The 51,918-nt window shown below is 43.1% G+C and overlaps 1 protein-coding gene across 1 annotated transcript; it reads right to left on the bottom strand.

Moving 5' to 3' along the window:
• Positions 1–18,366: 18,366 nt before the first annotated feature.
• LOC117513612 (E3 ubiquitin-protein ligase UBR5-like) lies at positions 18,367–51,273 on the bottom strand. The gene is made up of 4 exons (XM_034173830.1): positions 51,047–51,273; positions 28,220–28,264; positions 28,055–28,136; positions 18,367–18,510 (listed from the first exon to the last, which is right to left on the bottom strand). Exons 1-4 carry the CDS (start codon positions 51,106–51,108, stop codon positions 18,430–18,432), a joined length of 270 nt encoding a protein of 89 aa, XP_034029721.1. The 5' UTR covers positions 51,109–51,273; the 3' UTR covers positions 18,367–18,429.
• Positions 51,274–51,918: the final 645 nt, after the last annotated feature.

Here is a 51,918-nt window from a genome sequence, read left to right as displayed (position 1 = left end):
AGGAATAATGTGTTACTAGTTGGCCCATTTGAATAGCCCCCTGGCTGTTTGCTCTAAATGCGCCCTGCGCCATTACACACAGCGATCAATGAAAGTGAGCAGACGGAGGACCTCTCATACAATCTCACGTGCTCAAACAAAGAGTGTCTGAGTATCGGGAGTGCTACACTAGCTTGGCTGTGAATGTTATTGGATCAGTCGGTGGCCAGCTCTCTTGCTGTGGTGTAAAGCACCGTTTACCATATCAAAGGAGCGAGGGGGAGGGACCGCTCCTCAGAGTGTAAATAAGCCTGAAGTGTGAATGTTGCTTTCAGAGCAGGAGAGGGCAAACAGTCAACTTCATAGTTAGTATAAATTTTTGACATGAGCTTTGTGTAATAGCAGAGAGAAATAGCTTTGAGATTAAGACAAACATCATAAAACTCTATTGCAGACTCCAACGTCCAAATAGACACCATCACATACAAAACATAAAACATATAGTATAACAAAGGCGTTATATCACCTAATATTAAAAATGCCCTTGGACCCCAGAGGGTTAAGCATTTTTTAAGTGTATGAGTTTAAATAGCTTCTGACAAGGTCCTTTGTGAAGGTAACACACTGCCAAGATGCAAAGGCAGGAAAGTTATCCATTAAGACTACATAGTGTAAAAAGTACAATTTTCCCCTTTGGATACACCTAGAATGACCAATTTTTAGCTTAAATTTTCAAAAGCTTTGCGTCGTGGTGTTTTAGACTCCGCGTCGTGCATTCAAACTGTATAATGCACGGCTTCTCATTGTTTAATCCTTACTTATTTTAATGCCACACCATACCAGCAGGAGACACAGACGAGAGTAGAAAATAAAAGCAGTGAACAATATGTAACACTGAGCAGGCAGTAGTAGCTATAATTTCTTTACACCTCTGTCCTACCTCTACACACATGCAGAAGTTCTGCTGACTAGCTTTGAAACTGCATATACAGTGGGGAAAATAAGTATTTGATCCCCTGTCAGTTTTTACAGGTTTTCCCACCTACAAAGAATGGAGAGGTCTGTCATTTTTATCATAGGTACACTTCAACTGAGAGACAGAACCTTAAAAAAAAAAAAATCCAGAAAATCACATTGTATGATTTTTAAATAATTAATTTGTATTTTATTGCTTGAAATAAGTATTTGAACACCTACCAACCAGCAAGAATTCTGGCTCTCACAGACCTGTTAATTTTTCTTTAAGAAGCCCTCTTATTTTGCACTCTTTACCTGTATTAATTGCACCTGTTTGAACTTGTTATCTGTATAAAAGACACCTGTTCACACACGTAATCAATCACACTCCAACCTGTCCACCATAGCCAAGACCAAAGAGCTGTCTAAGGACACCAGGGACAAAACTGTAGACCTGCACAAGGCTGGGATGAACTACAGGACAATAGGCAAGCAGCTTGGTAGAAGACAACAACTGTTATGATTATTTATTAGAAAGTGGAAGAAACACAAGATGACGGTCAATCTCCCTCGGTCTGGAATTCCATGCAAGATCTCACTTTGTGGGGTAAGGATGATTCTGAGAAAGCTCAGAACTATACAGGAGGACCTGGTCAATGACCTGAAGAAAGCTGGGACCACAGTCACAAAGATTACATTAGTAACACATGATGCTGTTGTGGTTTAAAATCCTGCAGGGCAGCAAGGTCCCCCTGCTCAAGCCAGCACATGTCCAGGCCCGTTTGAAGTTCACCAGTGACCATTGGGATGATCCAGAGGAGGCATGGGAGAAGGTTATGTGGTCAGATGAGACCAAAATAGAGCTTTTTGGAATCAACTCCACTTACCATGTTTAGAGGATGAGAACAACCCCAAGAAAACCTTCCCAACCGTGAATCATTGGGGTAGAAACATCATACTCTGGGGGTGCTCTTCTGAAAAGGGGACAGGACGACTGCACCGTATTGAAGGGAGGATGGATGGGGTCATGTATTGCGAGATTTTGGCAAACAACCTCCTTCCCTCAGTAAGAGCACTGAGGTGATACAATACCGCTCTCACTGCGGTATTGTATCACTTCCTGTTCCGGAGCACAGCGGTGTTTTTCTGTATCTGTTAGCTGTTTAATCTGCGCAGTTAGATTGATCTAGTTACCTAGATTACGATTTGTTTCCCAGTGTAATCTTTACGTGCCTTAACTAAAGCACTCCTTCTGCTGAATCACCTCTAAATTATTTACACAGTATTCACTTTGCGTGTTTTTAGGAATCCGCTAGCTTAGCGTAGCTACTAGCTCTTAGCCGATTTAGCATGGCAGCTTCTCCTGTCTCTCCCGCACTTTTCTGCTCTGGGTGTGAAATGTTTAGTTATTCCTCGGCCTCCTTTAGCAGTAACGGTACTTGTAATAAGTGTAGCTTATTCGTAGCTTTGGAGGCCAGGCTGGGCGAATTGGAGACTCGGCTCCGCACCGTGGAAAATTCTACAGCTAGCCAGGCCCCTGTAGTCGGTGCGGACCAAGGTAGCTTAGCCGCCGTTAGTTACCCCCTGGCAGATCCCGAGCAGCCGGGAAAGCAGGCTGACTGGGTGACTGTGAGGAGGAAGCGTAGCCCTAAACAGAAGCCCCGTGTACACCACCGCCAACCCGTTCACATCTCAACCGTTTTTTCCCACTCGACGACACACCCACCGAGGATCAAGCTCTGGTTATTGGCGACTCTGTTTTGTGAAATGTGAAGTTAGCGACACCAGCAACCATAGTCAATTGTCTTCCAGGGGCCAGAGCAGGCGACATTGAAGGAAATTTGAAACTGCTGGCTAAGGCTAAGCGTAAATTTGGTAAGATTGTAATTCACGTCGGCAGTAATGACACCCGGTTACGCCAATCGGAGGTCACTAAAATTAACATTAAATCGGTGTGTAACTTTGCAAAAACAATGTCGGACTCTGTAGTTTTCTCTGGGCCCCTCCCCAATCAGACCGGGAGTGACATGTTTAGCCGCATGTTCTCCTTGAATTGCTGGCTGTCTGAGTGGTGTCCAAAAAATGAGGTGGGCTTCATAGATAATTGGCAAAGCTTCTGGGGAAAACCTGGTCTTGTTAGGAGAGACGGCATCCATCCCACTTTGGATGGAGCAGCTCTCATTTCTAGAAATCTGGCCAATTTTCTTAAATCCTCCAAACCGTGACTATCCAGGGTTGGGACCAGGAAGCAGAGTTGTAGTCTTACTCACCTCTCTGCAGCTTCTCTCCCCCTGCCATCCCCTCATTACCCCATCCCCGTATCGACGGTGCCTGCTCCCAGACTACCAATAACCAGCAAAAATCTATTTAAGCATAAAAATTCAAAAAGAAAAAATAATATAGCACCTTCAACTGCACCACAGACTAAAACAGTTAAATGTGGTCTATTAAACATTAGGTCTCTCTCTTCTAAGTCCCTGTTGGTAAATGATATAATAATTGATCAACATATTGATTTATTCTGCCTTACAGAAACCTGGTTACAGCAGGATGAATATGTAAGTTTAAATGAGTCAACACCCCCGAGTCACACTAACTGTCAGAATGCTAGTAGCACGGGCCGGGGCGGAGGATTAGCAGCAATCTTCCATTCCAGCTTATTAATTAATCAAAAACCTAGACAGAGCTTTAATTCATTTGAAAGCTTGACTCTTAGTCTTGTCCATCCAAATTGGAAGTCCCAAAAACCAGTTTTATTTGTTATTATCTATTGTCCACCTGGTCGTTACTGTGAGTTTCTCTGTGAATTTTCAGACCTTTTGTCTGACTTAGCGCTTAGCTCAGATAAGATAATTATAGTGGGCGATTTTAACATCCACACAGATGCTGAGAATGACAGCCTCAACACTGCATTTAATCTATTATTAGACTCTATTGGCTTTGCTCAAAAAGTAAATGAGTCCACCCACCACTTTAATCATATCTTAGATCTTGTTCTGACTTATGGTATGGAAATAGAAGACTTAACAGTATTCCCTGAAAACTCCCTTCTGTCTGATCATTTCTTAATAACATTTACATTTACTCTGATGGACTACCCAGCAGTGGGGAATAAGTTTCATTACACTAGAAGTCTTTCAGAAAGCGCTGTAACTAGGTTTAAGGATATGATTCCTTCTTTATGTTCTCTAATGCCATATACCAACACAGTGCAGAGTAGCTACCTAAACTCTGTAAGTGAGACAGAGTATCTCGTCAATAGTTTTACATCCTCATTGAAGACAACTTTGGATGCTGTAGCTCCTCTAAAAAAGAGAGCTTTAAATCAGAAGTGCCTGACTCCGTGGTATAACTCACAAACTCGTAGCTTAAAGCAGATAACCCATAAGTTGGAGAGGAAATGGCGTCTCACTAATTTAGAAGATCTTCACTTAGCCTGGAAAAAGAGTCTGTTGCTCTATAAAAAAGCCCTCCATAAAGCTAGGACATCTTTCTACTCATCACTAATTGAAGAAAATAAGAACAACCCCAGGTTTCTTTTCAGCACTGTAGCCAGGCTGACAAAGAGTCAGAGAGCTCTATTGAGCTGAGTATTCCATTAACTTTAACTAGTAATGACTTCATGACTTTCTTTGCTAACAAAATTTTAACTATTAGAGAAAAAATTACTCATAACCATCCCAAAGACGTATCGTTATCTTTGGCTGCTTTCAGTGATGCCGGTATTTGGTTAGACTCTTTCTCTCCGATTGTTCTGTCTGAGTTATTTTCATTAGTTACTTCATCCAAACCATCAACATGTTTATTAGACCCCATTCCTACCAGGCTGCTCAAGGAAGCCCTATCATTATTTAATGCTTCGATCTTAAATATGATCAATCTATCTTTGTTAGTTGGCTATGTACCACAGGCTTTTAAGGTGGCAGTAATTAAACCATTACTTAAAAAGCCATCACTTGACCCAGCTATCTTAGCTAATTATAGGCCAATCTCCAACCTTCCTTTTCTCTCAAACATTCTTGAAAGGGTAGTTGTAAAACAGCTAACTGATCATCTGCAGAGGAATGGTCTATTTGAAGAGTTTCAGTCAGGTTTTAGAATTCATCATAGTACAGAAACAGCATTAGTGAAGGTTACAAATGATCTTCTTATGGCCTCGGACAGTGGACTCATCTCTGTGCTTGTTCTGTTAGACCTCAGTGCTGCTTTTGATACTGTTGACCATAAAATTTTATTACAGAGATTAGAGCATGTCATAGGTATTAAAGGCACTGCGCTGCGGTGGTTTGAATCATATTTGTCTAATAGATTACAATTTGTTCATGTCAATGTGTTCATGTAAATCTTCTTCACAGACCCTCTCTACTTTTAAGATTAGGCTTAAAAGTTTCCTTTGTGCTAAAGCTTATAGTTAGGGCTGGATCAGGTGACCCTGAACCATCCCTTAGTTATGCTGCTATAGATTTAGACTGCTGGGGGGTTCCCATGATGCACTGAGTGTTTCTTTCTCTTTTTGCTCTGTATGCACCACTCTGCATTTAATCATTAGTGATTGATCTCTGCTGTCTTCCACAGCATGTCTTTTTCCTGATTCTCTCCCCTCAGCCCCAACCAGTCCCAGCAGAAGACTGCCCCTCCCTGAGCCTGGTTCTGCTGGAGGTTTCTTCCTGTTAAAAGGGAGTTTTTCCTTCCCACTGTCGCCAAGTGCTTGCTCACAGGGGGTCGTTTTGACCGTTGAGGTTTTTCCGTAATTATTGTATGGCTTTGCCTTACAATATAAAGCGCCTTGGGGCAACTGTTTGTTGTGATTTGGCGCTATATAAATAAAATTGATTTGATTTGATTTGACTAAAGTTAATTATGGAGTTCTACAAGGTTCTGTGCTAGGACCAATTTTATTCACTTTATACATGCTTCCCTTAGGCAGTATTATTAGACGGTATTGCTTAAATTTTCATTGTTACGCAGATGATACCCAGCTTTATCTATCCATGAAGCCAGAGGACACACACCAATTAGCTAAACTGCAGGATTGTCTTACAGACAAAGACATGGATGACCTCTAATTTCCTGCTTTTAAACTCAGATAAAACTGAAGTTATTGTACTTGGCCCCACAAATCTTAGAAACATGGTGTCTAACCAGATCCTTACTCTGGATGGCATTACCCTGACCTCTAGTAATACTGTGAGAAATTTTGGAGTCATTTTTGATCAGGATATGTCATTCAAAGCGCATATTAAACAAATATGTAGGACTGCTTTTTTGCATTTACGCAATATCTCTAAAATCAGAAAGGTCTTGTCTCAGAGTGATGCTGAAAAACTAATTCATGCATTTATTTCCTCTAGGCTGGACTATTGTAATTCATTATTATCAGGTTGTCCTAAAAGTTCCCTAAAAAGCCTTCAGTTAATTCAAAATGCTGCAGCTAGAGTACTGACGGGGACTAGAAGGAGAGAGCATATCTCACCCATATTGGCCTCTCTTCATTGGCTTCCTGTTAATTCTAGAATAGAATTTAAAATTCTTCTTCTTACTTATAAGGTTTTGAATAATCAGGTCCCATCTTATCTTAGGGACCTCGTAGTACCATATCACCCCAATAGAGCGCGTCGCTCTCAGACTGCAGGCTTACTTGTAGTTCCTAGGGTTTGTAAGAGTAGAATGGGAGGCAGAGCCTTCAGCTTTCAGGCTCCTCTCCTGTGGAACCAGCTCCCAATTCAGATCAGGGAGACAGACACCCTCTCTACTTTTAAGATTAGGCTTAAAACTTTCCTTTTTGCTAAAGCTTATAGTTAGGGCTGGATCAGGTGACCCTGAACCATCCCTTAGTTATGCTGCTATAGACGTAGACTGCTGGGGGGTTCCCATGATGCACTGTTTCTTTCTCTTTTTGCTCTGTATGCACCACTCTGCATTTAATCATTAGTGATCGATCTCTGCTCCCCTCCACAGCATGTCTTTTTCCTGGTTCGCTCCCTCAGCCCCAACCAGTCCCAGCAGAAGACTGCCCCTCCCTGAGCCTGGTTCTGCTGGAGGTTTCTTCCTGTTAAAAGGGAGTTTTTTCCTTCCCACTGTAGCCAAGTGCTTGCTCACAGGGGGTCGTTTTGACCGTTGGGGTTTTACATAATTATTGTATGGCCTTGCCTTACAATATAAAGCGCCTTGGGGCAACTGTTTGTTGTGATTTGGCGCTATATAAAAAAATTGATTGATTGATTGATTGAAGATGGGTCATGGCTGGGTCTTCCAGCATGACAATGACCCCAAACACACAGCCAGGGCAACTAAGGAGGGGCTCCATAAGAAGCATTTCAACCAGGCTCCAGACCCGAACTCAATAGAAAATCTTTGGAGCAAGCTGAAACTGCAAACCTGAAAGATTTGGAGAAGATCTGTATGGAGGAGTGGACAAAAATCCCTGTTACAGTGTGTGAAAACTTGGTCAAGAACTACAGGAAACGTCTGACCTCTGTAATGGCAGACAAATGTTTCTGTACAAATTGTTAAGCTGTTTTTCTAGGGGGTCAAATACTTATTTTATGCAATAAAATGCAAATTAATTATTTAAAAATCATACAATGTGATTTTCAGGATTTTTTTTTTAAGATTCTGTCTCTCACAGTTGAAGTGTACCTACGATAAAAATTACAGACCTCTCCATTCTTTGTAGGTGGGAAAACCTGCAAAACTGACAGGGGATCAAATACTTATTTTCCCACTGTATGTAACTCTGCCAACAAACATGGCTGGTAACACTAGAGCTAGTGGTGCTGCGATCGATCGGCCACCGATCATTATCGGTGGATTTTGGTGAAAAATTATGTGATCGGTGTATGTCGAAGGCCTTTCATTACCGATCACAAAAACAGATCGACTGTAGCTCATACTTTGCAGCCTGTGTGCAGTGTAGTGCCCCCCGCCCTGTTTCCTTGACACTGCACAGGCGCACGGCAGCAAACCCCAACTTTTGTAGGGTCTGTGACAGCGATGAAAAGTTTGCATCCTGCAACACAAAGAAAAAATATCTTGTGGGGGAAGCTGAAGAAGGAGTCCTACTTATCTTTGTTGGTAGGTGGGACCCCGGATGCAGCTGACAGGTACCGGCAGGCCAAGCATGCCGCAGCCCGTACGGTCGCAGAGGCAAAATTTCAGGTCTGGAAGGAGTTCGGGGAGGCCATGGAGGAGGACTATCGGTCGGCCTCAAAGAGATTCTGGCAAACCGTCAGACACCTCAGGAGGCGGAAGCAGCTCTCCACCAGCACTGTTTACGGTGAGGGTGGGGAGCTGTTGACCCTGACTGGGGATGTTGTCGGGCGGTGGAAGGAGTACTTCGAGAATCTCCTGAATCCCATCGTCACGTCTTCCAAAGAGGAAGCAGAGACTGGGGACTCAGAGGCGGACTCATCCATTACCCAGGCCGAAGTCACCGAGGTGGTTAGAAAGCTCCTCGGTGGCAAGGCTCCTGGGGTGGATGAAATCCGTCCTGAGTACCTTAAGTCTCTGGATGCTGTGGGACTGTCTTGGCTGACACGCCTCTGCAACATCGCGTGGCGATCGGGGACAGTGCCGCTGTATTGGCAGACTGGGGTGGTGGTCCCTCTGTATAAGAAGGGGGACCGGAGGGTGTGTTCCAACTATAGGGGGATCACACTCCTCAGCCTCCCAGGTAAGGTCTATTCCAGGGTACTGGAGAGGAGAATTCGACCAATGGTCGAACCTCGGATTCAGGAGGAGCAGTGTGGTTTTCGTCCTGGTCGCGGCACACTGGACCAGCTCTACACGCTCCATCGGATGCTCGAGGGTTCATGGGAGTTCGCCCAACCAGTCCACATGTGTTTTGTGGATCGACCGTGTCCCTCGGGGCACCCTGTAGGGAGTGCTCCGGGAGTACGGGGTCCAGAGTCTTTTGTTAAGGGCTATCCGGTCCTTGTACGACCGCAGCAGGAGCTTGGTTCGCATTGCCGGTAGTAAGTCAAACCTGTTTCCAGTGCACGTTGGCCTCCGCCAGCGCTGCACTTTGTCACCGGTTCTGTTCATTATTTTTATGGACAGAATTTCTAGGCGCAGCCAGGGTGTAGAGGGGGTCTGGTTTGGGAACCACAGAATCTCGTCTCTGCTGTTTGCGGACGATGTAGTTCTGTTGGCTTCGTCAAATCAGGACCTTCAGCATGCACTGGGGCGGTTTGCAGCCGAGTGTGAAGCGTCCGGGATGAAAATCAGCACTTCCAAATCCGATGCCATGGTTCTCGATCGGAAAAAGGTCTTCAGGTCGGTGGAGTGTCCTTGCCTCAAGTGGAGGAGTTTAAGTATCTCGGGGTCTTGTTCACGAGTGAGGGACAGATGGAGAGTGAGATCGATAGACGGATCGGTGCAGCATCTGCAGTGATGCGGTCACTGTATCGGACCGTCGTGGTGAAGAGAGAGCTGAGTAGGGGGGCAAAGCTCTCGATTTACCGATCGATCCACGTTCCGATCCTCATCTATGGTCACGAGATTTGACTCATGACCGAAAGAACGAGATCGCGAGTACAAGCGGCCGAGATGAGTTTCCTCCGCAGGGTGGCTGGGCGCTCCCTTAGAGATAAGGTGAGGAGCTCGGTCACTCGGGAGAAGCTTGGAGTCGAGCCGCTGCTCCTCCACGTCGAAAGGAGTCAGTTGAGGTGGCTCGGGCATCTTTTCCGGATGCCCCCTGGACGCCTCGCTGGAGAGGTGTTCCGGGCACGTCCCGTTGGGAGGAGGCCCCGGGGAAGACCCAGGACACGCTGGAGGGACTACATCTCTTGGCTGGCTTGGGAACGTCTTGGGGTTCCCCCGGAGGAGCTGGGGGAGGTGTGTGTGGATCGGGAGGTCTGGGCGGCTTTGCTTGAGCTGCTGTCCCCGCGACCCGACTCCGGATAAAGCGGAAGAAAATGGATGGATGGATGGATTTAAAGAAGAAACACTTGGATGAGTATGCTGAGTATGGTGAGTTTTTGAGGCTCATGGAAGAGAATGAAAAGAAGACAGCCGGAGCAGCAACAGTCAGATGCCAGCTAACGCAGCCAACACTTAGCAACACTTGCCCATATGAGCACAACAGTCAGAAGGCTAAGCAAATAACTTTAAAAAAAAAAAAATCATTGAATTCATCTGGTTAGATGACCAGCTTTTCTCAGTGGTGGAACACACCGGGTTCTGCCAACTGTGCTCTCACTTGGAGCCCCGATACGTGCTACCAGGACATAAAGAAAGAAAGGTAAAGACTTGTTTTTTCTTTGACAATGCACAACAGAGTTTGCTCATGCACAAAACATTAGCCATGCCCTCCAAAGGTATTTTTGATTTAGTACCTTATAATTTGACTTTGAATATATCCCTTTTTACTTGACATTATTTCATTCATGTAATGTTGTGAGATATACTGCCTTTTATTTGACTTTCTGCACTGTTTGAGAACCTTAATGATTTCAACCTGTTAAAGATTGTGTTACTGATCATGTAATGTGGAGTTGCGTCAGGAAGGGCATCCGGCGTAAAACTTGTGCCAATTCAAACATGCAGATCCACCTTGGATTTGCTGTGGCGACCCCAAGTGCAAACAAGGGAGCAGCCGAAGGGACTTCCTAAAGATTGTGTTACTGATAGCAGGTAAATTTAGGTGTTTTCAGTTGTCCTTTGGACTCAATAGTTGCCGCATTGTGTCTGCAAGGTTTTTGTATGTTTTCACTTGAAGTGAATAAAAACATGTTTTTGTCTAAATCAGGGGTTTTCAAAGTGTGGGAGAGTGACCCCCCCTCAGAATTTATTGGGTTATGTTTATTTCATCTTGCTGATTAATCTTAATTTTTGTCAATGTATCTAATTTCAATTTGCCATGTTTTCACTTTTCTTTATTCTTTTTGTAAAAATTTCTTGAATAAAAATCAATGTAATTCATAAAGAATGCAGGACATCTCATTTTGGGAGGAAAAAACGCTTTAGTCTGTTGTCTGTGTTACAATGTTTGGAAAGAGGTGTCATTTGAGTTAACCGGTGATTTGCTTTGAAGTTATTAATTCCGATCGGACTCTGTCTCAGCACAGAGTGGCGCAGTGTTTGGAGCTGTGCGAACGGAACTGAGGACGATTCTCGTTTCTTGCTCGCAACAAGGCAAGAGTCCCAGTTAGTGAGTGTAATGCACACAAAAGTGACTCATGACTGACATTTTTAAATGGCTTTGAGAGGGGTTAAGAAGCGGACTTGTCGCTTCTGAAAAGCAGTGAAGCAATGAACCAATGAAGCAGTGGATCGGAGCACTGTTGCGTTGTTTCAATCTTCAAAGCGGAGCCGTTACAGAAGCGGCTGATTACAGACCCGCTGCAGGGTCTGCAATCAACGTAAAGAAATGATCATTTTCCCGATAAAACACCCTCAAAAACAACGGCCATTCTGAAGGACCGATAAGGGAATCGTTAAGCACAAAAAGCTATTGAGCCGGTGGATCGAATCATTTCTTAATTATTCTCGAAAAGAACCGGTTCATGATGCCCATCACTTGTGCCCCCTCTGAAGAACTCTGGCGCCCTTCCCCCTTCACAGATTGAAAACCACTGGTCTAAATGAAGGTTATTTTATGGTTCCTTTTTTTCGAGATGATGTAGCCTGTAGCACTCATAACTAAATCAAAAAAATTTACAGCCAATCCATGTGACCGGTATCAGTGATCGGCACTCATGGCTGATCGGTATCGGAATCAACAGCATAAAACCTGATCTGAGCATCTGAGTTAAAGTTATAATGCCACTGGATTATTTTTTTTTTTAAAGATTTAAGTCATACAAAGAATTTTCTTTGGGACCATTATAATTTTATTCCTTAGCATTTACATAAGGAATTCATAATATGATATAGCCAATATGATAAAAATTCATGCTGTCTGGAAACAATTTAGAATTTCAATGGATCTATGACCAACATTTGATAGATTTGGAAGTGATTTACAATAAACAGGCAATATCAAAACCTCACGCATGCGCACACGCTTCCTCCTGCAGTTAGTCTGCATGACAGTGAATAAGGAAAAGACAATACTAACTATGCAATTTCCACCCAGATAAATATGTCCTCTTCATTAAAATGAGCGGTAATTTTGCAACATGTTACTAAAACTAAACCTACATTATAATGCTTGGATTTCGGTACAAACTAAATTATCTCAGTTTTGTGAAATTTGAAAGGTCCGATAGCTTTCACTGCCCCATTCTCGGATCAACTAACCATTTCAGCTAAATAATGTGCTGCTGCATTAGCAAACAAAGTGGTGAAAGAAATCAAATATCAGTCGAGCCCCAGCCTTGGCCCCTCAACAGAGAAGGAAGGACATTCATGTAAAAGAGACAACGGATTAGAGTCCTATAAAAGACAAGTTCTGTTACGGGCTGTTACGGGCTACAAAAACATAGAACTTTAGCCACTGGAGAATCAGCCCTAGAATATTTCTTGTCCACTGAAATTATTAGCACAATAAGTCACATTCAGGAAAAAACTATGAAATCAATGTTGGATGTTCTGCTGACAGAACCTCAACAACTACAACTAATCAATCTCTCAAATAAAATGTTCTGGTCATACAGAAAGCCTACAATTTTAAAAAGAGACAGACACAAGACTGCACACAAGTAAAAAAACTGCATAGCCATGAAACACAAAACACACAGATGAAGCATTAGCACGGCAACAGACAACTTTAGCAACGTTGAACTGCCCAACAAAGAAATAACAATTCCGTTTGAAAAGACTGACACTACAGAATCAACAAAACCAAACGACTGACTAAATAAATAATAAAAAATAAAATAAAGCCTCATAGGACTCATTGTCAAAACGTTTATTAACCTTAATATTATTTGAAGGGCCTGTAGATCTACAAAATATGGCTTCACATCAGCATTTATTTCTTTTAAATTAAGAGGAGTCAACGGTTAAAATCAAGCTGACTGTGGTAATCGACAAACCGTTAACTTGGAAAGTGTCCAAATACCAGGTTTGGTATCTGTAGGGATTAAAGCACTAACCACAAGGTCTGTAATTATTTTCATATTTTTCACTTCCCTCATCCTAAAGCCCCGGTCACAACCCACTGTTCATTTTTTTTTTTCGCCGTACGTTTTCTGCGGATGCCACAGCCACTACGTTTTTGTGAAAACGTAAGGAGGCAGTAGCAAGAGGAGGGAGGGAGTACGTTCAACGCACGTCTCTAGGAGTGTAACGATAAAGAGTTGACAATAAAGCAATGTGTGTGTGTGTGTGTGTGTGTGGGGTCGGCTTTTCTTTTTATGAGCGGTACCGGAGCGGCAGGTGTTTTTCGGAGTCAGCGATGCATGAGCATGTCCAGCCTGCAGCGGTCAGTTGTACGAGTGTTTACTTGCCTCGAAAAGTTACAGCTAGTTAACAGACTGAAGCTGTGGAGTGTGTGTTGCTGACGTTTGGAAATAAAGTCCAAGTTCAAGTGAGAAGCTGCGTTGTGCATGCAAGTCTGTCGGCCTCCAAAGTATGTGGTGAGTGCCGTAATCCGTACTTCCTACGTACGGATTTGGTTAATTCAATAGTAATTGAATGAAAATGTGCTGCTTTGAATCTGTGCTGAGGCAGTACTCACAGCGTGCGTCATCTGTACTGCTGGTGAATCCGCAGCCTGACCGCAGCGAACGTTCTGCATGCACTAAAACCTCTACGGCATGTCTGCGTGTGTCTGCGTGCTCCTAAATTTGTACTGAGACAGTACTTACGACGTACGAATCTCCAAATTTAGCCCACGTTTTTGCAAGTAGACTGCACGCACGTGCAAGTACGGCGGGTTGTGACCATGGCTTTACTGACCTGATTTTAAAGCTAGAACTCCAAACAGACCCAGTAATGCCCGAGGTTAGACATTACATTTAAAAAAAAGCTATCGCTTCACATCCCACTTTAGTTATGCAGAAAAGTTAAATCAACTAAACTTATTTTTATATAGCTCAGTGGACCTTTAATCAGGTCTCCAAATGTGTTCAGAGTATGGTCTTGTGGCCTAGTCACACGGCACTTAACGAAGGGCAACGAAGGCGACACAAAACAAAAAATCTGGACTTTCGTTGACTTTCATTGGCATGGTTTAAGCTTCGCCCAGCTTCGTTCCAGCAGCTGACGTTTCGTCAGGATTTTTAAACTGTTGAAAAATTTGAACAAAGGGCAATGAAAACCTCATTGCATCAGTATTTTGTTTTGCTGTCATTAGCATTTAGTTTGACTTCGTACAACCAGCTGAATGTTTTCACACAGGGCAGAAGCCGGTTTGTGAGCGCTGCTGCTGACGCTGCATTCATGTACCGTTGGAAATTATAGGGCAAACTCAGCCTGCTTGCTTGGATTTTTAAATCTGGGTGGGGGGGTCAGCTTCATTGGGCTCAGGCACCTTATATAGGCCAGAATTAATCTTTTGTGTGGATACATTTATTTATTCTGCCACAAGCAATTGCAGAATTTGAAACAACAAAAACGTTGGGTAATTTCTGACAGTCAGTGACAGCAGCAGCTCCTGCATGCGCTTATTATTTTTTATTAAATATAACAATATGAGTGCAGGAATGACAATCCAGCCCTTATGTACATGTGGTAACAGGTAGATGATTATATAAAGAGCTGATCTGGAAGGCAGAATTTACGTTGCGGATCAGTGGCAGGTGGAATAACTGCACGAGGAGTCGATGTGCGGAGTTCATACGGACTGATCAGTTTACTGCTCTGATATATTCAATCATCTTTACAGTTACATTTATTCCCTCCTTTGACAGTTTGCTGTTAACTCAGCCACATGGGGTGTGCAGCCAGTACATTCTGAATGCCGGTCCCAAGCCCGGATAAATGAGGAGGGTTGCGTCAGGATGGGCATCCGGTGTAAAACAAGCCAACCGAACTATGCAGACTCAGAATCGAATTCCCATACCGGATCGGTCGCGGCCCGGGTTAACAACGTCCGCCACCGGTGCTATTGCCCAACAGGGTGCCGGTGGAAATTGGGCTACTGCTGGGCGAAGACGACGAAGAAGACGTTGCCACGAACAGCGGGAGAAGAAGAAAACTAGAAGGGTGGAAATGAGAGTGGGGACTTTGAATGTTGGTAGTATGACTGGTAAAGGGAGAGAGCTGGCTGATATGATGGAGAGGAGAAAGGCAGACATATTGTGTGTGCAAGAGACCAAGTGGAAGGGAAGTAAGAGCAGGAGCATCGGCGGTGGGCACAAGTTGTTGTACCATGGTGAGGACAGGAAGAGAAATGGTGTTGGGGTCATTTTAAAGGAAGATTATGGTAAAAGTGTGTTGGAGGTTAAGCGAGTGTCTGACAGGGTGATGAGTGTGAAGTTGGAAACTGAAGGGGTGATGATGAATATCATCAGTGCATATGCCCCACAGGTTGGTTGTGAGATGAAGGAGAAAGAAGATTTCTGGAGTGTGTTAGATGAGGTGGTGGAGAGTGTAGTGATAGGAGCAGACTTCAATGGGCATGTTGGTGAAGGGAACAGAGGTGATGAGGAAGTAATGGGTAGATATGGTATCAAGGATAGGAATGGGGAAGGACAGATGGTAGTTGATTTTGCAAAAAGGATGGAAATGGCTGAAGGAGGAAGACTGTTGTGGGAAATTTAGCGAGCAGGTTAGAGAAGCACTGGTTGGAGGGGAAGCAATTTTGGACAACTGGAAAAGTACTGCAGATGTGGTGAGAGAGACAGCTAGGACAGTACTGGGTATGACATCTGGACAGTGGAAGGAAGACAAGGAGACTTGGTGGCGGAATGAAGAGGTCCAGGAAAGCATAAGGAGAAAGAGGTTGGCGAAAAAGTTTTGGGATAGTCGGAGAGATGAAGAAAGTAGACAGGAGTACAAGGAGATGCGGCGTAAGGCGAAAAGAGAAGTGGCAAAAGCAAAGGAAAAGGCATATTGCGAGGTGTACAAGAAGTTGAATAGTAAGGAAGGAGAAAAGGACTTGTACCGATTGGCCAGACAAAGGGACAGAGCTGGAAAGGATGTGCAGCAGGTTAGGGTGGTAAAAGATGCACATGGTAATGTGCTGACAAGTGAGGAGTGTGTGCTGAGAAGGTGGAGGGAATATTTTGCAGAGTTGATGAATAAAGAAAATGAGCGAGAGAAAAGGCTGGATGATGTGGTGAGAGTAAATCAGGAAGTACAAGAGATTAGCAAGGAAGAAGTGAGGGCTGCTATGAAGAGGATAAAGAGTGGAAAGGCAGTCAGTCCAGATGACATTCCAGTGGAGGCATGGAAATGTCTAGGATAGATGGCAGTAGAGTTTCTAACCAGATTGTTTAATAAAATCTTGGAAAGTGAGAGCATGCCTGAGGAGTGGAGACGAAGTGTGCTGGTTCCTATTTTCAAGAACAAGGGTGATGTGCAGAGCTGCAGTAACTACAGAGGCATAAAGCTGATCAGCCACAGCATGAAGTTATGGGAAAGAGTAGTAGAAGCTAGGCTTAGAAAACAGGTGAAGATCTGTGAGCAGCAATATGGTTTCATGCCAAGAAAGAGCACTACAGATGCAATGTTTGCTCTGAGAATACTGTTGGAAAAGTACACAGAAGGACAGAAAGAGTTACATTGTGTGTTTGTGGACTTAGAAAAAGCTTATGATAGGGTGCCAAGAGAAGAGTTGTGGTATTGTATGAGGAAGTCTGGAGTGGCAGAGAAGTATGTTAGGGTAGTGCAGGACATGTACAAGAATAGTGTGACAGCGGTGAGATGCGCAGTCGGAATGACAGACTCATTCAAGGTGGAGGTGGGATTACACCAAGGATCAGCTCTGAGTCCTTTCTTGTTTGCAGTGGTGATGGACAGGTTGACGGATGAGATCAGACAGGAGTCCCCATGGAGTATGATGTTTGCAGATGACATTGTGATCTGTAGTGAGAGTAGAGAGCAAGTTGAGTCTAGTCTGGAGAAGTGGAGATATGCTTTGGAGAGAAGGGGAATGAAAGTCAGTAGAAGCAAGACTGAGTACATGTGTGTGAATGAGAGGGAGCCCAGTGGAACAGTGCAGTTACAAGGAGTGAAAGTAGATGAGTTTAAATATTTGGGGTCAACTGTTCAAAGTAATGGAGAGTGTGGTAGAGAGGTGAAGAAGAGAGTGCAGGCAGGGTGGAGTGGGTGGAGAAAGGTGGCAGGAGTGATTTGTGACCGAAGAATATCAGCAAGGGTGAAGGGGAAAGTTTACAAAACAGTAGTGAGACCAGCTATGTTGTATGGTTTAGAGACAGTGGCACTAACAAAAAGACAGGAGGCAGAGCTGGAGGTGGCAGAGCTGAAGATGTTGAGATTCTCTTTGGGAGTGACAAGAATGGACAAGATTAGGAATGAACATATCAGAGGGACAGCTCAGGTGGGACGGTTTGGAGACAAAGTCAGAGAGGCGAGATTGAGATGGTTTGGACATGTGCAGAGGAGGGACCCAGTGTATATAGGGAGAAGGATGCTGAGGATGGAGCCACCAGGCAGGAGGAGAAGAGGGAGACCAAAGAGGAGGTTCATGGATGTGCTGAGAGAGGACATGCAGGTGGCTGGTGTGACAGAGGAAGATACAGAGGACAGGGTGAGATGGAAACGATTGATCTGCTGTGGCGACCCCTAACGGGAACAGCCAAAAGACAAAGAAAAAGACAGTTTGCTGTTATAAATCAATATATATGGCTTAGTAACGTAATACAGTGATACAGCAGTCACCACGACACACCAGAGTTTTTTTTTTTTTTTTTTATTGGAGCAAGATGAGCAAGATGTAGCCTGTCGTCAGACAGTGAGGATTCTGATGATGGAGATGATCCCTCTTTTGTTCTGGACAAGGAACCAGAGCAGGTGGTCCCACCGACCGCTATGAGCTCCGTCCAAGTGCCGAGTCCTGGAACGCAGAGATGCAGACACACTGCTCCAGCTGTGGCTCCAAGCGTGTTTCGTTTAAAGCGTCAAGATTGTTAGATTTGGTTTCGTTTAGTTCCTCTTTCATCCCTTTTGCGCTCTTGCTTTGCAGGCTATTCGGTGATAAAGCTCTTTCGTCCACCTTTTCTCAACCAATTGTGACTTTTTTTTTTTTTTACTTATTTCCCTTCGTTCAGGAATCATTGTGTGCCATGTGACTGGCCCATTAGAGTATGGTCTAAACAAGCGTTCAGATGCAAGGACATAATACAACCCTCTCTCTCTCTCTCTCTCTCACACACACACACACACACACACACACACACACACACACACACACACACACACACACACACACACACACACACAGCGGATACATACAAATCTTTAGAGCAAGAAGTGTGTTATTTTAGGACTTCACAAGTGCCAAATGGATTTCAGATCACAGCAACCATCAGTGAGCCGGAGCATGCTCAGTACGTCTCAGCCATCCCCACAAACAATTTGTCTTATAATTCTGTGCCAAAGGGCAAACAGTTTCCGGGACAGATCCCATGATAGAGAGGTCTCTCACCCATCGCTGCCATCTGGTTTGCTGAGCTCCAGGCGATCAGGCTGGACGGCAAAGCTGATTCTACACACACGGCCATCCTACAAGAGACGCAACCAGGATTTGTAAATTCACACTTCTGACAAATAAAAAGCGTTTGCTTTTTTAAAAAACACTTCATCCTGATCCACATGCTTCCGCTTATCGATCCGATTCCTTATCGATTCCCTTATCGATACCTCTTGTGAATTTTTTGTGTACTAAAAATAGGCTTTACAGGTTTTCTATGTCAAAGGGTTAAAGAGCTTTTTCTTATCCTGCACCCGCTCTGTGGAACGGTCTTCCTGCGACCGTGAGGCAGTCAGAGTCCATGGACATTTTTAAGTCAAGACTGAAAGACTATTTTCATTCTCTTTCTTATGAGTAGCTTTAAATTTTTTATCTGTTTTATTCTTTTACTTCTGTTTTTAATTATGTATTTGAATTTTTTTATTTATTTATTTAAATTTTTTTATGTCGAACTGTTCTATGTGAGGCGCCTTGAGATGGCTTTTGTTGTGATTTGGCACTTTATAAGACAATTAAATTGAAATTGAATTGAAAATGAACAACATTTTATTGAGTCTTAGAGTAAATAAATATAAAATTGGTCACTGGATCCTTAAACTTTGGACATAATAAACTCTACATGGTGGATCCTTGATCTCTGGACATAAATAGAAATAAACAAAATCTGTAGTTTTGTCAAAAGCATTTCCTTTCACACATTATTGGCATAAATGTCTTTCCATACGAGTACATCTGAGCTGAGCTCTTGCAGCTGGCTGTGCTGCAAATCAGGATGTAATTTATAACGCAGCACGTCTCATTTTGGGATGAAAAAAAAAAAAAAAACTTTAGTCGATTGTAGTTTCTTGTCTGTATTACAACGTTTGTAAGCAGTGTAATGTTATTCAAAGCAGCAATTCATTTTGAAGTTATTAATTCCGACCAGACTGTCTCAGCAGAGAGCCGCGCAGCATTTGGAGCTGTGCCAACAAAACGGAGGGCGATTCTCATTTCTTGACTGCAACAAGACAAGAGTCCCAGTTAGTGACTTTAATATGCACAAAAGTGACTCATGATATTTTAATGGCTTTGAGAGGGGTTAAGAAGCGGACTTGCCGTTTCTGAAGAGCAGTGAATCAAAGAACCATGAGCCAGTGGATCGAAGCATTGTTTCACTGATTCACGCTTCACAGTGGTGTCGCGCTGCAGAAACAGTTGATTACAGACCCGCTGCAGGGTCTGTAATCAAAGTAGAGGAATGATCATTTTCCCGACAAACACCCTGAAAAACAACGGCCGCTCAGAAGGACCGATAAGGGAATCGTTAAGCAAAAAGGCTACTGATATCAGTGGATCGAATCATTTCTTAATGATACGTGAAAAGAACCGGTTCTCGATACCCAACCCAACACACATGTTGGTTGATTTAAGGATTACGTGTTGCCCATTTCCCCTCAGGGAAAACACAAATGTGGATAACTTCAAAAACAGACTAAATGTCAGTCACTAAAATAATATGCATCTCAACACACAGAGCTTGAGTCTGCTCTGTCACATACAAACAGTGCTCGGGCACACAGCTAATGTTCATGCAATTTTGTCATTTTAAACAACATATCTGTGATTTTAAACATTTCCTAAATGTTTTTATGACAATATTCAAGCAAACACTGATGAAAGTTTATGTTGTGTTCTTCTCATGGACTCAAAAATGTGGGTGGAAAACGGTGTTTTCACCCTACAGAATTACAGGCCTGGCGTGTGGCCAGAGCAGAATCCCTCCAGGCTAGATATGTATTTTTTATTTAAATAATACAAAAATATGAATTAATCTGTATGCCAATCATTTTCATGCATCTACAGTGCTTTGATTACGGCTTTAACTAACACTGCGGTGTAACAGTTTTTGGAAGTGATTTGACACACCGTTAATTGACTTATTATTTTTGTATCTTATCAGAAGTCAGCTGACAGCAACGCAATGTTAAAAATGACATTAAATAGCTGCGGTCCAGCATCTAAATGAGCAGACAGAGTGTTCAATAGAAGGCAGTATACATAAAATTCTGACATTTGCTCGACAAATTTTGACTCCTAATAACATAGCATAGAGCTTCCGTCTTCTTTTTTTGTTTGTTTTTTTTAAAGGTATAAAACTAATGATGTGCATGACAGTTTGGACAGCAGGTAGTTAAGTAATCTGCTGCACAGCTGCTGAATCAAGCTGTTATTTTGTGGCCTGTGTGCCAAGTTTGGGCCAGCTTCTATTTGGTTTGAAATGGTTCAGCCACTAGGAGGTCTGCAGTCAAACTTTCAAGAATATAGTGGGTGCACACACATCTTGAGATCTGCCAGTGATGACTGAAGAGATATGTATACCTTATCACGTCTTTATGTATCACGCTCTGATGTATCTGTCTCAGCCCGAGTTCAAAGGACGAGGGCTGATACACATAAATCACACGAATAAATCAAATCAAATCAATTTTATTTATATAGCGCCAAATCACAACAAACAGATGTCCCAAGGCGCTTTATATTGTAAGGCAAAGCCATACAATAATTATGGAAAAACCCTAACGGTCAAAACGACCCCCTGTGAGCAAGCACTTGGCGACAGTGGGAAGGAAAAACTCCCTTTTAACAGGAAGAAACCTCCAGCAGAACCAGGCTCAGGGAGGGGCACATGAATAAATCACGTTATAACAAAAATAAAGAACAAGAACCATAGAATTATCGTCAACTCCATTTGTCAAGTTCCACCAGAGAAAGAACAAGGAGCCCTCTCTTGGTTCCACTCAGCCATTCAGTCACTCTCCGTTTTCCTGGTGGTGTTCTTGTTCTTTTGTCTCTCTATAAAGGGATGAGTGTCCACTTCACCATCGTCTTGATGTCTCACAGCTTCAGTACGAGACTCAAGTTGTAGAATTCTCCCTGCTAGGGAGGCTAAAACTCTCTCACCTTGATCAGACATCTTGGCTGAATGAAATGATCTGGATCCTGTATCAGAATCCTGCACTTGTCACCAGAGTAAAACAAAATGGGGGTGTGTCATTGGTGGGGCTGAGAAATGGTGGCTCCTGATTGGATGAAAAGCGGGGCGATACAAAACCTGGTTTTTATTTCATTTCTACTGACCGCTTAGCACCTGGATAACTACATGTGTGCAGCACAGAGAGGTCGGCAATATATACCAACAAAGTCACACCATCGGATGTGACCTGAATGATGTCACTGGTTGTCTTTATATACCAGACGTACCCAGCGCTCCTTTCTTTTTCTACATTCTTGCATACTGAAAAGGTTGAGAACACATTTGTCTATGATTGCCGCTCTCGCTTGTAGCCTCGCAAACCACTTTCATTTGGAGCTACGTAGACTGCACACGTCCTCCAGAGGCTGCGAGACACGGCTTCACCGTTTTGTATTTTTCCAGATTAGCCTGTCGTGAGTTCACTAGCTGCTAGCCGCAAAGCCTTTAGCTGTGTTGTTTCAACAAAGGCTGGCTACTTGTTTAGCTGTGTCGCTAACCCTGTTAACTACGCGGTAGTGTGTGTATCAGAACCAGTATAGTGTACTGTGTTGGGCTTGCCGTGAATGTTTTCCACTCCTTGAAGTACTTTTGTCTGCGCTGCAGCCATTTTACTAAGTTCAACAGCTCCGCTAGCAGCTGCTGTTGTCATTGATGTAGGTGATTCCTGTTATTTAGGAGCGATTGCTATGACCTGTCTCTGGTTAAACTGTTTTGTACTGTTTCGGCTGAGAGTGATTCACGCCCCGTGCCTTGTGTTATGGCTGTGGCTGTGAGTGCTTCACGCCCCGTGCCTTGTGTTATGGCTGTGGCTGTGAGTGCTTCACGCTCCGTGCCTTGTGTTATGGCTGTGGCTGTGAGTGCTTTTACATTTACGCTGTGAGTGATTCACGCTCCGTGCCTTGTGTTATGACTGTGGCTGTGAGTGCTTCACGCTCCGTGTCTTGTGTTATTACTTACACTCTGTGTGATTCACGCTTTGTATTGCTTTCTGTAACCATCAGGACTTGTGTTAGCCATCTGCATGCAGTTCACAATGATGTCAGGGACTTTGTTGCATGGCTGTAGTACCCGTTTGGCTCCTTTGAGCCCAGGAGATGGACATATGTTTTGCCCCTCGTGTCTTGGATCGGACACCTGAGGGAAGCCCTGACTGACAATGCCTGGCTTAATTGTGCCAGTATACCACTAGCATAGATGTCTGCTAGACTCGCGGCATTGGAAAGTGGGATGCCCAGTGGGACTTTGGGCTCCAGCCACAGGAAGGAACCAAAGCGCCGTAAACGCCCACATGCAGAGGCTTCTTCTGCTAAGAAGGTTACTCATGACCATGCTTTGGCTGAAAAGGTTGAAACATTGACTTCTGAGTTTGCTCAGATTAAGTCCTTACTTCTGAATCTACAGCCTAGGGACGCTGTAACAGTTCCTGTTGTCCCTAATGAGGCTGATGGGCAGGAAGAAGATGCCGTATCTATTGCTGCGACTGATTCCTTGTACATGATAAGTGATACCAACTATGTGGAGGACCAGCATGAGAGAAGTCTCTCTCCAAGCCATTCATTGGTGGGCTCTCACGCCTCTGAGGCATAGTCCCTGCTGCAAACCGGACCGGGACTATCCTTTGTCCAGCAAGCTGTTCAGTTGGCTTCATCCAGGCTCGGGATAGACAACCCCCCTGCGAAAACCCCTGCTTCAAGTGCCTTTTTCAAAGTCACTCAGAAACTTGAGTTCAATGTTCCAGCTTTGCAACCATACTTCGAGGAGCTCACCGATGTTGGGCACACCCCAAATAATCGACCCCTCTATCAAAGGACTGCAGAGCCCTTAGCTCTATGTGTAATTCGGCTCAGTATGATCTGAACCGTATGCCCTCCATCGACAGCATTACTGCGAACCTGGTTGTGGCTCCGGCTGATGCTGGTCGGCCACATGCCCGATGCCCACGACCTCAGCATAGGGTCAGTGATGACCTCCTCACCAAGTGCTATGACGTAGATGCTCGCATTGGTCGCGTAGGCAACTCACTGTCCCATTTAGCCCTTGTCCTCTCAAAGTCTTTGAGGGAGGCAGAGGTTGATGATGCCACTCAAAATCTTAGTGATGCCTCACTCCAAACTTTTGCTTATATGCCTAGAGAGCTTAGCAGACTGATGTCAACCCTTACCATCACTAGACGTCAGGTGTGGCTTGCACAGTCCCCTCTGTCCGAATCCTGCAGAGGTACACTCTGTTCACCGCCAGTTCTTCCAGGCCAAGTATTTGGACCTGCGGCCCAACAAACTTTGGAGCGTGCTGTTGAGGCTAGTAAATCTCAGCAACACTTTGCTGACCTTCAATTGAAAACTGAATTGAAACTGAATTGAAATTAAATCTCGGCAACAGTTTGTTGACCAACACCGGACTTCCAGGCCTCAGACTGTCAGACGTGCTACAACTTTTCACTCTACATCCAGGCTCCTGCCTACTTCTAGAGCTGCACGTGCTGTCGCAGTTGACAGCCAGCTCTCCCAGTGGCCTGCCTTTCGGGAGCCTACAGGCAGACCCCCGAGAACTGAACGGTTTCACAGAGCTTCCAGTAATCGCACCCAGAGGACCTCAGGGACACGAGGCAGAGGTGGCCGGGTCTGACTGCCAACGTTTGGCCACCAGCCGTTTTTCACCAACTCATCTCAGGTACTGGGAGGCCCAAGTTCAAGATCCATGGGTAATTTCAACCTTGTTCGAGAGTTACAGTATTCAGTTCAGATGTAGTCCTCCAAAGTTCAATGGAGTGAGAATGACCGTTGTTTCCGACTCAGTGAAGTCTGCCGCCCTACAACAGGAGGTTTTGGAATTCCTGGAGAAGGGAGTCATAGAGCCAGTTCACAGTTCAGAGGGTTCTATTCAGTCTACTTCCTTGTTCCAAAGAAGGATGGCAGTGTTTGTCCTATCCTCAATCTCCTATGTCCGAATCGTTATCTCAAGGTGCTGCAGTTTCACATGCTCCGCACAGTAGACATCCTTCAAGCTGTCACACCAGGAAACTGGTTCACAAGCGCTGACTTAAAGGACGCCTATTTCCATGTGCCAGTGGCGCCTCGTCACAGGCAGTTTCTCCACTTTGCTTTCGAGGAACAGGCATACCAGTTCAGGGTGCTTCCTTTCGGCCTCTCTCTCGCCCCTCGTACATTTACCAGATGTATGGCTGCAGAACTAGTCCCCCTGCAAGATCTCTGATTAAGAATCCTACCCTACTTAGACGATTGGCTTGTCTGTGCTCCGACTCAGGAGCAGGCGCACAATGATACAGCTCTTCTACTGAACCATGTCTCTCAGTTAGGACTCGCAGTAAATTTTGCCAAGAGTTCTCTTGTTCCCAGTCAACAAACAACCTTCATCTGCATTGCCATCAACTCCCTAACTATGACTGCATCGCCATACCTGCAGAGAGTGGGCAAAGTAATTCATCTCGTCTCACACGTTCAACGGACTGTGACACTGTCTTTTGGTTTGCTGTTCCAGTTGATGGGTAAACTGACTGCAGTGTTGCTAGTGGTACCTTTGGGACTTCTGTTCTTGCGTCCCCCACAGATTTGGATGAACAACCTAGGCCGCAATTTAAAGATGCATCAGCACAGGCTTGTACGACTCTCCAACCAGTGCCTTCTGCACCTCAGACCCTGGGGGAACACAGACTTCATCTGCAAGGGTGTCCCTCTAGACTCCATCCCTTCTCATCGAAAGGTGGTTGTTACAGATGTGTCACTCAAAGGTTGGGGAGCCGTGTGGAATCACAGGATGGTGAGGGGTGTCTGGAGTCCTCAGGAGACACTTCAACACATAAACGTGCTGGAGCTTTGTGCTGTGCGACTGGCCCTCAAGCATTTCCTGCCGGCCCTGAGAGGAAGACATGTTCTTGTCTGGTCGGACAACACATCTACAGTCTACCACATAAACCATCAGGGGGGCACCAGATCCATTCACTCACTGGCAGAAGCTCGGAGGCTTCTCCTATGGGCGTTGCCTCGCCTTCAAAGTGTCCGAGCAGTTCATCTGCCCGGCATACAGAATGGTGCTGCAGACTTACTCTCCAGACAGAAACCACCACCGGGAGAGTGGAGACTGAACCCAGTTGTTGTCCAGACGATTTGCAGAAGTATGGAGTAGCGGGAAGTAGACCTCTTCGCTTCAAGCACTTCGACACACTGCCCATGGTGGTACTCCCTCTCGGAACCAGACAGCCCACTGGGGCAGGATGCACTGGCTCACCCGTGGCCGGACTGCCTCCTGTATGCCTTCCCCCTCCTCCACTGCTAAAGCTGACACTGCACAGGATAGAGCAGAGCAGTCACAAGGTGCTGCTGGTTGCTCCGTTTTGGCCGGGGAGGATTTGGTTTCCCGTGATTTACAAGCTCCTCAAGGGGGAACCCTGGGCTCTCCCAGAGAGGAAGGATTTGTTGTCACAGCTACAGGGGAGGATTTGGCATCCTCACCCAAAATGCCGTCAATTGCATGTGTGGCTGTTGAAGGGTCGGACTCCTTGTTAGGTTATTGTGACCAGGCTGTTGTACAGACTATCCTTAACTCGTGCTGCTTCTACCAGAGCTTTGTATGGCAACAGATGGAAGCTGTTTGTCCAGTGGTGTGAGAACCAAAAGTTAGACACAGAGCGTTGCCCTGTGCCTATTCTACTCAAATATTTACAAGAACTGCTGGAGAAAGGACTTTCTATTGCTACTTTAAGGGTTTATGTTGCTGCAATCTCTGCCCGGCACGTCTACGTTGACGGCCGGTCAGTGGGTTCGCATATCTGTGTGTCGTTTTTTGAAAGGTGCTCTACGTTTGCAGCCTCTGAGGCTTGCACACATACCTTCACGGGACCTTCCACTAGTCCTGGAGGGTTTAAGCTCATCTCCTTTCGAACCAGTTGAAAGTGCTGATCTTACGTGGGTGTCAGTGAAAACTGCCTTTCTACTTGCAGTATCTTCGGCAAGCAAGTGGGAGAGCTCCATGCCCTATCAGTCGCTGAGAACTGTTTGCGATGGAATTCTGATGGATCTGGGGTTACGCTGTGGCCTAATCCATCCTTTTTACCGAAGAGAATTTCAACCTTTCATGTTAACCAGGCATTTTCCTTGGCTGTGTATGCCCCGCATTCTGATCCAGGATTATCTGTCTCAGGTTCCCTGTGTCCTGTCCGAATGTTGAAGCAGTACATTGGTGTGACTGCTGGGATTCAGAAAACAGATGCCCTGTTTGTTTGTTACGGTGATCACAGAAAAGGCTGTGCTGTATCAAAGCAGTGACTTTCACATTGGGTCGTGGATGCCATTTTACAAGTATACAAGTCCAGCGGTCTTCAGCCTCCTAAAGTTACGTGCCATTCCACCAGAGGGATGTCCACTTCCTGGGCTGCACTGAGAGGTGTTCCTTTGACTGATATTTGTGCTGCTGATACGTGGGCTTCGTCTTGTACCTTCGCCCGCTATTACAGACTGAATGTGGCCACTCCTCCTGCGGTGACTTTGGTGGTGTTGTCTGCCTCCACTCCCCACTGCTGTTAGGCTAGTGTGACACTTCGTGACCTTGTTGGTATTAAGTCATCCAGGTGCTAAGCACCGACCTCTGGCGGTCAGTAGGAAGAGAATAGTAGAATGAGTAGAATGAGAGTTACAAATGTAACAGGTTCTATGAATTCCGGATGACCACCAGAGTTGCTTGTCGCTCAGAGTCTTGCAAGTTAATTCCGAAAAGAAACGAGCGCTAGGTACGTCTAGTATATAAAGACAACTAGTGAAGTCACCCAGGTCACATCCAATGGCGTGACTTTGTTGGTATATATTCTCAACCTCTCTGTGCTGCGTACATGGAGTTATCCAGGTGCTAAGCACCACCCTCTGGTGGTCATCTGGAATTCATAGAACCTCAGTTACATTTGTAACTCTCAATTTTCAATGTCTTTTTTGTATCGCCCTGTTTTAAGATTTGTATCGCCCTGATTTCATTGCCACAGTTTCCAGCAAAATTGAGTGGACAAGTGTATGATTTATCAGCCCTATTTTATCTTCGCATGAGGGCTGGTTTACGAGTATAGGGCAGATTTCTGTTGTAGTATGTGATAATGACAAATACACATTCAAATGTGCTTTTAACAACATACTGTTTTCAAACACACTGTCAGCAGCAGCAGTGAGGTTATTGATGCTAAAACTAAGGGATGCTTTTTTTTGTTTGTTTTTTTTTTTACTACGCTCAAGTGACTCATTTATGTGATATATGCACGCATTGATAAAACAAAATGTTCATTCTTTAACAAATGATGAAGCTTTGTGTGACTATAGTAAGAATTCAAAAATAATAAGTATATCACTTAAGTTTAGCTTGTGCATTTCTCAGCATCTCTCATTTTTCCACAAAATGGACCTCGTGATTCATCCCCCCACTCACCAGTGAGTACTACCTGGCCTGAAATTTCTTTTAGGGGACACACAAAAAATTGGGGGAGGCAAAGCTCTGGTTCACAGGGACAGCATCCTGAAATAAAAAGAAGTGAACCCTAAGGTGGTAGTGTTATCAATGAGCATTACCTCAAGAAGAAATCCAGCATAGTTTGGACCAACAACACATTGTTTCAGGGGGGCCTGTTCCAGCAGACTAAGGTGTGGATGGCTGGAACAGATAAAGCATAAATGTGCAAATATTAATACAATTCTTGGTTTTACAAACAGTTTGATCATAGTTCATAGGCTCACCTGTTGTAGCTGTATTTGTTGAGCTTCTCTGAGACTTCACGGAGCCTAACAAGAAGATGAAGCCCAAATCAATTCAAATAAAAGCCATTACAAGACAATACAGATATAAAACATCGAAAAATATGGTAAATAAGCCAACATGAAATGCTAAATATCACAAGTTTCAGACTCCTTGCTTATCGGTAAGACATGCCCAACGATGCAGTCTGCACTTTGTGCGACACACCCACATGCTCCACAGAAAACTCTGAAAAGTTAATCTCTGTAAAACCAAAAATTACTAAATCACTTTTGCCCTGAATATGAGGTCTCTTAAACACTCAATTAATGCATCGTAAAAGTCAGCACAACAGCAAATACTAACGCATACAGACATGATGGGCTAAGTTCACACTAGCTGCGGTTACATGGACCAAAAGTAATCTGATTGAACAACCAGATCGAACAATCAGATCAAAATCACGCCGTGTAAACAGCTCTATCTGATTAGAATAGCCCAATTCGATCGAAAATTACAATCGGGTTAGAGGAGGTGGTGTAACCCTGTTTTTAACCCGACCGCGTTCCATGTAAACGGCACGTCGGATTGTCCGCCTGTGAGGAGCCTTACTGCGCATGTCTGTTACGTCACATCACCACGTTAACGCTTCCTGCTCTGTATTCGCGGAAATGGCGACAGAAAAAAACAGAGCTGGACTTTACAAGAGACAACACTCCTCAGCGTTTTAAAAGAATTTAAAATAAGTGGAAAAGCTTGATGGACGTAAGTTGGCAGCACAGACTTGTGTCCGGAGTCAGCAGGTCAGTGGAGCAAATTAAAAATGGCTGGGAAGCAACGAGCGCTTTCTACAAGGAGCTAAAAACGAGCTGAAGCGGCGCAGCTCCAACCAGCTTCACTTATGAATTAATGGATGAATAATCGGAGGACGACCCTCTCCAAGGAGCACACTGGAGTAGAAGTCGGTTTTCCACCGGAGGAAAGTTCACCCGAGACACCGGAAAGCCTGGAGGTAAGTCCTGAAAAAAATCACGCTAACTCAAAATTCCTTTTTTTATTTTTTTACGAGACAAACTTTGAGCCAAATGTGCGGCTTTAGTTCAAGTCTTTGGGATTCATATTAAGTTATCCCATAAGTTTATTCGTGGAGTAAAGTGCATGAACACAGTCTGATCATCGAGTTAACTGACACTCTTTATCCTCGTTCATTTTAGTGCATCACGTTAATTTCTGCTCTCATATACGAGGTCTATTAGAAAAGTATCCTACCTTATTATTTTTTGTCAAAAACCATATGGATTTGATTCATGTTTTTACGTCAGCCAAGCTTGAACCTTCGTGCGCATGCGTGAGTTTTTCCACGCCTGTCGGTTGCGTCATTCGCCTGTGAGCACGCCTTGTGGGAGGAGTGGTCCAGGAAATGGCGGAATGATTTGGGCTTTTTTTCCCATCAGAATTTTTTCAGAAACTGTTAGAGACAAGCAGCTGGAAACCATTCGAAAAATTTATCTGGCTTTCTGTGAAAATTTTACGGGCTTCACAGAGAATAAGGACTGTTACTACAGCTTTAAGGAGACCCCACAATGGCGCACGGCGCGCCGCGCTCTGAGCCGCCATCGAGAGGCAGAAAACACCACATCATTTCTAAACGGATGGTTGTGTGGAGCTGGGACCGTCGTGAGCAATTTCTCTGGTTATCACAAGAGCTGGACATCAGCCATTTTCCGGCAGATTTCACTTTGAGGCTTCATCACGGTGTTGCTTTGCGCCATGCGGCACCGCCGCGACGCGCGGAATTCCTCCGCACGTCTGTCTCAATGTGCCGAAAAAGTGCTGATGTCCACGTCTTTTCACAATTCCTGTGCTAGTCAGAGGACGTTCCGGATAAAACACAGCGTCCAGTTTGGAAATGAACGGCACATTCCACTGTTACAGGAGTTTTTGTCATGGAAAGAGGAGCGGAGGCTTCGCGCGGTGCGGCATGGCGCACAGCAACGCCGTGATGAAGCCTCACGGGACATGTTCTGGCATGTCCAGGCACATCCACAATTTCTCAGATAATCACTCGATGGAAAAACCACGTCCGAATCGCGATTCTTATTTATTACGATTCTGAATCGATCCAAAATGTCCAAGAATCGATTTTTAAAAAGCATTTTTTTTTAAAACATTTTCTTACTTACTCGCTGCCAGGCAACGGCTTCCGTACTACAGCATCCCCATGAGGGGAGGGTCCGGCGTGCTTCAAACATCCGTGAACTGTAGCTTAGCATGGTGGACGAAGAGCTAATTCAGCCAGCACCGTCTTTGCTTAAGGCAAATGTTTGAGAGCATTTTGGATTTTATTATTTGCTGCGTATGAAGGAGCTTGACATGACTTATGCAGTGTGCAAAATCTGCAAAATGAAAGTCAAGTACTTCGGAAACACTTCAACTCCGCAAGCCCACAAGCTACGCTTTGACCCAGAGCTAAAAGGAGCGGAGCAGCGGTATCTGCCGACGACTGACCAGCGCTTCGCTAAACTGCCAGTCAACTCTGAACGAGCAAAGCAGATAAGTAAATTTACATCTAGAATCACTTGATTAACCTTGTAAAGCTGCATTTTCTTAAACATAAACATTTTTAAGTAATATAACTATTTCTCAGAGCTGTTTGAATCAAAAATCGATTCTAAATCGAATAGTCACCCCAAGAATCGGAATCGAATTGAATCGTGAGTTGTTGTACAATTCACATCCCTATTTGGCATTATGTCTTGGTGTACATACATCACCTTCTTCACATGGTTGGAGAGTTAGCAAATTTCAATAGAAATTGAGAGTTTTCACAATTTCGTTGGTGAGAAGTTACCAAGGGGCGTGTAGTCATGATCATATTACTGTTGTTAGTTAAGTAAAGTTGGAAAGATATTTAAAGATTCGACCTTCCGGAATCAATAACTTCAATTCAATTTTAAAATCAATTGACACGTCTTTCCAAGCATTGTAATACAGACAAAACACTACAACTGACCAAACACCAGCCACCCCCCATTACAAGCAAAGTGTGTGATGTGAGTTTGGTTGCTATAAATAAAAAGTTAGAGATTTTATTCATATTTATTGCAATAAAAAAAATCCAACACTATATAAAAGTTTATTTTTCCCCATTTAAATCAGGGATGAAAGTGGTGAGAAAAAAAAAAAAAAAAGCTGAAACCCAAAATTATACCCCCACACCCCCCCCCCAAAAAACTAAGAGAATGAGGAATGCATCCACAGCTCAAAAACCCAGAGGGCCCATTAGCTACCCAAGGTGCCTAATATAAAAAACACTAAATTCAGCAGTGAATGCTTCCTACTGATCACAGATCTCAAAAATGACCCAGGCAACTGGCAAAAAAGCGGAAATCTATTATAAAGTGGAGATTTTTCATCCCTGTTAAATGCTGTACTACAACCAAAGAGACTTCATTGATGTGGAAGCTTGGTTGCACTACAGGCAATAAATAAAAAGTTTGAGATTTTATTCAAATTTATTGGAATAAAAAAAAAAATCACAACAATTAGTACAACCAGAGGGAGTTCAATGATGTGTGATGTAAGTTTGGTTGCAGTGCTGAAGCCTGCTGTCCCACAAACTGGCATAGAAGAATATAGCAGTGTGCAAACTGGAGCTGTGTTGGCTGTATTTATGTATTTGTTCATTTGTTAAACTTCAAAATAATGTTACTTATAGCTCCTTGCACTTTTTGTGTGAAAGAAGAAAGGTTCTGTTAATTAAACATATGCTGGAAAACATTTAAAGAAAGTGTTGTGTTAAAATTTATAATACATTTTGACACCTTTTTGATACTTATTACTTCAAGCATTTATCTGCCTCAAATATCGGTATCAGCCTCCAAACATTTCCAATAAGCAGTATCAGCCCTTAAAAATCCATATCGCTCGACCCCGACTTGATGTGTGATTATTTGGTGTTATGTAATCATACAGCGATGGCTACGGACGGACGTACAAGACAGACCTATCTATCACTCACACACACACACACCCACACACACACACACACCCATTTCAATAGCATCTGCACCATGGCCACCAGGAGCTATACACAAATCAAAACACTTTCACACAGTCTACTCATTTCAAAAGAGGATCTTTCAGCATATAGCAAGAAGAACATATTGAACACAAGTCTGCAAAAGCAGACCACAGAAAGGTCAAATAAACCATTTGGCTGAGAAAATCCAACCAGATATGAGATGTTCATGTCAGCTAAGTACTTCTTATGAGCCAAAGTCCCCCACACCCAGACAGAATCTTGTATCTGCTTTAACAATTGTGAGTTTTTTACTGGATGGTTTGGATGGTGGGTTGGTGAGACAGGTGGTGACTGCAGCAGGCTGCAATGAAATGCACACAGGCTCAACAGGCCGTCTTGGCATTGTAAGATTAGTTGCAGCATTATGTCCGGTCGACTTGCATGGTATGATCATTATATGAGGTACACTCGTATGATCTTGCCCTATGGTAAAGATTTTGATTGTACTGTGTGCAACAAACATAAAACTGCTCATGTTCAACGATAACCTGCACATTAGTATCCAAACGATATGGCCATAATGGTGTTTGCAGTTTTAAAAAATAATTTAAAAAAGTTCAAGTGAAGTTTGAATTCTACCCGAGTTCTTCAATAAAAATCTGAACTCGCTACCTCATATAAATTAAGCTGGCTAAAAAACTAGACAGATAAGGATTTGAAAATCATGTTTCAGACTCAGACGCAGACTCACTTGTATTGTCACTCGACCCTTACAGACAGAACGAAATGCAGTTTCTACAGGTCATGGTGTAGTTAACTGGGACAGTTTTTTAAACCTAACCTATTGTATAAACTTTTGCAATATAAACTTTTGCAATGTACAATATGCGCACCCCTGTGGCCACAGAATATATATATATATATATATATATATATATATATATATATATATATATATATATATATATATATATATATATATATATATATACATATACAAGGCACAAGGTCGGCAGCAGCAGCGTTAGAGTATTAAGAAGGTGAGAATGTGTATGTAGTGCAATGTTCACAGTTTGGTGGTGGATGTTGAACTGTTCAACAGTCTGACAGCATTCGAGTAGAAGCTGTTTTTCAGTCTGGACGTTTTTGCCCGGATGCTGCACAGCCTCCTTCCAGAGGGAAGGGGTGTGAACAGACTGTGTGCAGGGTGGATGGAGTCTCGGAGGATGCAGGTGGCTTTGTCTCTACATCTGGAGATGTAGATGTCCCCAATGGGTGGTAAGCTGCATCTGATGGTCCTCTGTGCAGACTTCACCACCCACTGCAGCGCTTTCTTCTCCGCCATCGTGCAGCCACTATACCACACAGGGAGGCAGCAGGACAGGACACTCTCCACTGCACAGCTGTAAAAGGCCCTGAGGACCTCAGTGTTCAGTCCAGCCCTTCCCAATTTCCTCAAAAAATAGAGACAATGGTGGGCTTTCTTGATGACAGCCGAGGTGTTGCTGTGCCAGGTGAGAGTCTTGGAGAGGTGGACTCCAAGACACCTGATGGAGAAGACGCTGCTCTGTTGATTGGGGGGGGGGGGGGGGGCTGACCTACAGAAGTCAGCAACTATCTCCTTGGTCTTCTGGGTGTTGAGGATGAGGTTGTTGTCTCCGCACCACCCTGTCAGGTTCTCCACTTCTCGCCTGTAGGCTGTCTCATCCCCTTGGCTAATGAGCCCGATCACTGCTGTATCGTCTGCAAACGTAACAACAAGATTATTCTTGTGCTGGGCTGTGCAGTCGACGGTCATCAATGTGTACAGCAGTGGACTGAGCACACAACCCTGGGGTGAGCCAGTGTTCAGGATGATGGTGGAGGATGAGGTGGTGTTGATCCTGACACTCAGTGGCCTCCCAGTCAGGAAGTCCAGGATTCAGTTGCACAGTGCTGAGGGGGCTCCAAGTTCAGCCAGCTTGGAAACCAGTTTCTGCGGGATGATGGTGTTGAACGCAGAAGTTAAGTCCAAGAACAGCAGCCTTGCATAGGAGTCCTTGTTCTCTGTGTGAGAGAGGGCCTGATGCACCACGGTGGAGATGGCATCAGCTGTGGACTGGAACCTTGAGGGCATTAACTCTTTTTATTCCTGCCAACAGGTTCCTTGTGGCTGCTCTGAGTGCTGTTGCATCGCTGTCTTTGAATGCAGCATCACAAATTTTCAGCAGGGAGCGCACCTTTCTGGTCATCCAGGGTTTCTGGTTTGGCCTGATGGTGATGGTCTTGGAGGTGGTCACATTGTCTATGCAGCTCCGGATGTTGCAGTGCACAGTCGATGAGTATTCCTCCAGGTCCACATTGCTCCCTGTTGTTGCAGCTGCTCTGAACATTTGTCAGTCGGTGGTCTCAAAGCAGTCTTGAAGCATGGACACAGCACCAGTTGGCCACACAGAGCTGGTCTTTGTGATGGTGTCCCTGCTTTTCGACACTGGACTGTAAGCAGGAAGCCTGAGGAGTGAGATGTGGTCTGAGGCGCAGAGATGGGGGCGGGGGGCTGCTCTGTAAGCTCCACGTATATTTGTATACACTTTGTCCAGCGTGTTTTCCCTTCGTGTGGCGATGTTTACATGCTGGTGGAACTTGGGGAGAATATCTTGCAGGTTTACGTGGTTGAAGTCCCCTGTTACTACATACAGCGCATCTGGATGTTTATTTTGATGCAAGCTGATGGAGTTATGTAGCTGCTTCAGAGTGTCATTAGCATTAGCTCGTGGGGGGACGCAGACGGCCACAATAAATACTGCTGTAAATTCCCGTGGCAGATAGTGAGGGCGGCATTTTACTGTAAGATATTCTACAACTTCAGAGCAGTGTCTTTCCATCTCAGAACAGTTTGTGCACCAACCTTTGTTATTGTAGATGCACAGCCCTCCTCCTCTGGTTTTACTAAAGTACTGTATTCATGCACCTGAGGGCCCAGGGCCGAGCACCAGCCCATCCCTTTTTTGAAGAAAGTTGGTTAAACGCCCACCTGAAATAAAAATTTATTTTTTAAGTTTATTAAATGCCACCTAAAAATAAATGTTTTCCATGACCCCCAGTATATTGTGAAAACCAAAAATGAGTTTTTTTTCACAATGTGTTTCTCCTCTTTGGAGTCAGACTTGTGATGATGTTATTGATTTGTCCTGTGCTATTATTGTGAAAGACTCTTGTGCAAGAAACAGGAACTGTTCTGTGACAATGTGGCTAGCTTTGTAGAAGCCCCAGTCACACAGTGAAGGTCCGACTCAGTTTGTGTTTGTCTGAAAGAAGGCCTTTTTCCCATTCAGTAAAATGAGTTCCTAATCAGCTGATGCCCGCAAAGTTCATCACAAAGTTTTGTGCTTGTTCAGAATTTTGAGGACAGTTCAGACATATCTTTCCTGCTGCCTGGATGTTTGCTGTTTTGAATGTGAGAAAGTGGGGAACAGAGAGGACACGCAGCATTTCTGGACCGAACACAGAGAAAACTGACTTCATATGTAGACAGTCAGCAACAGACTGGATGTTCCACTGTTTTCAGTGAGAGGACGATGGGAAAATTAAGGATTTTTTTTTTTATCTTAATGAGCAGGAATCACGGACAGCAAACAACTGATAAGTTAAATGCAGTCACCTGGATTTAAACTGGTAGGAACCTTTGTTGAAGCTTCCATGAGAGCCAGCATTTTCTGCTTTATTATAAACACTGTGCAAAATGTTTCAGTGAAGTAAATTATTTTCCGTGTGGTTAATATTGAAGACCAACAGTGCACGTCATGCCACCTTTTCGTTGCACTAGACATCAGCTGACAAGGAACATGTGTTTAATTGAATTTTCTTATGCAAAACAGAGAAAAAAAACTGCCAAACAGCTAAACAAGAAGGCAGAAACAAAAGGTACACAGTACACCAAAAAATACACACTATAACCCCACCCCCCAAAAACAAACCAGAAACACATTCCCACCCCTTCGCTGCAAAACTATACCCCTTCGCTGCAATACAAGACACAATTTTATAAAATAAGCACAACCACATGTATTTATAAAGGACTGTTAAAAAGAAGAAAAAATAAACAAACTTGCATGCTTCCATGATGCACCAGATTATTACCCTATGGATGTTTTTGAAGAAAAGCGTGCAGAGTCCAAAGTCTCAAAAACTTTTTTGATTTGTGATTTAAGTCATGAGTCAGTTTTTCCAGAGGGAGAAGAGTTGATATCTGTGATATCCACATATTGACCGTAGACACGTGAGGGGCAGACCACAGCAGTAATATATATTTCTTAGCAAGGAATAACAGAATTATTAATAGAGACCTTGTATCTGGATCCAAAAGATTACCGGGTATATGGTTTAACAGATAGAAAGAGGGTGACATTATAAAACGTTTACCAGTCACCACCTGAATAACAGAGTGTACATCTTTCCAAAATGACTGGATGTGATCACATGACCAAAACAAATGAATAAGTGCCCCCTTATGAGCATTACATTTATAACAAAGACTGAAGCCGTTGGGGAACATCCTCTGGAGGCGGACAGAGGTGAAGTAAGGCCTATGAAAAAAATTAGAAATTTTGTTTGTGTATTGAAATCGAAGTGCATCTGGGAATATTCCATCACAAATCTTGGTTCAGTTACTAGAGCTAAATGTCATCCCCAGATCACGCTCCAAACTGTTAGAGTGCCCATCACAAAATTTTCAGGGATGAATTAATACATCCTAAGGTACCTCTAGTAGAAACTTGAAAAAAATTGAAGGGGAATTTTTTTTGGAATTTGTATTTGAAGTATATAATTGGGGTGATTTTTTTGTGTGTGTGTATTTTGGGGTGGATTTCATTAGACAGGTTTTAACACACACTTGTAGAGCTAGGCAAGACCTTTAAAATGACACCAGAACCAATTCTGTAGGTGCAATAATTTCTGGGTTATAGCTATTTGAATTTGCGACTACATGCTAATTAGTCAAAAGTCTGTTAGAGCCTATTTCACTAATTAGGAGTCCGTTAGCAAAAATATTTGAGTTCTGGCTGTATTTCATATGTTCCAATCACTCCACCAAGTTTCATGAAAATCCAAGACGTGTCGACAAATCCTCTGTTGAATTGACATGGAATGACCCCTGTACCAACTGGCTAGACAAAAGGACTGAGCTGGAAAGGATGTGCAGCAGGTTAGGGTGATAAAGAATGCAGATGGTAATGTGCTGACAAGCGAGGAGAGTGTGTCGAGAAAACAGAGGGAATATTTTGAGGTAAGGATACACCGATCCCGATCCTAGTATCGTATCGGCCCGATCCCGATCCCAATATTGGTATCGGCCAGATCCCGTATTCATTTACTCGTACTTGTTATCATAAATCGTCTCCGATACTATATCACCCAATACCCCTTCACAGCAGCATGATGTCAACCTCTCAATGGGGGATTTTCACGGACATGCTCTGTAATTTCCAGATTATAAGGCGCTACTTTTTTCATACGTTTTGAACACTGCGTCAAACAATTATGCGGCTAATTTTTGGATTTGTATTTCATACAATTTACTCATAAGTCAAAATACGTCCATCAATGCTGTTCATTGATTGGTTGAAAGCTGCAGTCAGAGTAAATAATAGTCTCCTGTTTCAGTGGAATTCATCATCACACGATCCTGAAGAAAAATAATCCACATAAATCCTCCTGAGTTTGGAAAACAACATCTGAAAATACTTTAATTCCTTGTCGTGGCTGAAAAAAGTTCCTGTGACACCGCACTTTGCACCAGTTCCTCTGTCAGAACTCAGATAACGATTTCAGCGGCAGAGATTGTCCATAAGGTTGGTGAGTTTCAGCCCTTGGTGTGGGTGTTCAGGCCAATGGGAGACCTGCTCGGTCCACTACAGGTGTAATACATTTGCGGAATGTCTGTGGCGCGGCGTTCTGACCATCTGCTCCTCCTCCACGGGCTGCAATTTGCGCCAGAAGTTGAGTCACTGCGCCTCGTTAACGGTTCATTTACCACAGGCAATGGGCTATACTGTCTGAATGCGAGGAAATTTTCCCATGATCCACAAAGAAAAAATAAAATAAATTAATGTTAAAATTACTCCGTTCCACCTTTGAGGAAATAGTGTGGAGTGAAAAGCTGTTTAGCTCAGTGTCGCACATTGTAGATGAAAACAGAGACAGTCTAACGCAGAGAAGCTTCTTTTAATAAAAAAGAATCTACCCCTCACATTTTCAAAAAAGGCTTAGTGCTCACAAACAAAGTTAGTGATGGACAGTTTCAGTTCTGTTCCTGGAGTTGTATACTTTGTAGTGCTGAAGTCCACAGGTTACATTTAAGTGAGATGACTGGCAGTGTTACGTTATTAAGAACAAGGCTGCGATCGAGTCGATCCGGTATCAGCTTCCGATACAGACGCAATTAAAGTATCAGAAAATACCGATCCAACCCGCGACGTTTTCCGATATATGAGGAGCCACTATGAATCCTCTCAACTGTTTAGTTATTCCTCGGCCTCCTTTAGCAGTAATGGTACTTGTAATAAGTGTAGCTTATTCATAGCTTTGGAGGCCAGCTAGCCAGGCCCCTGTAGTCGGTGCGGTCCAAGGTAGCTTAGCCGCCGTTAGCTGTCCCCCAGCAGATCCCGAGCAGCCGGGAAAGCAAGCCGGCTGGGTGACTGTGAGAAGGAAGCGTAGTCCTAAACACCACCAACCCGTCACATCTCTAACCGTTTTTCCCCACTCGGCGACACACCGCCGAGGAACAAACTCTGGTTATTGGCGACTCTGTTTTGAGAAATGTGAAGTTAGCGACACCAGCAACCATAGTCAATTGTCTTCCAGGGGCCAGAGCAGGCAACACTGAAGGAAATTTGAAACTGCTGGCTAGATTAAGCGTAAATTTGGTAAGATTGTAATTCACGTCGGCAGTAATGACACCCGGTTACGCCAATCGGAGGTCACTAAAATTAACATTGAATCGGTGTGTAACTTTGCAAAACCAATGTCGGAGTTTTCTCTGGGCCCCTCCCCAATCGGACCAGGTGACATGTTTAGCCACATGTTCTCCTTGAATTGCTGGCTGTCTGAGTGGTGTCCAAAAATGAGGTGGGCTTCATAGATAATTGGCAAAGCTTCTGGGGAAAACCTGGTCTTGTTAGGAGAGACGGCATCCATCCCACTTTGGATGGAGCAGCTCTCATTTCTAGAAATCTGGCCAATTTTATTAAACCCTCCAAACCGTGACTACCCAGGGTTGGGACCAGGAAGCAGAGTTGTAGTCTTACGCACCTCTCTGCAACTTCTCTCCCCCTGCCATCCCCCCAATACCCCATCCCCGTAGAGACGGTGCCTGCTCCCAGACCACCAACAACCAGTAAAAATCTATTTAAGCATAAAAATTCAAAAAGAAAAAATAACATAGCACCTTCAACTGCACCACAGACTAAAACAGTTAAATGTGGTCTATTAAACATTAGGTCTCTCTCTTCTAAGTCCCTGTTAGTAAATGATATAATAATTGATCAACATATTGATTTATTCTGCCTTACAGAAACCTGGTTACAGCAGGATGAATATGTTAGTTTAAATGAGTCAACACCCCCGATTCACACTAACTGTCAGAATGCTCGTAGCACGGGCCAAGCGGGAGGATTAGCAGCAATCTTCCACTCCAGTTTATTAATTAATCAAAAACCCAGACAGAGCTTTAATTCATTTGAAAGCTTGACTCTTAGTCTTAGTCTTGTCCATCCAAATTGGAAGTCCCAAAAACCAGTTTTATTTGTTGTTATCTATTGTCCACCTGGTCGTTACTGTGAGTTTCTCTGTGAATTTTCAGACCTTTTGTCTGACTTAGTGCTTAGCTCAGATAAGATAATTATAGTGGGCGATTTTAACATCCACATAGATGCTGAGAATGACAGCCTCAACACTGCATTTAATCTATTATGAGACTCAATTGGCTTTGCTCAAAATGTAAATGAGTCCACCCACCACTTTAATCATACTTTAGATCTTGTTTTGACTTATGGTATGGAAATTGAAGACTTAACAGTATTCCCTGAAAATCCCCTTCTGTCTGATCATTTCTTAATAACATTTACTTTAATGGACTACCCAGCAGTGGGGAATACGTTTCATTACAGTAGAAGTCTTTCGGAAAGCGCTGTAACTAGTTTAAGGATATGATTCTTTCTTTGTTATGTTCTCCAATGCCATATACCAACACAGTACAGAGTAGCTACCTAAACTCTGTGAGTGAGATAGATTATCTCGTCAATAGTTTTACATCCTCAATGAGCACAACTTTGGATGCTGTAACTCCTCTGAAAAAGAGAGCCTTAAATCAGAAGTGCCTGACTCTGTGGTATAACTCACAAACTCGCAGCTTAAAGGAGATAACCCGTAAGTTGGAGAGGAAATGGCGTCTCACTAATTTAGAAGATCTTCACTTAGCCTGGAAAAAGAGTCTGTTGCTCTATAAAAAAGCCCTCCGTAAAGCTAGGACATCTTACTACTCATCACTAATTTAAGAAAATAAGAACAACCCCAGGTTTCTTTTCAGCACTGTAGCCAGGCTGACAAAGAGTCAGAGCTCTATTGAGCTGAGTATTCCTTTAACTTTAACTAGTAATGACTTCATGACTTTCTTTGCTAATACAATTTTAACTATTAGGGGAAAAAAATTACTTATAACCATCCCAAAGACATATCGTTATCTTTGGCTGCTTTCAGTAATGCTGGCATTTGGTTAGACTCTTTCTCTCCGATTGTTCTGTCTGAGTTATTTTCATTAGTCACTTCCTCCAAACCATCAACATGTCTATTAGACCCCATTCCTACCAGGCTGCTCAAGGAAGCCCTACCATTAATTAATGTTTCGATCTTAAATATGATCAATCTATCTTTATTAGTTGGCTATGTACCACAGGCTTTTAAGGTGGCAGTAATTAAACCATTACTTAAAAAGCCATCACTTGACCCAGCTATCTTAGCTAATTATAGGCCAATCTCCAACCTTCCTTTTCTCTCAAAAATTCTTGAAAGGGTAGTTGTAAAACAGCTAACTGATCATCTGCAGAGGAATGGTCTATTTGAAGAGTTTCAGTCAGGTTTCAGAATTCATCATAGTACAGAAACAGCATTAGTGAAGGTTATAAATGATCTTCTTATGGCCTCAGACAGTGGACTCATCTCTGTGCTTGTCCTGTTAGACCTCAGTGCTGCTTTTGATACTGTTGACCATAAAATTTTATTACAGAGATTAGAGCATGCCATAGTTATTAAAGGCACTGCGCTGCGGTGGTTTGAATCATATTTATCTAACAGATTACAATTTGTTCATGTAAATGAGGAGTCTTCTTCACAGACTAAGGTTAATTATGGAGTTCCACAAGGTTCTGTGCTAGGACCAATTTTATTCACTTTATGCATGCTTCCCTTAGGCAGTATTATTAGAAAGCATTGCTTACATTTTCATTGTTACGCAGATGATACCCAGCTTTATCTATCCATGAAGCCAGAGGACACACACCAATTAGTTAAACTGCAGGAATGTCTTACAGACATAAAGACATGGATGACCTCTAATTTCCTGCTTTTAAATTCAGATAAAACTGAAGTTATTGTACTTGGCCCCACAAATCTTAGAAACATGGTGTCTAACCAGATCCTTACTCTGGATGGCATTACCCTGACCTCTAGTAATACTGTGAGAAATCTTGGAGTCATTTTTGATCAGGATATGTTCTTCAATGCCCATATTAAGCAAATATGTAGGACTGCTTTTTTACATTTGCGCAATATCTCTAAAATTAGAAAGGTGTTGTCTCAGAGTGATGCTGAAAAACTAATTCATGCATTTATTTCCTCTAGACTGGACTACTGTAATTCATTATTATCAGGTTGTCCTAAAGGTTCCCTGAAAAGCCTTCAGTTAATTCAAAATGCTGCAGCTAGAGTACTGACGGGGACTAGAAGGAGAGAGCATATTTCACCCATATTGGCCTCTCTTCATTGGCTTCCTGTTAATTCTAGAATAGAATTTAAAATTCTTCTTCTTACTTATAAGGTTATGAATAATCAGGTCCCATCTTATCTTAGGGACCTCATAGTACCATATCACCCCAATAGAGCGCTTCGCTCTCAGACTGCAGGCTTACTTGTAGTTCCTAGGGTTTTTAAGAGTAGAATGGGAGGCAGAGCTTTCAGCTTTCGGGCTCCTCTCCTGTGGAACCAGCTTCCAATTCGGATCAGGGAGACAGACACCCTCTCTACTTTTAAGATTAGGCTTAAAACTTTCCTTTTTGCTAAAGCTTATAGTTAGGGCTGGATCAGGTGACCCTGAACCATCCCTTAGTTATGCTGCTATAGACTTAGACTGCTGGGGGGTTCCCATGATGCACTGAGTGTTTCTTTCTCTTTTTGCTCTGTATGCACCACTCTGCATTTAATCATCAGTGATTGATCTCTGCTCCCCTCCACAGCATGTCTTTTTCTTGGTTCTCTCCCCTCAGCCCCAACCAGTCCCAGCAGAAGAATGCCCCTCCCTGAGCCTGGTTCTGCTGGAGGTTTCTTCCTGTTAAAAGGGAGTTTTTCCTTCCCACTGTCGCCAAGTGTTTGCTCATAGGGGGTCGTTTTGACCGTTGGGGTTTTTCTGTAATTACTGTTGTTGTGATTTGGTATATAAATAAAATTGATTTGATTTGAACTGCTGCTGTTTCCGCTCTGCTTTGTTTGCTGCCAAGTGTGAGGAGGGGAGGTTTCTGAAGCCGAGCTGTTTGAGAGAGCTCTCTTCCGCAGTGTTCTAGCCACGGGTAGCGACAAATTTCCGTCTGGTTCTCAAGTTCAAATTGTCTGTTCGTAGAGCACGGATTTTCTGAAAAATAAACTGAATTGTTGCTGAAAACCTCTGTTGAAAAGTTAGCCGCTTCAGCATCCCAAGGCTGTGAAACATTATGAAAAGCCAGCTCAGATCGTAGCTGAGGACAGTCGAACAGAGATTCTGTCCGCTGAAAGGGAAAAATCTCCATTAAAGTCCTGCATGTGAGCGCCACTGATGATACATTTAGAAATTTACGGTTGATTTTACAGTTGAAAGGCTTTGCATTTCCAAAAAGTTTGAAGTTTGCGCACACGAAAACAGTGAGAGAGAAAGAGAGAGAGAGATGGAGGAAGAAAGAGACAGAGACAGAGGGAGAAAGAGAGAGAGAAAGCGAGAGAAAGAGAGCAAATGAGAGAGAGAGAGAGGGAACTTAATTTAATTTTTATACTCAACACTTGCTTTGACAATGTTTCCCATGTTAAAGCCCCATCGAAATTGAAAAATGAGGAGAGAGGACTTAATTTTTAATGTAACACTTGCTTTGACAATGTAAAGGTCCAGTCACACAGCACTTAACGAAGGGCAACAAAGCCCTGACGAAACAAGAAATCTGGACTTTCATTGGCATCATTTAACCTTCGCGCAGCTTCGTTCCTGCAGCTGATGCTTCGTCAGGATTTTTAAACTGTTGAAAAATTTGAACGAAGGGCAATGAAAACCTCAATTCATCCGTGTTTCATTTTGCTGTCCTTCTTGATGTTTTTTAATCGTTTGTTTAGTTTTTGTAACGTTATTATTCAGTGTGACTTTGTTCGACCGGCTGAATTTTTTCACACAGTGCAGAAGTCGGTCTGTGAGTGCTGAGGCTGCTGCTGTGTTCATGTACCATCGGAAATTACAGAACAAACAGCCCGTTTGCTTGGATTTTTTTTTATCTGGGTGGGGGGGGTCAGCTTCAATGGGCTCAGACACTTTATATAGGCCTGAATTAATCTTTTGTGTGGATACAATTACTTATTTTGCCACAAGCAACTGTTGAATTTGAAACAACAAAAAAGTTGTGTAATTTCCGACAGTACTTGAATGCAGCATTAGCGGCAGCAGCAGCTGCTGCGTGCGCTTATTATTTTTTATTAAATATAATAATATGAGTGTAGGAATGACAATCCACCTCTTATGTACATGTGGCAACAGGTAGATGATTCAGATTATATAAGAGTTGTTCTGGAGGGCAGAATTCACGTTGTGGATCAGCGGCAGCTGGTTGAAATAACCGCATATGGGGAGTCAATGCACGGCATTCACAAGCACTGATCAATTAAGTGCTCTGATATATTCAATTATTTTTACACTTATATTGATTCCTGTTTTGACAGTTTTGTTATAATTCAATATATATGGCTTAGAACATAATTCAGTGATACAGCAGTGACCACAGCATGTCAGAGGTTTTTTTTTCCTTTTTCTTTTTCCAATTGGAGCAAGACGGAGCGCGAAGTGTGTCGACAGACAGTGTGGATTCTGATGATGAAGGAGATGATCCCTCTTTTGTTCTGGACGAGGAACCAAAGCAGGTGGTCCCACCGACGTGCACACAGATCTCCACAGATTCTGTTTGCAGCTTCTCCAGGACTCAGGCGCTATGAGCTCCGTCCCAGTGTCGAGCCCTGGAGCTCAGAGATGCAGACACACACTGCTCCATCTGTGGGTCCAGGCATATTTCATTTAAAGCGTCGAGATTGTTAGCTTCGGTTTTGTCAAGTTCCTCTTTTGTCCCTTTTGCGCTCTTGCTTCGCAGGCTGTTCAGTGATAAAGCTCTTTCGTCCACCGTTTCTCAATGAATTGTGACTTTTTTTTTACTTTTCAGGTCTCCTTTTTAAGAAAATCCACATATAAAATCAACACTAATGATAATAATAATATTTAAGCAAACAGCTCTGGTATCGGATCGGAAAAGTATTGGTATCGGCAGATATCCAAATTCAGGTATCGGGATCGGATCAGAAGTGAAAAATTGTGGATCGGTGCATCCCTAATTAAGAAATACACAATTAATATAATATTAAAGGACTATTTGTTGTAGTCAAAAAATGAAGTTACATGATTTAAGTGAAAGGTTTGTTTAAAAAAAAAAAACCTAATGATACTGGAAGCAGTTACAGTCAAAAGGTAAGGAACAACTGATGAATAAAAAACATGTTTTCAAAGTCATCATAAAACCATAATGTTATGAAGTATTCGTATCGGTACTCGGTATTGACTAGTACTCAAATGTATGTACTCCTACTTGTACTCAGTCTGGAAAAAAGTGGTATCGGTGCATCCCCATTTTGAGGATGCATCATAGCGCCATTATACTGTGACGTTATCTTGCTTTTTTTTTTTTTTATTTGATGTGATGTTCTCCCCAGACAATGGAATAACAGCAGCGCGCCTGTATACTCTCATCATAGCGCCATAATACTCTTTTTTTTTTTTTTTTTTGACAATTTATTCATCAAACTTCGTCAAAGCTATTTAAAAATATCAATCATGACTCACTTTCCCGCTGATTAAAGTTACTAACCGGGACTCTTTTCTGTTGTTGCGGGAAAGAAACGAGAATCGTCCGTTTCACAATGGGAAGGTTTTATTTGTTCATCATTAACGTGCCCTTTTTTTGTGGGGCAGTGGTGGCGCACAACAGCTCTCAGGTGTGGACTGAATGCTTTGCCGGTCCATAAGTTACGATCCCTCATGTAAAGGAAAAAAAAAATAATAATAATATCCTCCGTGTGTTGTTTTTGTAGGACTTTTTTTGTGGTTCTCTGCTGCTGCCACCGTCTGTTAATGTCTGTTACCGACTGCACGCCTCTCCTCCAGCCCACAGGCCCAACAGATAAGAAGCTCTCTCTCCCTCTCCACTCAAATTCACTCCTGCAGCTCTTCCAGCCTGCTTCTAAATGTCCAGGTGTTTGCCTGCTTCTGGCTGTCTGCTGGAGCATGTTTGAAGCCAAGCTGCCGTAGGAAACTCTCCATTTCTGTTGAAATTTGCAAAATCCCCAACCACGTGAAAGCATGTGTGAAACGCACGTATTCACCAATGCGGAAAGGGTGCAGCTGTTGCCCTGACAATCAAGCAACAATGACATCACAGCCCTGGACAACCTCCTTGATTGATTGGTTTTATTTAGTGAGTTCAATGTAAGTACATAATATAAATGAAGTGAAAACACTTATTTCAATTGTGGTCCATTATGAAAGAAATGAGGCAGAAACATTCAGCTTTGAGTCAGCTTGCAACAAATGAGGGCCAAGATGAATAAAAGAAGAACTGACATTACTGCATAAGCATTATTTAATCAAATCTATGATAGAAATGTACATGTAACTGTTTTAGTTTCAATTTCATTTTCATTTAATTTATGTAGCACCAAATCACAAATGCTATGAGCACATGATTTGGGTGTTATTGTGAGCGCAAATACATGATTGTCCAATATTGGACAACATGTACATAAAAGGTAAAAATATCATGGACTAATTAAGTTAACTCCAGAGCTATTTAGTATATTTAGACGGACAAAGAGGCCATTTATAAGCCCATATATTTAGAGTGTAGGTTTTTATGTATTGTGCAATAAATAACATTCTATCATAAGAAGAACTTGGTGTTGGAGATTTTCTTATGACTCTTAAGTTGTATATTTAGAGAAGACTAAAGGTTAAGTTGTAAGAAATGGCCTCCATTTGTACTTGAAACAGCAAACATGCTAGAGCTTCTCTGGAGGACATACTACCCATTATTACCTGAGGCAGCACACAACTGCTAACAACACCGCTATACTAAACATTTCAGGGGAGAACCCTGGAAAGAGAGAAGGATGGATGATGTAGAACAAGTAAATCAGGAAGGACGAGTGATTAGTAAAGATGAAGAGAGGGCAGCTATGAAGAGGATGAAAGGTAGAAAAGCAGTCGGTCCAGATGACATTCCAGTGGAGGCATGGAAATGTTTACGAGAGGTGACAGTGGAGTTTCGAACCAGATTGTTTCATAAAATCTTTGAAAGTGTGAGGATGCCTGAGGAGTGGAGAAGTAGGATGGTTCCAATTTTTAAGGTAAGGTTGAGCTGCAGAACTGCAGTAACTACAGAGGCAGAAAGCTGATCAGCCACAGCATGAAGTTATGAGAAGGACTTACGGTGCATCCGGAAAGTATTCACAGCGCTTCACTTTTCCCACATTCTTCACTTTTCCCACATTTTGTTATGTTACAGGTCTGTTTGTTATGTTAGTTTTGAATTTCATCCAAAACTCTACACACAATACCCCATAATGTTAATGTGAAAGAAACGTTGAGATTTTTGTGAATTTATAAAAAAAAAAAAAAAAACTAAGAAATCACGTGTATACAAGTATTCCCAGCCTTTTCCATGAAGCTCAAAATTGAGCTCAGGTGCATCCTGTTTCCCCTGATCACCCTTGAGATATTTCTACAGCTTAATTGAAGTCCACCTGGGGTAAATTCGGTTGACATGATTTTGTAAAGGCACACATCTGTCTACATGTAAGGTCCCACAGCTGACAGTGCATGTCAGAGCACAAACCAAGCATCAAGTCAAAGGAATTGTCTGTAGAATTCTGAGACAGGATTATCTTGAGGCACAAATCTGGGAAAGAGTATAGAAACATTTCTGCTTCTTTGAATGTCCCAATGAGCACAGTGGCCTCCATCATCCATAAATGGTAGAAGTTCAGATCCACCAGGACTCTTCCTAGAGCTGGCAGCACTTCTAAACTGAACAATAGGCGGAGAAGGACCTTAGTCAAGGAGGTGACCAAGAACCCGATGGTCACTGTCAGAGCTCCAGCATTCCTCTGTGGAGAGAAGAGAACCTTCCAGAAGGACAACCATCCACTAATCAGGCCTGTATAGTAAAGTGAAATGAGAAAAGCCATTCCCTAGTAAAAGGCACACGGCAGCCCACTTGAAGTTTGCCAAAAGACACCTGAAGTACTCTCAGACCATGAGAAACAAAATTCTCTGGTCTGATGAGACAAAGACTGAACTGTTTGGTGTGAATCCCAGGCATCATGTTTGGAGGAAACCAGCTACCATCCCTACAGTGATGCATGGTGGTGGCAGAATCAAGCTGTGTGGATGTTTTTCAGCGGCAGGAACTGGGAGAGTATTCAGGTTTGAGGGAAAGGTGAATGCAGTAATGTACAGAGACATCCTGGATGAAAACCTGCTCCAGAGCGCTCTTGACCTCAGACTGGAGCGACGGTTCATCTTTCAGCAGGACAATGACCCTAAGCACACAGCCAAGATATCAAAGGAGCGGCTTCAGGACAACTCTGAATGTCCTTGAGTGGCCCAGCCAGAGCCCAAACCTGAATCTGATTGAACATCTCTGGAGAGATCTGAAAATGGCTGTGCACCGACAACCCCCATCCAATCTGATGGAGCTTGAGAGGTGCTGCAAAGGGGAATGAACAAAACTGCCCAAAAATAGGTGCACCAAGCTACTGGTATCATATTCAAGAAGACTTGAGATGGATGAGATCAGCCAGGAGACTCCATGGACGGTAATATTTGCAGGTGACATTCTGAGAGAGGTTGAGATACACTCTGAAGAGAAGGGGAATAAAAGTCAGTAGGAGCAAGACAGTGCATGTGTGAATGAGATGGAGCCCGGTGGACGAGTAGGGTTACAAGCAGTAGAGGTGGTTAATATAAATGAGTTTAAATACTTGTGGTCAATGATCCAAAGTAATGTAGAGTGTGACAGAGAGGTGAAGACGAGAGTGCAGGCAGGGTGGAGTGTGCGGAGAAAGGTGGCAGGAGTGATTTGTGACAGAAGGATGTCAGCAAGAGCGAAGGGGAAAAGTTTACAAGACGGTAGTGAGACCAGCTATGTTGTATGGCTTAGAGATGGTGTTGCTAACAAAAAGAAGGAGCAGGAGCTGAAGATGCTGCAATTTCTTTGGGACTGACAAGGATGGACAGGGTTAGGAATGAATATATCAGAGAAACAGCAGCGGTAGGATGGTTTGGAGACAAAGTTGGAAACTGAGATGTGAAATTGAGATGTTTAGAGGTGTAGAGGAGGGACCCAAGGTATATAGGGAGCACCATGCTGAGGATGGAGCCACCAAGCAGGAGAAGAAGAGGGAGGCCAAAGAGGAGGTTTATGGATGTGCTGAGGAAGGACATGCAGGTGGTTGTGTGGCAGAGGAAAATGCATGGACAGGGTGAGATGGAAACCGATGATCTGCTGGGGCACCCTATAACGAGAGCAGCAGGAAGAAGAAGAGATTTGATCCTGACATACAACATTTCTAATAGATATACACTGAAATCATTGCTGGGCCTTGTAATCATTCTGACATAGCAATTGCACACTGATAAAGATCACTTAAAGCCGTGGTTCCCACCCTGGGGTCTTTGGGAGGGGGATGCCTGAGGTGTTGAGATTATCAAAATTAAAAGTTCACCTTTTAAATTCATAATACCACACTTACTTGACAACCAAAACTAACTGAAAAGATTTTCTTTGAATAAACCAGAGAGAAAAGGGATTAAACCTATTCACTTAATTTTTTTCCAGACAAAATAATAAATAAATAAAATCACTTTTTTTTTGGGGGGGGGGGGGGGGGCTGTCTTCCTTAGGTACACTTAGGGAGGGCCTTTGAATAAATAAAGTTGGGAAACACTGGTGGATCAAATGCAGCGCACCCCCACTCTCACCAGACAATGTTGACATCCTCATTTTCAAAACAGCATTTTAAGTTATAAATTCAGTTCTGTTTTATGTTTTTGAGTTTGCTTTTTTTAATTACTTTTATGACAATGACAAAGGCTATTTCATTCACTAGTATTGTCAATATTGTAATTTCAATAAAGCAATTACATTGAATTTTAGAATGTTAAGTAAACATTGGACACCTTGTTTTCATTGTTCTTTTTCATTGTTCCCCAAAAACTTTATTTGCCATTTCACTGATCCAAAAAAAGAAAAAAAAATCCAATCTGGGATTTACAACCATGATGTGCTCTCAACAGTGTTTTGTGATCCATGACAACTCCAATTTCCTCTCAGCTAACTATATTTAAGATAAACTGGAGTTAAACCCACAGTCAAAAACTACAAGAGCATTTGTGACTGCTGGACTGTCTCAAAAGTTATTTCATGACAGCACCTTGGACTGATTGGCTTTTATACTATTTCTGACATGTTATAAATTAAACGTATTTATTAGTGGATCATAACAATGTACTAGCTGCAGCCCTATTGTTTGCATTTGTATCTAACGTCAGACTGTAGCCTGACGGCGCATAGTATGTATAACTATTTGCAGTATCAGCCTTAATAAATGAAATGTAACAACATTACAGTGAATGCTACTGACTGAGCATACCGGACTTAAGAGCTTTCTCATTGCATTCGTTGGTATTAAAGCGATACACGAGGTAGTATGTCCAGATTATCCCACACAGATTACGTTAAAACTCTTTCAAAAATTCAATTATATGCTCATAGAGTATGTGACTTTGCGTCGGCGTGGTAGCTTGCTAATAGCGCTAGCAGTTATACCTACTTCATTGATCACAATTATGCGTATACACGCATACAAAACCAACACTGACACACGCCAAAAGAGGTCGTGTGTAATTTAGATACGAAAAGTACAAAATTCATAGCCACGCGGTGATTTATGACGGGTATTCCCTCGTCTTTTCCCCATCCCCCAACCCGCATTGTTTCAACTTTGACTGCGAGCCAAAAGAGAACCAAGGCAACGGCTAACTAGCATTAGCATTTAGCCGCTAAGTGGCTACCACAGGGCCTCGATCCAACCTCCGGGTTCACTAGAATAAAAAAAAAGCGACTTCCTTACAATGACAGCATGGTTATCGGTCACAAGCACAATGTCGAATACTGTTCATTAAATCCTGGGGGAAAATACTGGTTTTAATTATTATAAAAAATACCTGTCATTGAGCTGATCCTCGGTCCCGGGCAACGGGTGAACCACGAAGTGTATAGATGTCATGGAGTCAATCCAGAATTCCACCGAACCGTGTGAAATGTGTGGTAATGGTTATTACTTCAATTACAATATGTACATAAATTCATAGGTATCGGTTTATTAATGAAAAAACTCGAGTTTGGATCCCTGCCTGTTCAGGCACATGCCGCCATCTTAACTCTATACCAGGCTTCGCCTCTGTGTTGATTAGCGCACATGTAAGCACGCTGCTGATTGGCTACGCGACAATGTTAAATCGTCTTGGATTGGCTGAAGGAAGAACGGCCAAGATTGCTGTCATAAAAAAATACTATACTGACTTATACTCCAAAGTCTTTGTTCTCGCCGGCAGCATCATGTGCATCTTTGTTTGCATTTTCATGCACTTACACTATTTATCTCTATAACTGTGACAAAAAAGGCAAAAAAAAAAAAAAATTACATAATATTTACAATTTCTAACACGCTGAACAAATGCATTTTTCAGAAAAATAAAATTAACAGATGTTTCTGAATATTTTGGGAATGTTTTCATACCAACGTAATCCCCGTGGGTAAACCCATTCTAAGATAGCAGAAAATAAAATATTTAAAAATCTGTATTTTTTTAATCAGTGGATTAGAGACATGCTGTATTTTATTCAACTGGAGAACATAAGGTATACTGTTAGGGGGACAGCCGATAAGTTTTTACTGATATCGCAGCCCTTCTTAAATCATATTGACATCTTAAGCTCATACCATTTTGTGAATGAATGATTGTAAGTGTTCATCTTTGTAACAAAGAGATGCGCCTTTGGTTTATCAAATACTGCTTCTCCCTTTTGTGTACTT

Source organism: Thalassophryne amazonica, chromosome 7, assembly GCF_902500255.1.
Source record: "Thalassophryne amazonica chromosome 7, fThaAma1.1, whole genome shotgun sequence".
Classification (NCBI taxonomy): Eukaryota; Metazoa; Chordata; class Actinopteri; order Batrachoidiformes; family Batrachoididae; genus Thalassophryne; species Thalassophryne amazonica.
Note: the sequence above shows the minus strand (reverse complement) of the source record. Positions and strands in the feature narration are given on the sequence as shown.

Excerpts from the sequence above, each read along its gene's own strand:
- LOC117513612 (XM_034173830.1), bottom strand. The coding sequence starts at position 51,108 with ATGACATCTATACACTTCGTGGTTCACCCGTTGCCCGGGACCGAGGAT. Across the intron at positions 28,137-28,219 it reads AACAAATACAGCTACAACAG|CCATCCACACCTTAGTCTGC; the intron begins GTGAGCCTATGA and ends TATCTGTTCCAG. Across the intron at positions 18,511-28,054 it reads ATGCTGGATTTCTTCTTGAG|GATGGCCGTGTGTGTAGAAT; the intron begins GTAATGCTCATT and ends CGTCTCTTGTAG.